Source organism: Pipistrellus kuhlii, unplaced genomic scaffold, assembly GCF_014108245.1.
Source record: "Pipistrellus kuhlii isolate mPipKuh1 unplaced genomic scaffold, mPipKuh1.p scaffold_m20_p_14, whole genome shotgun sequence".
Taxonomy (NCBI): Eukaryota; Metazoa; Chordata; class Mammalia; order Chiroptera; family Vespertilionidae; genus Pipistrellus; species Pipistrellus kuhlii.
Genome location: NW_023425449.1, coordinates 36,092,776 through 36,164,864, shown reverse-complemented (window position 1 = coordinate 36,164,864; position 72,089 = coordinate 36,092,776). Strand labels below are relative to the sequence as shown.

Genomic DNA, 72,089 nt, shown 5'->3' with positions numbered 1-72,089 from the left:
AAATATAGTGCATGTATTCAAAAGATAAAAAGTAGGATCTTTAAACTATGATAAACTGGGGGAAATGATAAACATATAGTAAGAATTTTGTGAATAAAATTGAACATAGAATTACCTAAGATTAACTTTTTAAATCCCTTACCATAAAAAGAGAAAACTTTTAAATCGTGTTTTAAGAAATAAGATGAATAAGAAAATGAAATACCCAATGGTTGAAGAAGATAAAAAATAAGGCAGATCTGCTCACTTTCTTTTCATTTCTCTATCAAGATAGTTAAAAAAAGAGAGAGAGATTAAGAGAAAAATCATTCTTCTAATTTATGATTACAAGATACCTTTCCATTTATGTGTGTCTTCATTTCTTTCATCATTGTTTTATAGTTTCCAACATACAGATCTTTCACCCCTATTTGGAATACATTTATTCCAAAATATTTTTTATGCTATTTTCTTAATTTCTTTTTCAGATAGCTCATTGCTAGTATATAAAAATTTGAGTTATTTTTGTGTGTTGACTTTGTAACCTGCAACTTTACTAAATTCATTCATTGGTTCTCAAGTGTTTTGGTGGAGTCTTTATGATGTTCTATACATACAATATAATGTCATTTGTAAGGAGGGACAATTTCCCTTCTTTATTTTAATGTCCTCTATTTTTTTTTTCTTTCCTGATTATTCTGACCAGGACTTTTATTATGTTCTAATATATTCCTTTATATTGAGAGTTTTCAATTTGTTGAGAGGGTTGTTTATTTTTAATCATTAAAGGGTATTGAATTTTGTTAAATAATTCTCCTGCGTTTGACAAAATTAAATGATCATGTAATTTTTGTCCTTCATTATAGCCAAAGCAATCTTGAGCGAAAAGAATGAAGCTGGAAGCATCACACTATCTGATTTCAAAATATGCTACAAAGCTACAGTAATCAAACCAGCATGGTATGAGTACAAAAACAGACATAGAGCAATGGAAGAAATAGCCCAGAAAAATTTTACATTTACAGTCAATTAATCTTCAAAAACAGTGCCAAGAACACACAATAAGGAAAGTAGTCTCTTCAATAAATGGTACTGAGAAAACTAAATATCCAACACTCAAGAAAAATAAAACTGAATCCTTATTTCACACCATATGTGAAATCAACTCAAAATGGATTAAAGACTTAAACCTAAGGCCTAAAACTATAAAAGTACTAGAAGAAAACACAGGAAAAAAACTTCTTAATATTGGTCTTGGCAATGACCTTTGGATATAACACCAAAAGCACAGGAAATAAAAGTGAAATTGAATTATATTAAACTAAAAAGCCTCTGCACAGCAAAAGAAATGATCAACAGAGTAAAAAGACAACCTAGGGAATGGGAGAAAATATTTGCAAACCATAAATCTGATAAGGAGTTAGCATCCAAAATATATAAGGAACTCAAATAATTCAGCAGCCAAAAAAATAAAATAAATGACCTAATTTAAAAAAAAAAGGGGGGGGGGGCAAAATCCTGTGATCCACAAGATAAATGAAGAAACTCCTTGAAAATTACCCTAATGTGTGAAATTACCTTAATTTCAACCTAGAGGATTTTGCTTCCCAAAACAAAAACAAAAACTTAATAGTTCCAGTGCTAAAAAGGCAATCCTTAAATCCCAGAGCAATTTCCCCTTTTTATTTTAATCAATAACTTGGATGTTGAGATAGACTGTACTACTATTCAAAATAGCCCAAACCGGTTTGGCTCAATGGACAGAGTGTTGGCCTGCGGACTGAAAGGTCCCGGGTTCGATTCTGGTCAAGGGCATGTACCTTGGCTGTGGGCACATCCGCAGTAGGGGGTGTGTAAGAGGCAGCTAATCGATGATTCTTATCGATGTTTCTAACTCTCTATCCCTCTCTCTTCCTCTCTGTAAAAATCAATAAAATATATATATATTTTTAAATAGCTGGTGTCTTTCCTGGGGAAAGATTGTATTTCCTTGCATCCTTTAAATAAAAATTTGATCAGTGGCTCTGGCTATTGAAATGTGAGCAGAAGTACCATGAGTCACTTTGTAAGCAGAAGCACTGAGTCAAAATATTTCACTGGACACTCTCTTTTCTCAAGTAGTCTCAGCAGGCAGGTTCCAGATAGTGCTCTGGCAGCGTGGGTCCCAGAGTGAGGACCATATCATGTGGGAGGATGGATGCATCAATCTCTCCATTTACTTAGGTCTTTAATGTGCCCTTTGCAGAGTTTTCAGTGTGCAAGTGATTAATAAGACTATCCATTATATTAGCTTTTTTAATAGTATCCTTAAGACAGTTGTTTTTTTCAACACAGATCATGGCTCCTTTGAACAAAAACAGTATTACTTTTTTTTCAAATATGATAACTTCTATATATTTTCCTTGCCCTGTTTTTATTCTAAGGACAACATGCAAAAGAATGAAATTGGACCCTTATATCACACCATATCCAAAAATCAACTCAAAATGGGTTAAAGACTTAAACCTAAAACCTGAGACTGTAAAACCACTAGAAAGAAGAAAACATGGCTTCTTAACTTTGGTTTGGGGAGTAACTCCTTGGACTCCAAAAACATTACACAGTAAAAGGTTGAATGGAAGCAGTAAGAAATGTCTCTCTCATACTATATATATGAATACTATTATTCCATGTTCTAAAGTCTACTTTACCTGATATTAATTTAGCTATTTTGGCTAACTTTTGATTAGTTATCTATCCATTTTTCCATATTTTCCATCCATTTACCTTTAATATATTTGTGTATTTATATTTAAGATGGGTTTTAGGAGATGGTTCTAACTTGCTTTCATATCCAATCTCACAATAAAAAATGGAAGGCATTTCAGACTACTAGCTGCCCACCTCTACAATTTTTTTTATCTTTTCCACACTAGATTAGTAAACATTAGAAAATGGGTTTGCTGGGTGGGAAGAGATCAACCAAAGAACTAGTATACATATATGCATAACCCATGGACAAGAAAACGGGTTTGCTAAACAGCTAGCTAACTAGTCTCTGCCACACCTAATATTTATCCAGGCATACTGCCATTTAGAAAGAAAAAAAAATACCATTTCCTAGCTTCCACAAAGCAAGGGGATAATATGAGAGACCATTCAGACTAACAGAATGTGAACAACAGTAATGGGGATAATGTCCTTGTTATCATTTGAAAGACAGGGTGTTTATCTTCATCTTTTGGCGTCAGATGAGCTGAAATGTGTTCACAGCAGGGACACAGGTTTAACCTTACAGTGGGGAATCATCCCAGAAAAGAGATAAACAACAAGGTCTCAACAGTACCTGGGTCCGTGAATGTAGGAGGCAGAACTACTTTCCTAGATGGCCACCCACTATTAGTGACAAATAGCATTGATGTAGTCACAGGCACTATATTTTTCATTTAAAAATTATATGCTTTCTAGTTATAGTGACTATAAATTGACATGAGGCAAGTATACAAGCACTTAATCTACTCTGCTCACTTATACCTACTTTTCAGAACAAAATAAAAACAACCTCTACATTTGTAGCTCCTTAACTTCCTGGAATGCAAATAGTTCCATACATGATGAATCAAAAGAGAAACTGAAGTTTTGTGACCCCTCTGACTTTGAAAATAGTTTCCATATAATCTAAATTACCTGAAAAAAAATTTTTTTTATTTATTTTATCTGAATCCAAGCAACAAAGTTCTGTTACCATTGACCAGGTTTGTTTTGTACCAGAACAAACTTATAATTATTTTTCCAACAAATGTTTAACATTAATTTTGCATTTGTGGATCCTAAGAAATAATAAGGATGCCGGTGGTTAAGTGGGCTCAAATTAAAAAAAAAAAAAAGCCTAGCGACCATTTCTAAACAGGAGCTTCTTACACACACTGTGACTCAGGGAGAAGCCTGCACTGACCTGCCTGCCTCCCACACTGAACTGTCTGCCTGCACTGTTCCTGACCCTTGAGCTGAGGAGGCTAAAAGAGGTAATCACAATGTAACCCTCATATTTGGATGCTAGTGACCTGAATCCAAGTCAGCAAGCTCAGTGTACATTCCTGATAACCTATAATTAAGTCCCTCTTTTTCCCAGATACTGGTCTTGCAGAACCGGTTACAGGGGCCATTAGACTGTGGACAGTGCACTGCCCAAGGGGAGGGCTATTAACTCTGACGCCAGGCCAGACCATCAGATATGGCCTGAAACCCCCAACACCTAGGGGCCTTCTTGCAAGAGTCGTGGAAAGGACTGGAAGCATAATCTATGCTTATGGGACAAAGATCACAGGGAGGGATATCTAAGGGAGTGCCCCATGCATATTCCTTCACTCAGATTTGGAAGGCTGTTCCCTGAGTCCGCTGGCATTATTAAACAGTGTCCCTCCTACTTCCTCAGAAGCATCCTTGGTCTTCTTGGTCTTCTGCAACAGAGGCATCCCTTATCAAGGAGTCCCTGGAATTGTATTTCAACCAACAGGACTGAGAATTTCCCCATCAATAGAAACTACATAAATGTAATCCCATCAGCAGCTTCACCAGCCAACCATAGTAGCTCCATACTGACCAATCAGAACAGTGTTTTTTGGATCAATGAGAGGGTTTGGAAGGTAATTTTCAAGGAGTTTCTTCATTTATCCTGTAGATCACAAGATTTCGCCCTTTTTTATTTTTAAATTCTCATAAGACAGACCAATCAAGGGTGAAGCAAGGACTCTGTCTACATAACTCTGCTTCCTCTGCCTTGAGGAGCTCATTTTTCCCTTTCTACCAAAGACTGAAGACTGCATTTCCCTGGATGAAGCTGAAACAATGAAAAAGTCGCCCCAGGCCGAAACCAGTTTGGCTGGCTCAGTGGATAGAGCCTCGGTCTGCGGACTGAAAGGTCCCAGGTTCGATTCCGGTCAAGGGCATGTACATTGGTTGCAGGCACATCCCCGGTGGGGGGTGTGCAGGAGGCAGCTGGTCGGTGTTTCTGTCTCATCGACATTTCTAGCTCTCTATCTCTCACCCTTCCGCTCTGTAAAAATCAATAAAAATATTAAAAAAAAAAAAAAAAGAAAGAAAGAAAGAAAAAGTCTCCCCAGACCAGAGTAGATCAGAGAAGGCAGAGGGGAGCAGGGCGGAGTGGGACAGAATGGCATGAAACAGAGTGGGGCAGAAAGGCTAGACAGACTGAGCAGAGCTGTCTAGCCTTACCAGTGAGCTGCCTCTCCCTAGATCACTACTCCCTCCTTCCTCTCCCCCCCCATGACTGCTTCAAAGCCATACTGTCCCACAGCCCTGATGCTTCATAGTAGAGCTGTAACATTACCAGCCATTCCACACCCCTACAATTCTCACAGCCCTGCTGTATCACAATGGAGCTGTTTGCACTGAATAAAGTTTCCTTCTTCACCACACCACAAACTCAGGATTTCTGTTGGAGTTGAACTGTGCCGATGACTATCAGTTGACACATTTATGCAAAATAAAGGAATACTATAGAAGTTACATGTCTTATTGTTGGTAGAAAGCAAAGAGGGGAAAAAGGGAAAAAAAAGTAAAGAGGAAGTGAATAAACACACATTGGTAAATATGCAATGTTCCTTAATTCATAATGTGCACCAAATTAAGACACTTCAATTCTAAAGAGGAAAGTAGAAATCTGTAAGGAAGCATGAGCAGGTACAAGCATGAGCAAGTACACACGTGCATATTTCTTAAAATATTTTTTAATGATTTCAGAGAGAAAGGGAGGAGAGAGAGATATACGGTAGAAACATCTATGATAAGAGAGAATCATTGATTGGCTGCCTCCTGCATGCCCCCTAATGGGGACTGAGCCCACAACCTAGACATGTGCCCTAGATCGGAATAGAACCCCAGACCCTTCAGTCCACAGGCTGTTGCTCTATCCACTGAGAAAAACCAGCTAGGGCTCACACATGCATATTTTGACTGAGTACTGCCACACTGCTTTACTAAATGGCTGTAATAGTCAATCTTTGCACCACAGAGGTCCATATTCCCCTCCTGCCCACACATCATTTTCCAATTTTCTATTTTTCCAGTTCAATAAGTATAAAGTGATATCTCATTATTCTTATAATCTGTATTTCTCACTTATGAGTTAGATTGTGTCCTCATATTTTTGTTGGCCTATTGAATTTCCTCTTTTGTAAATTCTCTTGATCTTTTGCCTATTTTTCTATAGAGATTGGTGTATTTTACAACACTTTTGTAGGCATTCTTGAATATTCTAAATAGTAATCTCTTATAAGTCCTAGTCATTAAAAACAATTTCTCTCATCCTGATTATTAATATTTTTCTCTGGTACTCCTTGTTAAACAGAAAATTTTAATTAGGGTTTGATTAAAATATTATAATCAATTTGGTTGTGATAATCAGTTTGCTTTTAATAAGTCCCTTTTCACATGATCTCATGCATCTAGGGGAAATAATGAACAATATAAACTGAAGAACAAAAACAGACCCAGCCGAAACCGGTTTGGCTCAGTGGTAGAGCGTCGGTCTGCGGACTGAGAGGTCCCAGGTTTGATTCCAGTCAGGGGCATGTACGTTGGTTGCGGGCACAACCCCGGTAGGGGGTGTGCAAGAGGCAGCTGGTCGATGTTTCTCTCTCATCGACATTTCTAGCTCTCTATCTCTCTCCCTTCCTCTCTGTAAAAGGATCAGTAAAATATATATTTTAAAAAACAAAACAAAAAAAAAAAACAGACCCACTGATAGGGAAGCATCGATCAGACCGTCAAACCTCAGGGGGAAGGTAGAGGAGGGTGAGGGAAAGGGGGAGAGATCAACCAAAGAACTTGAATACATGCATATAAGCCTAACCAGTGGTCACAGACAACAGGGGGGTGGGGGAAACTGTGGAGAGGGGTTTGGGATGAGAATGGGGGATGAGGACAATTACCGTATGTGATACCATAATCAATAAAGAAATTTTTTTTAAAAAAGAAGTCCTTTTTCCTTTTAGGTCACTAAGATATACACTCTCCTTAGTTTTCTTACCTTCCACATTTTATCTTTCATATTTAGGACATTAGACATTAATGCTATATAATAATCCTATATAATAAAGAGGTGATATGTAAATTGACTATCACACCCTCACAAGATGGCTGCCTCCAACCAAGCTGGCAGGAGGGTTAGTGAGGGATGACCAAGCAGGCTGCGTGAGGAAACCAGGCCAGCAGAGGGTGCAGTTAGGGGCGACCAGGCCAGTAGGTGGGGTGCAGTTGGTGGGGACAAGGCCAGCAGGAGGGGCATTTAGGGGCAACTAGGCCAGCAGGGGGGTTAGTGAGGGATAGCCAAATGGCTGAACAAGCAGGCTGCCTGGGGTGACCAGGCTGTCAGGGGGTACAGTAAGAGGCAACAAAGCCAGCAGGAGGGGTAGTTAGGGGCAACCAGGCCAGTGGGGGAGAGGGGGACAGTTGGTGGTGACCAGGCCAGCAGGGGGGTGGGCAGTTAGGGGAAACTGGTCTGGCAGGAGGGAGCAGTAAGGGGTGACCAGGCCGGCAGGGGTGGGGGGCGCATTTAGGAGCAACCAGGCCAGCAGGGAGGGGGCAGTTGGAGGCAACCTGGCCAGCAGAGGCAGCAGTTGGGGCGATCAGGCTGGCACACAGAGGCAGTAAGAGGCAATCAGGCCGGCAAGGGTGGGGGCAGTTAGGGGTGACCAGGCAGGCAGGCAGGTGAGTGATTAGGAGCCAGAGGTGTAGGATTGTGAGAGGGATGCAAGGATTGTGATCCCCCAAGGGGTCCCAGATTGGAGAGAGTGCAGACTGCATTGAGGGGACCTCACCCCCATGCACGAATTTCATGCACTGGACCTCTAGTTAATCTATATTCATCTGTGAATGTGTTAAGTTGGAATGCATATTATAATTTTCATATCATAAACCAGTTCCCTCAACACCCTCTAGAATTCATTCTTTTCTTATTGAATTGTTAGCACTGAATAATATTCCATTTTCTGGATGCATCATAGTTTACTTATCCACTCATCGGCAGAAAGACATCTTGGTTGCTTCCATGTTTAGGCAATTATATCAATAAATAAATCTGCTATAAAGACCCATGTGCAGCTTTTTGTGTGGACCTAAGTTTGTACTTGGTTGAATTTTGTTCACTATCAATACTTGTATCTAAACACTTTTTTCAGTGTATAGTTTTAAAAAATCTAAGAAAGCAACAGTTACATGGTTATGAATTATATATGAATTTTTCTCACTTTGAATCATCGTTCTAAAACTTTATTTATTTATTTATTTATGGAAAAGAATTCTCAAATCCTTCCCCCTGGTTTTTTCCTGGACTTTTCCATCTCTCCTCTTTCACCCTCACCCAAGTTTTCACATCTATATCTGTTCCTCCTTTCCAGACAAGGGCTCCAACCAGGGCCCAGGCTGCCAGTAAGCAAAGATTTACTCAGCGTGTGAGGACGTGGAAGAATACTCGGCTGGTGCGTGCCCAGGCTAGCTTTCTCTGGCAGAGCTACACTGGAGCCTACTGTCAAACACAACGTCATTTTCACCAGCGAGCTGGGGAAGAGCCATTAGAATCAGCAGAAATTATCTGTGGGTTGGTCTATTTTTTTTTTTTTTTCATTTCTGTAAAGGAACATTGCTCTTTCAGGATTGTTATATTTCTTCAATTGACATAAGGAAAATGTTTAAATGGTTTAAACAAGATGTGTTTTATGAAGAAGGAACAACAATTCAGCATATACAATAGTTTCTATTTAAGTAATGCTTTTTGTTAAAGAGCAAACAAAGGATTTCCTATTTTTAGTCAGGTATTCAGATGTTTGCAAAATGCTCACACTTATTATAATATCATGCTGAATGCTATAATTTTAACATTTATGGTATGGTGAGGAAATAGAGAATGGACAGATAAAAAATAATGCATATTATTAGATAAATTCATTTGTCTTGTGATTATACATAAATGGATCTTAAAGTGCATATACTGTGTGTGTATTCTTGTACATAAATAAAAAAATTTGCAAGTATTTGTGGACACTATTCTATGAATAAAAATATTTTAAATGATTAAAATATGGCAGCAGTCAATAAACCATGATTTATAATGCAACAAGTCATGTAGAAGCTGTAACACATTCAAAATAGATTTTGCTTTGCTAAGGACTAATATCTCCTTCGATAACCTTAGGCGGGTTTACACCAGGTCACATGCCTTACTATAATACTTCTTCATATAAAACAAGAAAAGGAAGAGTGATAAACTCTCCCAGAGTAATATACACAAGATCCATATGAACATACTTTTGTGAATTGACTACAACTTGTTGCCTACATACATTAAGAACTTCTTTGTGACACATTTGACACATTTATGTCATCTAAGTCCTACTTAGATAGATGAAGGCTAATTTTGTATCAGAAAACAGAAAAGGATGACCCCTCCTGGGGGACCCTGCCAGGTGCCAAGCCCATGTGCCGGGGGTGGGCGGGGGGGGGGGGGGACAGAAACATGCCACCACACTATGGACTGCATGTGACAAATGACCTCAAGAAATAAACTCGCTGAAACCAGTTTGGCTCAGTGGATAGAATGTCGTCCTGCGGACTGAAAGGTCCCGGGTTCGATTCTGGTCAAGGGCATGTACCTTGGTTACGGGCACATCCCCAGTGAGGGGTGTGCAAGAGGCAGCTGATTGATGATTCTCTCCCATCAATGTTTCTAATTCTCTCTCTCTCTTCCTCTCTGTAAAAAAAATCAATAAAATATATATTTTTTAAAAAGAGATAAAACTCTAGAGATACCATCGATCCACTTTAATAAAATGCATAGAATTATGGTCCAGGGAACTGGAATGATAACTCAAAGTAAAGCATAGGGTATCTGATATAATATAGTGTTTCTTAAATTGGAATATTTAGCAGACAAAATAATGACATTTTACAGTTCTTATCAAAATTTAAACATGTGAGACTAGCTGGAAATTTTTTTTAAAAAACTTCAGTAGTCAGACACAAAATACTGAATTACAAAGCAAATAAATAAAATATGTTAGTACTGGCTGATAGATTTCTAGATCAATAGATCTGAAGATAGAGCTGACATTCATATCAAGTACTATGTATAGAAATTTAGTTCAAATACAGCATCACTTTCAATTTTATTTGGGAAAGATGAATTAAAAAAAAAGTATTAGAAAAGAATGAATAGCTAGTTAGAAAAATATAGTTAGATTTCTCCTTCCTGTCCTTATACTAAAATAAATGGTTGATTGATCCAACATTTAAACACAATACATGAAAATCTTCAAGGGCTTCAAGAAAACATTGAAGATTTTTTTTTAAACATATGCTTGAAGAAAGAATGGCCCTTCTAAGTGAGATGCCACAAAATTCAGAAATAATTAAGAAAAATATTTGATAAATTTAATATCAATATACAAAAGTTAAAAATAAGAAAGAGTGGTGAAAGTGTTTTAAATTAATAAAGTAGTGTTAATTTCTTAGAGTGGTATAATAGTTAATGAGTTCACACGCATGTATGCACAAATTCATAAATACTTGCAAACATGCATATCTGTGATTATAAATGTATAACAAAGCTTAGTTGAATTATAAAGAATAACTGGAGCTGAAACCGGCTTGGCTCAGTGGATAGAGCATTGGTCTGCGGACTGAAAGGTCCCAGGTTCGATTCTGGTCAAGGGCATGTACCTTGGTTGTGGGCAGTAGGGGGTGTGCAAGAGGCAGCTGGTCTATGATTCTCTCTCATCGATGTTTCTAACTCTATCCCTCTCTCTTCCTCTCTGTAAAAAGTCAATAAAAATATATTTAAAAAAAAAAGAATCACTGGAGTCATGTTAGTATACTTTTCATCATATATCTTATTAATTTCTGAACTTTTAAAATTGTTATCATGGATTGTGTTAGGCTTTCTGAATAAAATACTATTTGTAACAATAAACATCTGTAGCCTTCTGATTCCATCCATATTAAAATAGCTTGTTTGATTTTACACTAATCCTCCAGTCGAAAACAATGAAAAAGCTGAAAACAAAATATATAAAACATAGATTTAAAGGTTTTGGAAAGCATCCAGTATAGGCAGGGCTTGAAGGGCTAAAATCCTTGAGAGAAGGGAAGTATGTCATGAGAAATTCGCATTTTTTTCTGGAAGGAAAGACTTCACTGAAACCATTTTCCAAATATTAGAGAAAGGAAACAGCAAGAAGTGTAAGCCTTACTGGGCTGAGACAGGAGGCCAGATCTGGGGCTGCCCTTCTGGCAATCACCAGGAAAGGAGGAAACCTCAGAGATGGAGTTTACCAGTTTGTACACAACTTTCCCCTAAATCACTGGCTGACTTCTATCCTAAACTGCACTTACAGGAAAGACTCAAAAAAACATTTAAACAACTTAGTAGAATTAGCATCTGGGAGTTTCAAGTGCTAAACCAGAGATGGCAGCAGCCACAAGGCATTGAGAGAAAGAAAGGCTGGCCTTCACTCTGCCAAGGTGGGGTGGCTTTGCTAAGTGCCGAAGGCTTTTATCTGAGACCCCAGAAGGACTATGCTCTAACAGTAAGATCGCACTTTGGAAATAAAGACAAAACTAAAATCAGTAAGCCTAAGGACCACTGAAAACTAGCCTTAAAGGACCAGTGCTCTGGTGTTCCAAAAGAAAATTTAGGAAGATAGTATCATTTGGGATTTATACAATTTTCATCTAATCCAAACATATGAGGCATGCAAAAAGAGAAGAAAAAAATCAAAGAAAAATAAAAGAGAGAAATATACAGGTGATTTGTATTTTTTATATACCAGTTACTTATCAGACAGAAAAATTTAAAAAACAGCCAAAGAAAATCACACGTTGCTTTCAAAAAAGCAAAAATAAAACTTACATCTTTATTTTAATGTGTATATATATATATATATATATATATATATATATATATATATATATTTAAATTGATTTCAGAGAAGAAGAGAGAGATAGAAACATCAACTATGAGAAAGAATCATTGATTGGCTGCCTCCTGCTCGCCCCCTACTGGGGATAGGGTAGGTAACCCAGCCATGTGCCCTGACAGGGAATTGAACTGTGACCTCCTGGTTCATAGGTCTATGCTCAACCACTGAGCCATGTAGGAGGGACAAAAACTTACATCTTAATGGTCATCCTTACTTGGGAGGTGAAAGACAATGGGGTATCTTTAAAGTGATCAAAAAGAAAAAGCAATTCACCTAGAATTATCTCTCTAGTAAAATACCTTCCAAAAATGAAGGTCAAGATCTACCAAGTGCACAAAAAAGAAAAGTTGAGCAATACACAATCAGTTGGCCTGCACTCACGCATATTGTTAGCTAATCCTTTATATTAAGTAAAGATGACACTTTATAGAAACAGAACTTCAGAAATAAAGACAAACATTGGAAAGGTAAATGTACATGAACATTGACTATGTCAATGAACAATATTGTCTTGTAAGGCAGAAGTAAAATTATGTCAACATGAGCACAAAAAGCAGGAATGGGATAAATGGAGTTGAACTGTTTGAAGGTGCTTGCACTGAGAAGCGACAAATGTGCTAATTTAAGGTGGACAGTAATATGTTAAAAATGCATAGTACAGTTTCTGGAAATCACCACTGTAAGAAAACTAAAAGAATACAAAGTGAAAATGTTAATGGAGAAGAATGGAATAATGAAATATACCCGATTCATCCAAAGAAGACAAGAAAGCAGAAATAAAGAAAAACAAACAGACAGACAAATGGAAAATATAGACCAAGTGTAGGGGGAACAAAGAATTTCAGAGCCAATCAAAGGAAGGTATATAAGCACAAGATGGCAGAAGCACACACAAGCTTCACTGGCCAATGCTTTGACAGGTTTGCATGGGGGGATGTCCCCTGCCACTGACCAGAGGCTGAGGAGTGGGAAAGAAAGACAGCAAATATAACCAAGATGTTACGGTATCACGTAGGGCACTTACCTCTTTCAGGTGAGGTCTCTCAGCAGCCTGGTGGAGAGCTTGTCTGCCTGGTTATTAGAAGCTCCTCCGCATCGATGACTTCTGGGCGTTTGCTTTTTGATAAATTCTGAAAAGTATATGCGCATACCGAGATTAGACGCCCTATATACCAAATAAGACAAATGCTGGCTGTGGGACAGGGATAATAAAAGCAAAGACTCTCGAGTCATATTTTAAGAGTTCTAATCCTGGTTCCAATAGTTATTTTCCAGGTGATTCTGAGGAAGTAACTGAACTCCTCTTGTCATCTATAAAATGAACACCATAATAACAGTACTCTCCTCGCCGTATAGTGTGAATTGTGTGATTATAAACTGCTCAGATAGTGCCTGGTGCCAAATAGCACTAAATGACAATTTCTATTATCAGTACGATTTTTAAAGACATTTGATAGACTTCTGAGGATTTCACACAGAAATACCAGCTGTCTGATACCTTTTTAATGTCTCAGAGAATATATGTTGAAATGTATGGTGTGTTTTTTTAATTTTTAAAAAATAAGTTCTGCCTGGCTGGTGTGCCTCAATAGTTGAGAATAGCCATGAACCAGGGTTGTGGGGTCAATCCCAAGTAAATGGAATGATGGAGGCATCTAAGCAATGATTCTTTTCTCATCATTGATGCTTCTATCTCTCTCTCCTCCCTCTAGACTTCCTCTCTCAAATCAATTTTAAAAAAAGTTCTGATGCAACAAACAAATATGCTTTTAAATTAATGCAAAGTGCCTACTTATGGTTATTTCTATCAGCATGATGCTCATATGTGTAGAGTGTAATATAATCACTAGCTTTTGATACCGTCTGAAGTTTGTGAGGATGTATTAAAGGTATTTAGGCAACAGGACTCTAACATTTGGTTTGTGCGCTTATTCTGGCTTCATCTCAGGGAAACATAGAAAATATTATCGGACATCTGAAGACCTTATTTAAAATCAGTCACAGCTCTTTCTATCTTTGGCCAAGTCAGTTCATATTCCTTCCCCCCCCCCCCCCCCCATCTGCAAACAGGCAGGATGAATGGTAGTTCGACGAACATTTATCTAACACACTATCAATCTGTGAAAAATGTAAATTTATGCACATACATCAGTTCAAACACACAAAAAATGCAGGAGCTGTCCAACCATGGTTCTCAGAGGAGCCTGAAATTTTGTTTTTTTGTCGATTAAAATCGTATCAAAGTTACGGGACAATTTCCAGCACATCTGTTCTGGATACTATTATCATAATTATTTCCTCCCATTGAACATCTCAGCAGCGCCAGAGCAATAAGCCACGTGGGAGCAAATGTTTTCTTATTAAGCAGTAACAAGTGGCCAATTCTTTTCTTCCTCTCCTGTGCGATAATTGAAGTCAGTGAAAGATTTCTGGTGGAATTCTTCAAGTTAAAGTAAAGGTTATTTGGACTTAGCAGCTACAAATGAACACTCACCGCTCAGCTAAGTGCAAAGACAGGGTTTGGCTCATCTTTCTTCTGGGAGGTCCAGCCGGTGTGGTCGGTGGAGGGGTAGACAGGGCCACAGGCTGGGACTTCAGAGGCACACACCGCGGTGCCCAGGTCCAGCTTGTACCCCATAAGAGAGGCTCCTGTACCCCTAAAGCTAGCTCTCCTTAGTCCTGCCATCCGAGGCAGGGTCTGCCGGGAAGTCCACCCATTAGAGAGACACCTGGGAGAGCTGAAACCCCCAGAGACCATGGGTGTCTTCCTTGCACCGGACGCCAAGGCAATGGCTCCAGCGACCTCCCCAGCTCTGCATCGTAAGGGGGGACCGCTTGGTCCCAGGACGCGGCCCGCGGGGCTGGGTCAGCCTCTGTCCGCTCAGGCCTCGAGGCTGGAGCTGGGGTGCGGCTGGCAAGAACTGCTGAACTGCGCATGTGTGTCCTGCTGCTGCAGGTGGGAGCCAGGCAGGTGCAGGCACAGGCGGGGCCACAGGTGGGGACGCCTCCGGAATGCCCGGATGCTGCAAGGTCCTCCTGCTTCAGAGCAGATCTCGCGGGAGCTCCCAGGCGGGACGAAGTCACGTGGGATGGGGACACCAGCCAATCCCGTGCCAGACCGGCCCTGGGTGGCTCCGTGCGCAGGCCAATAGGAGAATGGCCCGAAGGACCTTCCCCACTCCATACAAGAATATGTGGGGAGACCATGGACCCCAGGAGAATGGCCTGCAGGGCCTGCTAGGGTCCGACATGTTCATGGGTCACTTGCAGTGTTTGCTTAGCACCAGCCTGTTCACTCAAGTAAACGTCTAAGACCTGGGAAACCAGCGGTCTGCGGACGAAGGGAGCCATTTCCTGAGCTCAGGAAATAACCCATGAACAAAGCAGAATTCTCCAAAAGTTTTTCTCTCCTAATTTGTTACAGTTGGAATACTATAATGTATACTTTTCTATTCAATACTATATTTTGAAACCTTGAACATTTCTAGGATTTCTAATATTTTTTTAAAGAAATGTAAACTCTTTTAAAGAGCACAGTGGGCTAAGCAAAGAACCAGTTATCCTTGGCAAACATAACAAGCTTCAAATTTTGAAATTAAGCTAATTTATTGCACAAAGAATTGCATTGTTTTGGTTCATTTAAAATACTTATCTGAAGTGATACTTCAACCCTCGCACCATAATATTCAAGAGTTGAAGAAATAGTTTAGCCAAATAATCTGATCCTCTTTCACTAATTTGTTGGAATTAGAGAGTAAATTATATCGGTCTGAGATTTTTAAAAGGCAGGCAAACTCTTTAGAACTCTGTTCTTGTGCTGGGCAATTAGATACAGTGCTCTTTTCCTTTTATCATCAATCCCCATGTCACATTCCACAACATAATCAGAGTGTAAAACAATGCCGATAAGCAAACATCTTCTCACTAGGTCATTAAATGATGAAAACAGCATTTTCAATGATTACTAAAAACTTTCCTTCTCATTAAAACATAATTGTCAAATACATTTTTTACTGTGCTGACTGTTCTACCATTTGATTGATTTGCATATTAGTCTTTTATTATATAGGATGGGAGGGACTGACAGAGGTCACAGGGGAGGGGGATGGACATAGACAAAAGTGTGGTGATGGCCAGAGGTGGGGGTGTAGGGTAGAGGGGAGTAAAGGGAGGGAAAGGGAGACATCTATAATAGTGTCAACAATAGAATAAAAACAACAATGATATACCACTACACTACACACCTACTAGGGGGAAAAAGATATATTATGACCTATGTATTTACTACTTTGATAAAATTTAAAAAATTAAAAAGAATTTTGTCCAGAAAGGAGTGTTGTTGAAATGTTTTTTTTTATTTTATTTTTTTATTTTTATGGTGAAGCTAAGGAAGCTTCAGAGCCCCTGTGAGGGCTGGATTTGTTCTGGGGAAGAACAAGTTACTGCCAGCAGCATTTTGGATAACCGGCCTGAAATGATTTAAAAGAGAAAGGGACAGATTCTCCAAGTCTAGTTATTTGTAATTTATTTTCTGATTGTAAATAAAGTCATTTTTGAACCTTATTTGCCCGCCCCCACTAAAATTAGTCCTTCAGGTTCAGTAAACTTTAGGCCTCACCAAACCTGTGTTAGTCCCTGAGGGTTGGGGTCCCCAGAGGAGTTCGGATTCATTCATTATATTTATTTGCTCCTTTTAATTCTTGTTCTAGAGGGAGAGTGAGGACAGTTCTTTACTCAGTAATTTTTATAAGAATTGTATTAGAACCTGCTCCTGCTTTGGCTGTTTACAGGTTTACCTTACCGGGAGCTCACAGAGACTTTAAGCCCTTTGAAGATGGGGACAGAGCTGAATTGTGTTTCTATAATACAGGCACAACCGTATTGCAACTTTTATAAATATGTGTTGAAGAAACATAAATTTCAGTGCCATGAGGCATTACTTTTCCTTCTGCTCCATCTCTTTATTGAAACTTTTGTGCAAAGCATAAAGCTGAGGGGATGAGCAGGTAGAGTGGAGTAAAGTTGCTTTTTCCAAACCCTAGATCCCACACTTTGATTTCACATAGTAGATGCATTTCTGAATGACATTTTGAATTGGGTATATTAGATTTTGCTAATATCAACTTCCTTTACTGATAGATTATCTTTAATGATGTTGAAACATTTCATACTATGAGGTGTAAGATATTTGTCTTATTTCAAGAATCTTTGTGCATTCTTTTTGTAGTAAACTGAATGATCAACATGGTGAGTTTATTTGGGGGGTCTGATTAAAATGGGGTATACCAGCACTAAATTTGGTTCGAACAATGACTAATTTGCGTACCACATGTGGAGTTAGATGGCTGTTGTATCTAACCTTTTTTATTTGGTCCCTTTGCTCCCACAACACCTGCTTCAACCAGAGGCAGTGTCTTGACCCTCTGTGACCTTTTTGTCATGGCGACCTCAGGGTGTCTACTGCCTGAGGCCTTGGCAGTCAGCTGGATAAGTGCAGGGAAATCCCTGGAGGATTCTACATTTACTTAAGTTCTGAAGGATAAGTAGTGTAGTATAATAGATACATAGTTTCCCCATGGTAAATAACAACAAAAATAATTACTAAGTTATTAATAAAAAAAAATAACACAAGTTGATCACATACTCTGATGTTCTTTTAAGTACATGACACATAATATCTCAATTGATTCTTAGAGCAATTCCTAGAGGTATTATTTGTCCCATTTTTCAGATGAGGTAATTGAAGCATTGAAAGTTGAGCGGCTCACTCAATACCATTGTGTGGAAGAGCATAGAAAATCAATATGGAACAAGACTACAGAGGTCTTTAAATCTGTAGTACAAAGTATAATATACTAATTAGACCAGATGTCCTTCCAGATATCCTGCAGGATGAAGCCGAGGCTGTGAGGGAAGCCAGGGTCCCAGGTGCCAGGGGAAGCCGGTACCAGCAGCCAGGGGAAGGAAGGCCTACTCTTGCACGAATTTCATGCATCGGGCCTCTAGTGCTTTTATAAGATGATTTGGTTTTCTTAAATGATGGCCACTTATAAAAGAGTGATTCCAGTGAAAAAAATAAGAATGCATTAAAAAGGAATGGAATTGAACAAAATGAGGGGGCTCCAGTGGAAACATTGAAATAGTATAGGAAATTGATGATAAATATCTGAATTGGGGACAATACTAAAATCCTGGCTGAACTGATGGGGAGAAGTGAGAAATAGATGAATCCAGCTGAAGATTAGATCTTCAATCATGCTGTTCCAGAAGGTGTAATGAGTCATTTGGGAAAATTTTCCCCACCAAATTTGCTTTAAGCTTTGAAATGTTTAATATGTAACTGCTTAAGTTTTGATTGCCTATATTTTGAACCATTCAATTCCCAGCCCATATTTGATAACTGGTCTTGATGTTCATTATTGTCACAATTTCTCTTGAGCAGCTGTGTATACGAGGTCCTCCTTTATCTTGTTTTATCCATCTTTCTTACTTTCCCTGACTTGTGTAATTTATATCTATTTTCTGCTCCTAAACACCTACTCATTTACTTTCTAAAAATATTTATAGAGTATCTATTGTCTTGTCCATTCTTTGAAAATCACTTTCTATCTTCCAGATTATTTTATTCTAGTTTAGAAATTCATTTCCCTCATTTTATTCAAATTTTCCCTTAATAGAATATTTTTAAACTTATGATCATCTCTCCTTTCACATACCAATACCTACTCAGGTTGCCTTTGCAGACTTTTGGTATAAATGATGTTATTTATACTAATGTCAATATCCCAAATTTAAAAGATAACAATTTTGAAGATTTTAAAATGATTTCTAAATGAAAATAAGGATGCCAAAGGCTGAAAATAATACTTTGAAACATAATTATTTTAATATGTGTACAGGGAAAGAGTAAATTCACCAGCAGAAAAAAAAAATACCAAAATTAACATTTTACAGATTTTTAGTCTCAAAGCACAATACATTTTTCATAGAAACAAAACATATCACCATTATAGGCACCATAATATGGCAACATTTATACACACAGCCATGTACCATTACGAAAATCAGTGGCAATGGTGATGCAATACATTAGTTCATCTTCGTTCAACGTTTTGCTATGATACTTCCTGGCCCGCAGGAGTATTTGCCAGGACACAAAAGAAAACGTGACGTCAGTGAGAACAGCACACGAAAAGCTCTGGCTACCCATGCTTACCCCTTTGTTTACTGTGTGACCACAAAGAACGTTTTCCATCATCGCTCTGACGTCATTGTATTTACTACAAAAGCCATTCCCAGGGAATCAAACAGTATAACAGATCTATGTGGATATTAAGAATTTGTTTTATACAAACAAGAAGTATAGCACCAGGACTTAATATCCTATATGCCTAAACTTAACAGAAGAAGAGAACTATACAGGCACTAAGTGGAAAATAATTTGAGATTATTTGGAGTAGTTAATGGCATAGTATCAAACTGGGGAGAAATGTAATAACAGTTTCTTTCATTTTTAGAGTTATTATTTTTGTCACTATTGGTTTTAAAAATGTACCAGATGATTGTCTGAGGGCCATTCACATTCAATGTTTAGATTCATTTTATTAGTGGCATATACAAAGCACCATATAATATAACATATAAAATGTAGAACAACCATGACTATGTATTTAACTGTAGAAATAACTGCTAAGAAAATATAGCAATATTTAACACAGGATTTCTAAAACCATTACATATCCATTACTTTTTCCAAAGCTAATAATGTCCCATGTTTTATTTTACAGACTTTGTGTATCAAGAGTTATATGCATTTGGCTTTTTTTTTGGGGGGGGGGGAGTAGCTGAAAATAGTTGCGACCTTCTGTACAGTAATGTTACAGTTTTATACACTTCAGAAATATGGTATTTGGAATAGTCTCCATGCTCCTCTTCCAGGTATTCCATCTCACACAACAGCAAATACCCTGAATGCTTTTCCTCCTGGGGGATTCTGTAAACTGCAAAAATATAAACAGTACATTGATGTCACCTCTACATATAATCCCTCCAATAAATCATGCTTTCTTATGACAGTCCAGTAAGCCACCCTAGGAGGCCAGATGGTCACCTGTCTTAGGCGGCTGTGATTTATAGTTATTGGAAAGCTAGAATGAGGATGACATAATTCTTTTTTTTTTAATTTTAAAAATATATACTTTTATTTTTAGAGAGAAAGGAAGAGAGAGAGAGAGAGAGACAGAGAGAGACATCATTCAGCTACTTCCTGCAAACACTCTACTGGGGATGGAGCCTACAGCCCAGACTGGGAATCCTACTGGCAACCTTTTGGTGCCCAGGAAATGCCCAATCAACTATAGGCCAAGCAGGAAGTGAGACATTTTACAGTCTTCTGTTGAAGACTCTTATTCCATAATTTGTTTTTGTTTTGTGGTTTGTTTGCTGTTTGTTTGTTTTTGTCTCTGGCATGGGTTCTGTAGGTTTGCACCTACATGATCAATGCAACCTTTAGAATGATGACACAATTGGTTCTATGCTGAGTTGCAAGCTCACTAAAGAAACTTAAGATGCACAGTAGTAATAATAGTATTTTATATCAACCTTCACTGATTCCAGATCATGTGTTCATAGATTTACCACTTCTGGTTCCAACAAAGCAGTTAGCAGCTGCAGTGCGTTTCCCTGGGGGAATATCGAGATGCTGCTATGAGACGCAGCTTCACTGCCTGACTGACAAGGTCAGATAGGAATGGCAAGTTAAAAAGATGGTGAAGCAATACTCTGGAGCCCTAGCATTATTATTTCCAAAGTCGGACAAAATTTAAATTTTATGGCTATCATATTCATCAAGATTTTTTAACATCTATAGTTTCAAGAAAACTCTTAGTAAGAAAATTTAATGGTCAAATCTGGAAGGTCCTAAGAATTTTTTCATTAAAATGAAACACACACACACACACACACACACACACACACACACACCACTCAATCTCATTTTGGAAATATTTTAAGACAAGTGAAAAGCGATACAGAATCATGCATTTTATTCTTTCTTAAATTACATGTATTTTATTTGCCAATATCAATCAAGAGACGGTTTGTTTAAAACAGATTAATAATGCCATTAATCATTATTTATTCTAATCAAATGTATAATTTTGAAGTCTGATTGTATATAGGATTTTTTTAAGTGACAATATTTACACAACTTTTTTAAGCATCTAGTTTTCCTTTCTTAATGATAAAAAGGACTTTGGAGACCAACACAATAAATGCTAAGAGGGAGAGAAAGTAGAATTCTTTGTATATTTTTATTCATGTATAAGAAAGGGGAGAATTTTAGAATAAAAAAAAAAAGGTGTGCACACACCACAAATGTAGGAGCCAGGTTTTTTCACACAAGCTGATGGCCACTTGGAAGCCATTTTAGTTAGAGGACACAGATTGACTAAGTTCTAAAAGTGAATGTGTTTTCTTCGCACACGGTGATAACACTGGGAAAATGCAGATTTCTGAACTTACAGATCTACTGTAAACCTGAACTCTGAGACTGACCAGTTATGTGGCCTTGGACATATCACATATCCTCTCTGAGCCTCAGTTAATACTCTGCCGACATTAGTGCTGACAGAATCACCTTCACAGAGCTGCTGGGGGAACTGGGAAATTCATAGCAGCAACTGGGGAATTCATAGTAGGTTCTCAGGAATAACTATTCTCAGTCTTACTATTTAAAAATAAATTTAAGAAATATGAGAGGTGCCCTGGCCGGGTAGCTCAGCTGGTTGGAGAATTGCCCCATACACCAAAAGGTTATGGGTTCAATACCCAGTCAGGGCACATACCTAAGTTGTGGGTTGGATCTCTAGTCAGGGCATGTATGGGAGGCAACTGATCCATGTTTCTCTTGCACATCAATGTTTCTCCCTCCCTTCCTATCTTTCTAAATAACAACAACAACAACATAACAACATATCCTGGGGTAAAGATTAAAAAAAAAGAAGAAGAAATATGATGAGTATAATGAAACCAAATTGTTCAGCTCAGCATATAAAACTACATAATAGAATCGTATAACTCAAGAATCGACTTAAGGAGGCCATAAGCCAGGCTGCAGAGAAGTCACCTTGACATAGTCTCATCTGAAAGATCAGTCTTTTCCTGGAGACAGCACCCCAGTGCTTCTGTGGAAGGCAAGCCTGGCCCTGCAGGGCACACCCTTCGGGCCCTTTAAAGGAACCTTTAAAGTTTCTCTAGGTATCAGTTTCTCTAGGTATCTACCCTCATTATGAGACACAGGGAGAAATTAAAAAAAAAAAAAAAAAAAAAAAAAAAAGGAATCTTACTATGATGTAGACCTTCTCTCCATATCTAAAAGCTGGAGGGTTTTCTGCTTCTATACAAAATATATGGGATTTCACATTAGGTCCACAAGTACCAGTGATTTGAAAAGTCACTATAGGTTCTTTCAACTTTTTAAAAAATATATATTTTATTGATTTTTTACAGAGAGGAAGAGAGAAGGATAGACAGCTAGAAACATTGATGAGAGAAAATCATCGATCAGCTGCCTCCTGCACACCCCCTACTGGGGATGAGCCCACAACCAAGGTACATGCCCCTGACCGGAATCGAACCTGGGACCTTTCAGTCCACAGGCTGACGCTCTATCCACTGAGCCAAACCAGTTCGGCTGTTCTTTCAACTTTTAATACTTCATAAAGTAAGCCCCATGACTTTTCTCAAACCACCAAAATATATAGGTACTAATGAGCCAGATACACCCAGATGACCTGAAAGAGTTCACTTATGTCATAGGAGACACCCAACATCCAATCAAAAACAAAATGTGGCTCTGGGGAAAATCAGACTCATTTTTTTTTTTGTCAAATATTTTGTCAGATAACTGGATTAGAGAGATACTCAGTGCCTAGCTCATCTAGGAAGAATTACTAGAAAAACCTAATCTGCAAAATCCAAAAGAGGATGAAAGATATTTCCTCCTTAGAAGACCAGTGAACAAAGGAGTGGTTCTGACTTGTAATCCGATTTTCCCTTTGATTTTTGAAAGCCTGCAGGAGACAGGCCCCTCTGGCACTCCGGCCTCTCCCATCCCTGGAGAACCTACTGCTGCAATCAGCAAAGGGAACGCTGCTCAGCCACTAACCTCACGCCTACCCAGAAACGAACTGCTTGTCAAGCAGGCACCAAAGGATGGAGAGATTACACACAGGGTCGCAAACGTACCTTTCGGAGAAGATTCCGTTCTGGAAAGAAGCCGTGTACGCCTTTCTTTTGTCCACGGGCATCACGTCTACATAGCCACCGTGATTGCGAACCACCCCGGCGTGCACCGCGGCTCTGCAGATGCTGGACAGCTGTAGGGACAGGGAGACACCTGCCGTTAGAAAGCCCAGGGGGAACGCGCCCACTCACTCTTCTGCGGGACTGAGTGAGCAGCAGCAGGACCATGATGCTTTGTGCAGAGAGGAAGGGTTCAAAAGTCACAGAGTTAAAGCCACTGCGGAGCCAGTCTGAGGGCAGAGCTTAAGGGTGGCTGCAGTGATGAGATGAGATGCTCTCCCTGTCTAAGCCAGGGAACACAAGCCTGGCCAAAGGGCAGGCCTTCTCTGTTGTTGAAGCAATAAAATGCAAATCAGCTCCTTTGACCTCTTCTGAGCCTACTAATCATTCTCCAATCTCCGCCTTTGCTAGTCCCTCCTGGAGTCACTCTGACCTAATGTTCACAGATTGGATTACCAGTGCCTGGTTTATCTTCAGCTTGACCTACAAACTCAAACATGCCTCTGTATATCTCTATGGTGCCCTTTTCAAAATACAGGTATATATTAAATGGGGAGGTTTCCCCTATTAAATAATATAGTGTCTTCGGAGAAAATTTGCCCCAAACAGTAACCCCACTCCATCTCCCCACCTCTCCCCCCCAATATAAAGAACAACCACAGCTTCCACCCAGACATGCAATGTTTGGGCCACCCCCGTGTGAACGTCTGACTGGAGGAACCAGGACCACTCGCTCTGTGATCACTGCATTGTGTCAGCTACTTATGAATTGCATGGGATTTCTATGGAGGAGAAAATTGTTTCAGGTCCAGCACTTTCAAATTTTTTAAATGAATGACTTCTAGAAGTCAACTCTTTCTTTCTGGCTCATTGAAGCCTTCTCTAAATTTTAACATTTGCTTTAAAAAAATATATATATATATATATTGATTTCAGAGAGGAAGGAAGAAAGAGATAGAAACATCAATGATGAGAATCATTGATCAGCTGCCTCTTGCATTCCCCCAACTAGGGATCCAGCCCGCAACCTGAGCATGTGCCTTTGACTGGAATCGAACCTGAGACCTTCCAGTCCACAGTCCCAACGCTCCATCCACTGAGCCAAACCAGCTAAGGCAAAATTTTAACATTTGCTTTAATGCAAATGTTCTGCCAAAATCTTTCAAGATAGCTGGGTACAGCCCTAAACAGTTTGGCTCAGTGGATAGAGCATTAACCTGTGGACTGAAAGGTCCCAGGTTCGATTCCGGTCAAGGGCATGTACCTGGGTTGAGGGCACATCCCCAGTAGGGAGTGTGCAGGAGGCTGCTGATCGATGTTTCTCACTCTCTACCCCTCTCCCTTCCTCTCTGTGAAAAATCAATAAAATATATAACTGCATACAGCCGGAGGGAATCCCACAGTGAAACACCAGCTGGTCCACATGGGTGATCCCCCTCCTTTCCTCACAGGCCTGTCTGAGCCCACTGGTGTGCTCTTCTCTCCTCTCCACGCCCATGTGAGGGGCTTACTGTGCTTTGTGAAGTCCCCACAAGCATGTGCGTCTTACGTGACCTCGCTTTATTACTGTGCTCTGAACCTTGCGGCATCCGTCAGTATTTATTAGATCAGAGAGCTAGAATGCCGAGCTGGTTAATCCTCTTCATGTTTCAATCCATCACAAAAGGCTATATATCTACACCATACATCCTCACTCTCTGGAGGCATTTTACCCATCAGTTAGAGTCCCTAGCTGAATTAGTAGTTGCATCCAATAAGGTTCATAACAGATGGAATTAAAAAGAATCCCTTACACATTTCAGTATTTATCTTGCTCAGTCACAAGAAGCATTATCAGCATTTTTTCCCAAGGCAGTAAAAGTGCTTAGACAGCATTTGCTAAATCCATGCATGTAATATGATTTGAAACTATTGTTTTGCCCATAACTATGCAGTCAGCAGGCATTCCGATTTGAGTTCAGAGATCAGAAGAGATTTTTCTGTTCATGTCCACACTTTAAAAGCCTTAATACATCATGGGGGGAGGGGAAAGAATTTAATCTGTGAAAACGGGTTTTTTTTAAAAAAAACTAAAACAGTGTTTTTTAAAACACACAAAAAAACAACAGTAGAATTTAAAAAAAAATCATTTTTAATGAATGCAGTAAGTAACTTTATCTGTCACAAAGAAGAAATAAAAGCTAACAGCAATAAAACATGTAAGTTATAACTCTCCAGAGGAAAAGAGATGAAGGCGGGGAAGGGGAGAGGGAGGAAAAAGGAGGGAAGTGGGTAGATTGGTTCCCATCTCTCCGAATCTTGCATTTAAAGATGTGATATATTTTGTAGTGGTGGGAAGATTGGCAGGTGATGGGTGAATCTCTTTCTCTGCACTTACCAGTAATAGTAATCTTTATATTTCCAACTTACACTTAAAAGGATCTACATAAGAATAATTATCTTCCCATTTCACTGAAGTATAAAGATAAAATGATCTCAGGACATAACTCCTAACAAATCCTTCATTCTAGCAAAGAGATTTCTTATTGCTATAGGACTGGGAGGATATTTTGAAAGATTTTCAACTAAAATGAAAAGTTTTGGTGCCTAAAAAGACAATCTGGAAAAGAATGATTTCTTTGAAACTCTCTGATAATTATAAATATTCTAGATATGCTCATTCATATACACGAATTCATTTTTTTTTTCAACAAATATGTATGTGCAAGGTATCTGCTTAGTTTCTGATGTTACTCTGTGCTCTAATCAAGCCAGGGGGCCAGTCTGTCTTGATCACGACTGGGCACCCAGCAAATCGCTGATGATAAAGTGATGCATGCACTGCCCAGCTGCTGCCCTAGAGGGACTTAAAAACTAACAGAAGAGGTGGGGAGAGAATCATAACACCTCACAGAACCAGCTAAGTGCTATTAGGAGAAAACAAAGCAATAGGGTTGAAAGAAGGGCAACATTATCCCTGGATTAGGAGAGAAAGTAGTCGCAATTTAGGATGTGAAGAGTGACCATGATTTTAACAAAAAATTAGAAAAAGGATGTTTTTAAACAGAAACAATCCTATATAATAGAGGTAATAGGCAATCTAACTATCACTCCGACATATGAGATGGCCATCCCCATGTGGACACAAGATGGCCAGCAGGGGAGGGCAATTGTGGGCAATCAGGCCAGCAGGGAAGGTAGTTGGGAGGGACTAGGCCTGCAGGGAAAAGCAGTTGGGGGTGACCAGGCTGGCAAGGGAGGGAATTTAGGGGTGACTGGGCCAGCAGGGGAGGGCTGTTGGTGGCAACCAGGCCTGCAGGGCAGGACAGTTAGGGGCGACCAGGCCTGTAAGGGAGGGCAGTTAGGTGTGACCAGGCTGGCATGGGAGGGCAGTTAGGGTTGATCAGGCCAGCAGGGGAGGACAGTTAGGGACGAACAGGCCTGTAGGAGAGGGTAGTTGGAGGTAACCAGGCCATCAGAAGAGGATAATTAGGGGTGACCAGGCTAGCAAGAGAGGGCAGTTAGACTTTGATCAGGCTGGCAGGGGAGTGGTTAGGGGGTGATCAGGCTGGCAGGCAGAATCAGTTATGGGCAATCAGGCAGGTGAGCGGTTGGGAACCAGTATTCCTAGGTTGTGAGAGGGATCCCAGATTGGAGAGGGTGCAGGCTGGGCTGAGGGACACCCCATCCCCCATGCACGAATTATGCACACCAGGCCTCCAGTAAGATATAAACAAACATGAGCACCAGCAAGTTAAATATCAACAGGACATTCCAGCTGCAGATGGCACATTGCAGAGCTGGAGCTTGGGGGAAACGGAGATGTGGAGAATAATTTCAAAGGTAAAGCTGACCTGAAAGAAATGCCTGCATTAAAAGGAACTCACCCAGAGGCATAAGGTATAACATCCATATTACAGACCTGTCTTCACAGCCGTGTTTCCATAGAATTCAATTGAACATGTGCATCAAGATTATTGTCTCCTAAGTGTGATTTTGTTAACTCTCTGGTTTAGAAATCTGTAATGGTTTCTAAATGTCTGCCACCCAAAATCCAAACTCATCAGCATGTATTCAGACTGTCCATTTATATGTTTCAAGAGCTGGATCCCTCTACATCACACTAAATTGGTTGTAGCCTTTTCTGTTTCCATTCTCATCAGCACAGCAACAAACAAAACTATGTGCTCTGCTCCCTTGCAGCTTATGTGGTCTCCATGCATGTCCCCACGGGAGCCATTCACCCCACCTACAATGTGTTCCTTCATCCCCTTTTCCAATCCGAGCTTGAAACCTGGCTCAAGAGGTGTGTACGTACCTCTTGTACGTACCAAAGCCAACGCAGATCATATGCCTTGTCTGATTCCAGGAATGCCATCCATTACAGCACCCCTCAACTGGTTTCCTTTTGTATGTATTCTAGCGTATTATCTGTTTGTCATTCTATGCCACTTTGTAAATCCCCCTTTGGCAGTGAAGGTATTGTTCATACATTGGACAAATTCTTAATTACCCAGTTTATACTTCAAATGCTGAAGAACCAAAAGGAAGATTAAAGAAAAGCAAAATGCATTTTCCTTCCAAGAATACCTCCAGACAACTTCATTAAGTTTGTGATGTAAGAATCAAAATAAACCATTGCGCACCCATATTTACATATGGGTATTCATTTTTCAGTATGACTGATTGTTAACTCTTCTGAGAATATGCATGTCAGTGCAGAATGTTTTTCTATTCTGTACAGTAACACCCCCCCTTATCCATGGAGGCCACTCTTCCAAGACCCCTGATGGATGCCAGAAGCCACAGATAATACTGAGCCCTATATAAGCTATGTATTTCTCATATATACACACTATGATAAAGTGTAACCTATAAATTAGGCACAGTAAGAGAGTAACATCAATATTAAAATACCACAATTATAAATATGTATTGTAATAAATTATGCAAATGAGGTTGTGGTGTCTTCCCATTCCTGTCACCCCCGTAGAATATTTTACTGGACTTTGGTCATCTTTCACTTAAAGGAACACCTCAGGTTTTCTCTCTGGCATCATCACTACTCTTGCACTTGGGGTTGTTATGAAGTAAAGGAAGTGTGAGCGGAATGCAAGCCCTGCGATACCATGACAGCTGACGTGATAACAGATCCGGCTACAGGAGGGGACCATCTACATGATGGAGACGCCGGACAAAGGGATAATTCACATCCCAGGTGGGACACAGCAGGACATCATAAGACATCATCAGGCCACTCAGAACAGCATGCGATTTAGAACATACGAACTGTTCATTTCTGAAAATTTTTTATTTCTTATTTTCTGACCATGGTTGGCTGCAGGTAACTGACACATGGAGTGTGAAACCTTGGACGAGGGGGTTGGCTGCAGTGTATGAGAGCCCCCAGAATGAGGACAAATTTAAGAATATACTGAAGCAGTTTCATATATAGCCTTTAGTGGCAGTGCATTTCACAAACACTTCTTTTATTAATAAATTAAAAAGTGTACATATATACATTTAAATGCACATACAACACACTCAACACATGTACACACACACTCACGAATGCTGAGAAGTGCATAAAGTAGGATACTTACATCAGAATAAACTCGAGTTCCAATCACACGAGCATAGTGTGGATTGGCCTGCATGCAGTTCCGAGGGCAGTATACTCTGAAAAATAGTTATTTATGCATCGTAAGTAGCTGGTTACTACAATTGTTATTACTAAGAAGACAGACGTGCTTACACAAAAGTAAACTCGGCATTCTAAACCCTACTTTTTTTTTTCTTCCGAAATAGGTCAAACATAAAAAAGACACACTTGCTTCTGTTTACACTAGCAACTTCCAACCTTTGGCACAAATTTTCTTAAAAAAAAAAAATAAATAAAATAAAATAAAATAAAATAAAATAAAATAAAATAAAATAAAATAAAATAAAATAAAATAAAATAAAATAAAATAAAAAAATAAAATAAAATACATTACTTACTAGGCAGGTTTCTAATGTAGGGCTTCAAAGCAGAAAGAAACACCAGGAAGTAACTCTAAGTATCTGAATGTTTGGTACCCAATCTGACTAGAATTTACTAAACAGAGAACTTGGAAAATCTGAATCATTGTTTGACTCGTAGATCTCATAGTTTCTTTGCTCTGCATTCACATCTTATGTGTCTCATCCAATTCCATGGTTTTAATTATCATCTTTAAACTGTTGATTTCCAAATTTACATCTAGAGTGGAGGCCATTATAAATACGTTGTTTCTGCATGCTTGTCTTAATATTTTTCATTTATCTGCTCTCGAAATTTTTTCTCAGAATAGATTAATGCCTCAACTTACTTAAGTGATAGAAAATTATAAACAAATGCACCAAAAATATGGTTCCCTAAAAGTCATAAAATACATATAAATAATACCATTATGAACTAATTTATGTAAATATTAAACATTTTATGAGAGGGGCAAAAAAGCCTTTGTTTTACTGGTCTATAAAAGAAAATAGGATGGGGGCTTAACAGATTACTTAGGGTCAAAATTATGCATAAATCATTATTTCCACTGATTTATTATACTGGTGGAAATGAAAGTTAAATTAAAAAATATATATATTTTCCCTTTTGGGGAGGTAGGTATTCCCCTTCCTAAAACAAGTAAAAAAAAATTAAAAACTTATTTATTAATATTTTACTTGAATGATCTTTTCCTTTCAGAACAATACTGCTATAGATTGTTCCATGGATATAAAATCACCATTTACTGAGAATCTCCTCCAGGGAGGATTCATGCTGAAAAGCACCACTGTGATCCTTACTATTCAGACCCCATAAACCTCTCACAAGCCCAAGAGAGGGTCTGCCATATTAATGGCATGTAGGAAGTATCTAAAAAACATCTTAATGAAAAAGTCTAAAGTTCTTCCCTTTCTCTCCCCATATCATAAGGTTAAAATTTCCCAGATTTACTTAGCAATCTGTTTCTTCTCTCTATCAAGTACAGTGTATAAGTAGTGGAGTTTGAGATAGCTGAAAAAGAAATTCTACATTTTCTAAGATTATAAAACACACCATGATCTTCTTAAATCTGTGAGCCTCATGAGACCAAAATAAGTGAAGTGCTAGTAAGAGGAGATAATACTTTTATAATAAACATATTTGATCGTGTTTACAGCATATAAACAAAATAATAAACAAAATAGTAAGAGGAGATGATACTTTTATAATAAACATATTGGGTCGTGTTTACAGCATCCCGAACATCGAACCACACATGTGAACCCCCCCGATTACAGGCACAAACTTGCTGCCCACAACTGCGGAGGCCACTGGCATTTGGTGAAAGAACACTCAGAATGTGTGGCCTTTGGGACAGCCCAATGCTCCCTGCTGCCTAGCAGTTTGAGATCACACACCCTTTGAGCCCCAGAGACTTTGTTATTACTAAGAAGACAGATGTGCTGTTCTGACCAGTTTGCTCAGTGGTTAGAGCATCAGCCTGTGGACTGAAGGGTCCCAGGTTCGATTCCAGCCAAGGGGATGTACCAGTAGGGGATGTGCAAGAGGCAGCTGATCGCTGTTTCTCTCTCATCAATGTTTCTAACTATCCCTCTCCCTTCCTCTCTGTAAAAAATCAATAAAATATATTTAAAAATTTATTAAAAAGAAGACAGATGTGCTTACACAAAAGTAAACACAGCATTCTAAACCCTTTTTTTTTTCTGCCGAAATAGGTCAAATGTAGAAAGACACATTTACACTAGCCACTTCTACAGTCTCTGGCACAATTATTTCTTTTCTTAAAAAATAAATAAATAAATAAAAATTCTGTTTTGCCCAAGAATTTCGGGCCAAAACAGTTATCACGGATAGATGCACGTTACATGTTCCCTGGTAAGGAAGAATGCGAACATCCAGAAGACGTTACCTCGGGCAGTGTGAAGCTGGCTTATGGAATGGACAGAGCTGCTCCACTGTGGTCTCGCAGGTGACGGCCTGAACTGCAGAAATCAAACACAAACAAGGAGCAAATTCTTTGGAAACAGTAACATGCAACACGGTCATAAGAAAGTGAGATGGAAAAAAAGTGCTAACCTGTTACTTTGGAGACCGTAAAGGAATTAGCAGACTGGTATTTGCTGAAGGTGAAAACAAAAAAATGTCTATCATTTTCTTTTAAGTATCATCGTCCACAACGTCTGGTACGTTTTAGTCTATGAATACTTTGTTTTTTTCTTAAACACTCTTATTTAAATATCTAAATGAGTAGTAATATAAGAATACATCATCTACTTTATGCTAAATCCATATTACTTTCAAGTATGAACCAAATCAATAGCATTCTTAATATTAGTGAATGATCTATTCATTATCAATCTCAAAAACTCAGAGAACATCATAAAATAGTACACATTTATATCTATATATTTGTTTCTTATTAAAATTAAAAGAAACCATTAAAATCTCCGTATATGAATTCTCTGTCACCATACAACCAAACTATTCACAATAGTAAAGAGAAGGTAGTGTAATAAAAACACTAAATAATAAGTACCTTATAGGAGTATGCATTATTTAATCTCCCTAGTATGCAGTAAATATGCCTACTGTAAATGAATGAATCCCTCTTCATCATATGCATTGTAAAAAAAAATAGGAAAACAAAAATAGGTCTACCATGTACATTAACAATTTCACAGGTTTATCTATATCCAGATTTTCAGAAAAGCACCTACTGCAAAAGGGAAGGCTTTCATATGACACCTTTCAATTTCAAGAGTTTCCATAATAAACATAATCAAATAGGAGTTAAGAGGAAACAAATAAATAGAATAAATGTTTTTAAAACAAATATCTAGTGTTTGCCTTACTAAAAATAATGACTAATATTTATTATTTATTCAAGGAAGTTAGTAAATATTTGCAGAATGAGTCAGTTAATGTTTCTATAAAGCTTTTACTTGAGAGGAATGGGGGTAATGGCTGACAACCACACATCAAGCCTTCGGTCAAAACTGTCAACATTCATTCCACAAATTTGCAAAGGTTTTAAATAAAATTTTATCATTATGAATTTCAACTGTACTGTGGAGTTTTGTGCAATTGTATATGTACAAAAAAAAAACCCAACTGACACAATTCCTAATAAAAGGCATTTCATCTGAGGTTCAATAATGTTCCTTTTTTTACACAGAAGCAAGAGACACTACAAAAATATTTCCCAAACCCCTATTTTTCTACTCTTTATCAAGTATATATGAAAATATATAAGGTTTTGGAATAAAATATTTCATGTTCTTAACAGGAGAAACAATTTTAAAAGATAATCACTGCTTTTATATTAGACTAGTGGCCCGGTGCATGAAATTGTGCATGGGGTAGGGGTGGGGGTGTTCCTCAGCCCAGCCTGCACTCTCTCTAATCTGGGACCCCTCAGGGGATGTCCAACTGTCAGTTTAGGCCCAATCCAGTTGGACATCGCTCTTGCAATCCGAGACGGCTGGCTCCTAACTGCTCACCTGCCTGCCTGCCTGATTGCCCCTAACTATTCTGCCTGCCAGCCTGTTTGTCCCCAACTGCCGCTCTTGCCAGCCTGCTCGCCCCCAACTGCTTCCCCACTGGTCTGCTTGCCCCCAACTACCCACCTGCGGGCCTGCTCCCCCCAACTGCTGGCCTGCTCACCCTCAACTGCCCCCATCTGCTGGCCTGCTTGTCTCCAACTCAACCCACCACCTGCCAGCCTGATCACTCCCAACTGCCCTCACCTCCTGGCCTTATCGCCCCTAACCAGCTCTGCCTCATCCCCACCACCACAGCTTTGTCTGGAAGGTCTCCCGGTCTAATTAGCATATTATCCTTTTATTAGTATAGATTAAATTACATTTAAATGAACAAAAGAAAGGTGATATGTTATACTAGAGGCCCAGTGCACAAATTTTGTGCACTGGGGGTGTGTGTGGGGTGCCCCTCAGCCCAACCTGCACCCTCTCCAATCTGGGATCCCTCTCACAATCCAGGACTGCTGGCTCCCAACTGCTCGCCTGCTTGCCAGCCTCATAACCCCCTAATCACTCTCCTGCCAACCTGATCAATGCCTAACTGCTCTCCTGCCGGCATGATTGCCTCCAACAGCCCTCCCCTGCCAGTCTGTTCGCCCCCAACAGTCCTCCCCTTCTGGCCTGGTTGCCCCTAACTGCCCTCTCTTGCTAGCCTGGTCACTCCTAACTGCCCTCCCCTGTTGGCCATCTTGTGGTGGCCATCTTTGACCACATGGGGGCGGCCATCTTGTGCAAGGGCATGAGGGTAAATTTTCATATTACACCTCTTTATTATATAGGATACTTTAGTGACTTTTCTTTCTTTCTTTTTTTAAATATATTTTATTGATTTTTTACAGAGAGGAAGGGAGAGATATTGAGAGCTAGAAATGTCGATGAGAGAGAAACACCCCTACTGGGGATGTGCCCGAAACTCAGGTACAGGCCCTTGACCAGAATCGAACCTGGGACCCTTCAGTCCGCAGACCGACGCTCTACCACTGAGCCAAACCGGTTTCGGCACTTTAGTGACTTTTCAAAATGCTCTTTGTTATCTATTCATCTCAGTTTATTAACAAAGTTACAATTGTAAAAAATAAACTATTCTCCCCTAAACAGGGCAGGGAGAATAAGCAAATCTATAAGCCCTCTCTGCAATATTTTCTGTCATAGCTGAAAAGTTTATTGGCTCTCATCGAAAATCACTATAAATTTGTGCATTCTTGATGCAACTAAAAAATTTGGAGTTTCAGGATGTTCTTCGGAAGCAAAACATTCAACTTTAATTTCAATACTTTTTCTTCTTTTTGTCTATGGAGATGCTGTAGCCAAAATGAACCTTGAAAATGACCAGTTTCTCTCTGTATAAATTCTTCTATGCTTTGCCCCCAAATAATTTACTACCTCATTGTTACAATTTAAAATCAAAAGAGCAGGCAAGTACTTACCCGATTGTTTGGATACCATTTCTATTGGACTTGATGAAATAATGTTTTCTTCCTTGTCTAGTGATATCTACCCAACCGCCATCATTGTCTATTATGCCATAATGAATTGCAGCTTTACAAATACTGGATTGCTTGGTGAAAAGGGGAGGAGAAAAAGATATTAAATATTAGAGTTCTGCATAAAAGACAACTAGTTCCTATTTACATTAAGCTTTAAATTTGACAAGCATGTCTGAGCAAAATATCTATGCTTATTATATAAATTATTTCGCACATTAAAAATTATATATTATATGATAGGACTCTTTTCCCAAATAATTGTATTTCTCCAATAGTTACCATTTCATAATATACACTGCCAATAACTTTAGCTTTACTATCCACACAGCCAGCAGGGCATTCATATCTAAATGAAAGAAAATGGGGACAAAATTTAGTTTCTCTCAATGTCGGCAAGAAAATGAAAATATTTCTGACATTTTTGTCAGTTAATTTTGACAATAATAATAAATATTACCGATTGCAGGTTGTTCCTTTGCACTGATCTCGTAATCTTACTTCACAAGAAACAATTTGGGCTAAAAGAAAAAAATAAATGTAGAAAATGTAAAAGGTGCTATATAATTCTTCACAGTCAATATAATGGCAAGCTTTTACCATTCTAAAAATATTAAAGGTGATAAAATATAGATGGATATTCCACCTATGTGAATCTTTAAAAAAATGTTTTTTATTTATTTTAGAGAGGGAAGAAGGGAGAGGGATAGAGAGATAGAAACATCGATGAGAGAGAAACATCAGTCAGTTGCCTCCCACACATTCTCTACAGGGGATCCAGCCAGCAACCCAGTTATGAGCCCTGACCCGGAACTGAACCTGTGACCTCTTGGATCATGGGTTGCTACTCAACTACTGAGCCACACTGGCTGGGCTAAACCTTAAAATTTCCGTAAATAATGTGGAAGTCTTACACATTTGCTGCGTGCTTACAACTTCGTTTGTGTTACTATCGTCCGCTCTTGCCCGAACGTGGGTGTCATGGACTTGTGACTGCTGCCGTTCAATCTCATTGGTCTCCTCTTCACGGGGGGTGTAGTACCTGTCTGATCCTTCTGTTGGAGAGAACGGAGTGAAGGAATATGGATCCCACTTAAATGTGTACAAATGATCAAATAATGACAAATCTTGACATACCAGTTTAACATTTAAAACTAGAAAAATCATTACTGTTTTTAAATTTTTACTATTGTTCAAAGTATTACAGATGTCCCTCTTTTTCCCCCATTGACCCCCTCCACCGCACTCCCACCCCCTCCCCCCAGGCTTTCGCTGCACTATTGTCTGTGTCCATGGGTTATGCATATATGCATGTAAGTTCTATGGTTAATCTCTTCCTGATTCCCCGCCCCCTCTGAAATGTATCAAATTGGTGCATGCTTCAATGTCTCTGGGTCTATTTTGTTCATTGGATTCCACATACAAGTGAGAACACGTGATACATGTCTTTCTCTGACTGGCTTATTTTACTTGGCATGATACTCTCCAGGTCCCTCCATGCTGTTTCAAAAGGGTCGGCACTATTTTTAGCACAGGTTTTGACTGAAGGAGGTGCTCTTATGCACCACATTGGAGTGAATGAAACACACATCAGCTTTTGAGCCCTTGATTTATTGATGCCACCATTTGGCTCTTACATGGAGTCTTTTCTAAGCTTTGCTTGTATTGTGAGAAGCAGAGAAGCAGTACAATTCATGTTATCAGTGATGAGTTTTCATAAGACACTGTGAACGCACATGTGTCAAACACAAGGCCCGCGGGCCAAATCCGTCCCGCCAGGCCTTGCAATGTGGCCCGCACCGCGCTGTCATCACTGCACTCCGCTGCGTTTCCATCACAATGACAGTTTATGACTGTTCAGTAAACCATTCGGCCCGCGATTTAGGCTGGATTTTAGATTTTGGCCCCTTCTCTGATTGAGTTCGACACCCCTACGTTGTGAAGTGTACCCGGTGATCTAATAAAGTCAGGGCTTAGTGAATTTGAATTTGTTTTCTCAAAGGAAATCGTCCTCTTAATCGTTTCAGGAGGATCACATTTAAAATCCTCCCATAAGAAATCCAGCCCAAAGAAGGATTGATACACCCCTCTTATTTATTACATCAGCTTTCTTGAAAAAGGTTGTCCTCTTTCAGAAGGAAACGCAATGTGCAGAAATTTAAACTTTAACAATGAGAATAATTTCGAACTTTGAATTTAATATCTTTTCCAGGTTGGGTTATATGAAGGCGTCAGAACCTAGAAAAAAGGGTCAGGCTAAAGTAAGGGTTAAGTAAAATGAGTGGCCATTGGGAGAGGGGTAAGTAGGCTGGAGGTTTGAGGGCAAAGAGGACAGAGAACAGACAGACTCACATACAATGAAAAATGTTTCTAAAAATTAAAAATGGCTCATAGAACAGAGTGAAACATATGGTCACTTCTGGTCACTTATTATAGAGAATGAGCATTGAGCCATTAAGGAAAAAAGGACACATCTCCTTATGAGCGGGGATGCGTGTACTCATAGATTTTCTAATACACTTAGTCAGCATTAGTCTTCATTTAGTCATCATTAACAAAAAAGTACAAGAGTAAAAATGTTCACATGGATGGATGCCCAACAAAAGCATGATGACTTTCACAAAGCTTTGTCATTTCCAGTTTATTTTCTGGTGCTATAGGTAGGACACCGTATTTGTTACTTTAGGACATCAAAAGATTTGAGGGTACTGCTCTGTATAATACTTTTACAATACTATTCTTTTTTTATTATTATTATTTTGGCATGAGAAATTGTATACTCTACAGTGAGGAGCAGAGAAGCAGTACAATTCATTGAGCAAGATTCAAGTAAGAATCATAGTCTTTCGGCAAAAGCTTTTAAAGTGCTAAAAATAAATTGTGTTAAATTGCTAACTCCTTAAAAAAATGATTAGTTATGGAGACAATGCCAGTCAACAATATACCAAGATCACTTTTAAGAATGTAAAGATACTTGTCACTCTGGGATAAATTCCCAAGTACAATTAGAAGTTATCTGGAATAATCATGAAACTTTCCTTTAAATACATGGTGGTATACAAAGTGTTACTATTAAGCATATTTTTAAATATTCTAAATAGTGTCTTCAAAATGTTTGAAATAGAGTTCTGGAAATTTTTTGAGTACTTGAATACACATTTGTTTTTTGTTTTTTTCTAAAACAGTAATTAATGCACAAGTTAAATTAAAATATCAACCAAACCGAGTGCCAGGACACAATAGCACATACCTTTGTAGCACAGATTTTCCCGACAGCCTCCTCCAAAGCTGGGGGGGCAGGCGGAACAGGGCCTCCCGTGTTTGTAGGGGGCGTGGCCCCACCAGTTCCCCCTAAAGAGATGATCAGTGCTCTTAAGACGTAGCCTAATAGCATCATTTATAAGACATTGCAAAATATTACTGTATGAGAATCTCCTAAGTGATGATTTTGATGTGTAGATTTAAGACATTTATGTCTTTTATCACAGAATCTTTTGGACACCCATTTCAAATGTAAATTGCTGCCACATTCATTTGAAATCTACCATTTGAAATATACCAGACTGTTAAAAATTATAAAATCAAACTTTGGCAGAACACCAAACTCTGCTATGGAATATTCATCTATATCCTATTTGTTTTAATAAAAACAGATTTTAGACTTAGCTTTGACCCTACATATGACTGTGTGATATTTTCAATGTCATCATGTGAATGGTCTTTACACAGGTAAAAATGCATTTCTCAGTTAATCTGCAGTTGTTCATCTCTAACAAATCAAAATTAATTTATATTTATGCTGTGTCATAGTAAAAATGAAGGCACAAATAGGATTCCTGTCTTCACCAGGATCATATTTTCAATTTCGAATTCCTTTGAAATACTGACTTTACGTATCAGGCAACCATAATTATTGTCCTATTAAATAAACTGAGTTAAAACTATATACTTTACTCATTAGTACACCCTAAAAATGAGGAAAAAAATCAGCAATATAAAGTTATTTTCATGTTATTAAGAAAAATTTACAAACGATACTGGTCTTTTGTCTACTTACTTTGGGGAATAATTACACACCAAGTAGACAGCTTTGGGCCATATCTGCCCCCAGATGTTCATGTTATGGCACAAATTAATGGCACAGCCTATTCTGCTGCTTGTTGCCCACACCACCTACGGGAGGGAAAAAAAAAGGCTCAGAAATGGCAAGTGGAGATGAAGTAAGGCCCAACACATTGGAGGGGGAAATGTATAAAACACAATTTATCATTCAAAATGAAATGAGGCAATGTCCAAAAGGATACTTTTCCTACCTAAGCCTTGGGAAAGCGCTTGACTCAATTACAATAACAGAGCGACAGCTGAATAACTCCATGTGGCTATAAAAAGCATCTTCAGAATACATTTACTAAATAATGCAGAAGTTATATTTTCACAAACCTAAATTCTGTGTTAATGTTTCTATGAAGAAACTTATCTAACAAAGGAACAGAATTTCTCATCTTAAAACAAAGTGCTGGAGCAAAAATTTAGGTGTTCACATTTCTTTTCTTCTTGTTTCTTTCTTTTAATATTTATTGATTTTTTACAGAGAGGAAGGGAGAGAGATAGAGACACAGAAACATCGATGAGAGAGAAACACCTATCAGCTGCTTCCTACACACCCCCCACTGGGGATGTGCCCGCAACCAAGGTACATGCCCTTGACAGGAATCGAATCTGGGACCTTTCAGTCTGCAGGCTGAAGCTCTATCCACTGAGCCAAACCAGTTTTGGCAGATGTTTTCATTTCTTATACAACGTGATATTTTCATTGAGCCACTGGCTGTTGGGGAGTTCAGTACTGATCTTGTCACACGCAAAAACATAGAGGACATTCTCGGCTTCATTTTCCCTAATAAGCAGCCCCAGGTCTCCTGGAAACCCTGAACTGTGGTGAGCTTCATCTAGCTGAACCTGCTGTCAGGTGTGTGATTTCAAAGTTAAAACATATCCAATACCAAATATAGGCATTAAATAAAAATTAATAAAAGATTAAATGCTGCACACAGGTAAATACCGGATATCAGGGGTAAATAAAACAATACTTTTATATTAATACTTTGGAAAATAAAAAAAAATAATGACACTTGAATTTGAAGGTAGTAAATTTCTACCCCACTTGCATTTATTGGGGCCATATTTAAAATATTTCACATGTAAAATCATTGCAATAGTCTTTTTAAGTATATATATTTGGAGAGTTTTTCCTGATCATTACTTACATTGCTTGTAGGCATTTCTAAGCTTATTCTACATACATCAATAACTATATAAGTAATAACCATACCAAAAGCTATAAGAAAGACACAAGTTCAGTAGCCTACGTTCTCCCATAGTTACACAAATTCAACTTTGAGAAATGAAGTATAATATACCCCAAACATACCTGAGTATAATGAGTACATACAGGACCAGAACATCTGAATGGACAATACGGGTTGCATTCGTGTTCATATGGGTAGGTGAAGTCTCTCACTTCATCATACCATGCTTGGACATGAAATGTTGGAGGCCTATATCTATTTGAAATGAAATAACCACAAAGAGCAAGTCAAGTTGGAGAAAATGTAGAACCAAATATTGCAAATAGATTGATACAGAGAGATTTTTGTGTGAGGTATTAATCTTAAATACCTATACCCATTTCATTACTATTATATCTATGAATTAAAAATAAAAATAAGTCTCAAATACTGGTGATCATCCTTGTATGTTTATTTTTTTATTATTCGTGTTAGTGTGAATATTTGTTTTTCTTTTTGGCACCAAGCCTTTGAAAATGTGCTACATGAATTAATAAGCATTTCATTTCGAACATGTTGTTAGAAACAAAAAAGTTACATGTGAAGATACCTTCCCCAATGTGCTCCCAAATTCTGTCCAATGGATGGAAGCAAGCTTGCAGGCCCATGTTCCCACAAACAAGTTTCAGCCCAGGACTCTGCAGACCTCTCCAGCTCGACATCCCATGTCTGTAGTTCAAAACAAAAGCAAAATACAGATACCGACATTTAATATATCAATATATGTATAGTTTGGACATTTCTTCAAAATACAGTGTTGCTCAGTTCTTACGTATTCTCCCGTTGTACTCATTTATAAAATCAACTTCTTAGTCTGGGTGCTCACCATCTCTCAAGATTTTTGCACTAGCCTTCCCCTTAATGTCCTTCCTCATCTCTCATCCCTCCACTCAGCTCTAAGTGCTGAGAATTACCTAAGAGGACATAGATACACTGAAGCGATTCCTCTGTCTGAACAACATGCAACAAATTCCCATATCCATGAAGTTCAAGACCCTTGATTCCTCTGTCCCCATCACAAACCTGCTCTTCCTGTCCTTGTTTCCTTTGCCTATAACATTCTTCTCCCAATGATTGTCCTACAGATCCCTACTATTCCTTCACAATCCAGCTTTATCTAATGCATTCTTGACACTTTTTCAATTCTCCCAAATGCCAATTATCCCCTCCTTGAATCTCCTAAAACCTTGTTAGACTCCTTTGTTTAACATTCCACTGAAATGTTAGTATTTGGCTATATGCTTCTCTCTTTCTTGGGACTGTGAGCTGCTCAGGACAGTTATTTACCGTATTTTTTGGACCATAAGACGCACTTTTTCCCCCCCAGAAGTGGGGGGAAAAATTCCCTGCGTCTTATGGTCCAAATATAGCCTACACATATACTTTAAAAAAAAAGTTTTTTTACTTGCCCGGCTCTGTGTGGTCTCTGTGTGCTTGCCCGGCTCTGAAATGGTTCTAAATGCTGCTGTTTACTTTACAAGGTTGATTACATGTGTTTATGACTGTGATGTTGGGTTTTAATGCACATAAAATATTTTAGGACACTATTTGTTTCAGAATCTTTTTTTCTTCATTTCCCTTCTCTAAAACTGGTGCGTCTTATGGTCCGAAAAATACGGTAAGTCATTGGTGTCTTTGGCCTATTTTCTGTGTCGTGTGGACTAAGTGGTTAATAAATGTTTGTTGAATTCATGAATGATTGAGCCTGAATCCTATAAAACATATATACATCTTGTACACAAAATTCAATGAGGGTAATTTATTCATACTTTAAAAGTAATTTATAAAGAAATATTAAAAATTGCAAAATTACCACCAAAACGATTTTGCCTATCTTGGGTTTCATATTCAATTTGCTAATTTGTAAAACAGACAGTGTGGTCTTGCCAGAGCGGAATCAAAAAGGATGAGGTGCTAATCCATGATGAAGAGCCATTTCAGCTCAATGGGAGGTAGAGAAACAGGAACACAGAGGGTTAAAGCAACAGGAGAGAGAAAGCCAGGAAAGCAAGGGAGGCTTCTTTGTTAAGCATACTGCAGAGGGGGAGAGAGAAGTGGGGGCAGGAGCTTAAAAAGCTGAAATGCCAGGGGCTAGGGAGAACGTGTTTGCTGAGTTTCATTTTGAAAGGATGGCAGAAAGCTAATCATGGCTGTGGATTCACAGGAAGAGATGCCAGAGAGGGAAAGAAAGGAGAATGTGTGGGGATAAGTTTCTTCACTCCTTCGCCTGCATTTTTATAAATGAACATGCCTCCTCGCTTAATTGTGAATCCGAAATACATAGATTTGTGGTTTTGAAGCCCCAAAGTAAAATTTATACCAAATTAGAATAAGTATATTCTTATTATAGGACATCTTTATTATCTAGCAAAAATACGAAAATGTACCTTTTCAGTAACTAAAAAATTAAGAGCAGCAAAAGTAGCTGCTTTTCATAAAAGCTCTAATTTTACTTTGAACGAATGTCAAATATTCAAGATGACAGGTTTTGTGATAGACACATCAGAAATGTATGCTTAAGTATTGATCAGGCAAGCCCTTTATGTGCTAAACATGAGCATACTATTTCTTAAATTCTTAAACTAGACCTAATTATACAATTAAATATATTACGTAATTGATACTAGAGGCCCGATGCTCGAAATTCATGCAAAAGTAGGCCTTCCTCTCCCCACTGCCAGCACCTGCTTCCTTTTGGCACCCAGGACCCGGGCTTCCTTTGCAGCCCTGGCTTTGTCTGGAAGACCGTCCAGAAGGATGCCTGGAAGGACGTCTGGTCTAATTATCATATTATGCTATTATTATTGTAGATAATTCAAGTTGCTGCCATTATTACCCAAACAAACTAGGGAAGACAAAAATATTTGGCTACAGAGTCCCAGAAAATGAGCAAGAGGCTGATTTCCTTTTGTGTCCAGGAGGTTGGAGATTAGAGAGTCACCCCTCAAAAGCAAGCAGGCTTCCCTCAGAGCTCCCTGGAAAGTAGTTTGCCCTAAAGAGAAAAACAGATTCTCCATTTCAATCTTGGGAGTCAGGTTCTTGCATGGCACTTCAGTCATAAGTACAGTGAAACTACCCTTAGGCATAAGTTTCTAATCTAGCAACCGCATATTCAAGGAGTAACCAAGAACCAGAAGAAAAACAAACAGTTCCTAGATGGCTTTTTTAAAAAAGTGCCTGAAACCACAGAAATGATGATAAAGCCAAACATGTGGAGTTGAGTCCTCTCCCCTTCCTTTCAGTTTGAGCTGGATAGTGGTTCCCTTCTAATGAGTAGAATGACACTGTGAGACTTCGCAGACTGAGTTAGGAAAGACAGCTTCTATCTGGTTCTTTCACTTTTAAGACACCCATCTTGACAGACATGAGCCAACAAATCAGGAACCCAGCGCCCTGCACAAATAGCTGGAAAGACCGTGTGGAGAGACCACACAGAGACAGGGAAATGTGGAGGAGCTCCTTGCTGGAGTTTTGCCAGCCCCAGCAGGAGACCTGTCAGTGTGCTTGTCCTGGTCACTGCAAACACATGAGAGACCAATCAGAACCACCCAGCTGAGCCCTTGGAAGAGACCTTAAGACCTTTATTCAAGGTCAGTTGCCTCTTTTCTGCACATAATGCCAGAGCCTTGGATGTCAGTGTTTCCTGTGAAGGTGAGATGGATTCCTTTTAGAGAGGATATACATACAACCAGTCCCAAATTCACAAAACAAAATGTTATATTTCAAAATTTTGTGTTTATATCTGCTGAATAGGAATTGAAATAAAATTTGAAACATACCATTCAAATCCTTTAGGCTAAGTTTCCTTATTTATAAAAACGTGTCAGTTGACATAGAAGATAATTCAGGTCTCTTCGAGGACTAAAATTCATTTGAGTATATTATATGGGTAAGCGGTTTTTATGGCATGACACATTTTCTACCTAATTCATTAAAAATAAGGAGAGAAATACGTATATCAAGTAAATTATGATAAGGCTAAACTAGGGGCATATATTACTTTAATATAAGAACTAAGGCAGAGGAACCTGCAAGTAAAATTTACTATCAATCTCTCTATATAAAAGCCTAAGCAACCATAACTACCATAACAACCAGAATGACTGGAACCACTGGCCACTATGACACACACTGACCACCAGGGGGCAGACACTCAACACAGGAGCTGCACCCTGGTGGTCAATATGCTCTCACAGCCAATCTCCTATGGTACCTCCCCCAAGCTCGCAGGCCCTGATCGCCTGATGAGGACAGGTCCCTGGACTGGGACAGGGAACCGTGGGTGGATGGTGGCAGACCCTGCACCTTTCCCAGGGAACTAAGGGCCGGCTCCCATTGGCCAACCTCCTGTGCCCCGTCCCTCCCCCAGGATGGCAGGCCCCAATCGGCCAGCTGCCTGCCCACTGTGGTGGTGGTGAGAGAAGGAGTGAGGGAGACGGGGAACAGTGTGGTGATGGGGTTCCAATGATGGTGGTATCACCATTCGGCATCTGTTCCTTCTGCATCTGGCCCAGCAATCATTGCCTCCTCTCCAGCCCGGTCCTGATCAGGATCAGGTCCTGATCGCCGGCCAGGCCTAAAGATCCCACTTGTGCACCAATTTCATACACCAGGCCTCTATTATTTAATAAATATTAATTAGTGACAATTTTTAAAGTGATTATTTGAAATTCTATTCAAGACCTAACCGATCTGGCTCAGTGGATAGAATGTCAGCCTATGAACTCAAGGGTCCCAGGTTTGATTCCAGTCAAGCGCATGTACCTTGGTTGAGGGGCACATACCCGGTGGGGAATGTGCAGGAGGCACCTGACCGATGTTTCTCTCTCACCAATGTTTCTAACTATCTCCCTTCCTCTCTGTAAAAAATCAATAAAATATATTAAAAAATAAAAAAATAGAAATCTATTCAAGCATAGGTGTTTACCGGTAGGTCAAGTTCAATAATACAAATCAAGAAGATTCTTTTTGAAAAAATACATACTAAAAATATAGCTGTCCTAGAAGAAATATTACCATAACAACATGGAATGTATATTTTTATGCCACAACATTATATGTCAGGTTTTTAGACCACCAGTAATTCATACCAATCCCATTTAAATGTAGGTTAGTCTCTATACATTTCTATTTAAATTCAGGTTGTAAATTAAATCAAGATGGCCTGAAGGGATTTTTTTCCTCTCTGAACTATTCACCCAGCACTAATTTAAAGCCAAACCGCACTTAAAATTACCATTTCGTTATAAGATGGGTACTTGAGGTGTATAGAAATGAAAAACACTCTATTTTCCACCTACATCCTAGGCTGTTTCTTCTTAGAGCCCAGTAAAGCATCGAATGAGGTTTTATTACTAAAAGAAACAGAAAGCAATTGACATTCTTTGGCTTCAATGTTATTTTTAAGCTACTTCAACCTGGAGGCTCTACTATGTGTGGGGGGCGGGGGAGGGAGAGGGAGGGGGGGGGGAGGGAGAGGGAGGGGGAGGGAGAGAGAGAGAGAGAGAGAGAGAGAGATCTTAAATATTACCATTGTACTTTCAAAAGTAAACCTAAAAATATACAGTAATTTTAGTGCTAAAATGTTTTATATGTAGAAATTGCAAGTTATGTAGCTATCTAGAGAGAGAGAGAGAGAGAGAGAGAGAGAGAGAGAGAGAGAGAGAGATCTTAAATATTACCATTGGACTTTGAGAGAGAGAGAGAGAGAGAGAGAGAGAGAGGGTCTTAAATATTACCATTGGACTTTCAAAAGTAAACCTAAAAATATATAGTAATTTTAGTGCTAAAATGTTTTACATGTAGAAATTGCAAGTTATGTAGCTATCTAGACATGTACAGACAATCTCATTGGTTGCTATACTTTGGAAAGTATGAATGAGCATATACAATTCTGATTCCTACTCGAATACCTGCTTATATTGCTTTAATAACAAAGAAGGTTGGATATTACTCAACAATGTAGTTTCAAATAGAGTTTCTATTGCCAGTTGCCAGTACCTTGGGCGAAATCAGTACTACACACGAGGCAAAAACAGACCTTAGTCATATTAATTTTTCCTTCTCTTTGACATGGAAATAGTTTTCTCTCTTAAAAATGATGGTGTTGTCAAAAGCATCTCCTTGACCACAGTTAATTTAGCACTTTTTCTAAATTCACATCATTTAAAAATGTATGTCCTGAGAATTGTTTAATCTTTATAGCTTAAAAATTATTGTAGTACATTAAATACGAGTTGAAGGCTAAGGTTAGTCACTAAGAATTTGTCTAAAGATGAGCATTTTCTTATGTGAAATCTGATGAGCAAAATAAACTGATGAGCAAAATAGACTCAGAGACGTAAAAGCATGGATTTCCAAGATAAATGCAAAAAATAACCCATGGACACAGACAGCAGTGTAGCAAAGGTGGTGGGGGGCAAGAGCAGGGTGGAGAGGGTCAATGGTAAGGGGGAAGCAAGGCATCTATAATACTTTCAACAATAAATGTAAATTAATAATAATAATTGGTCTTGGACTATCATACCATTACATAGCCTAATTAATGACAACAATACCAGTTCATGATACACTTGAACATTTTATATGAATTTTTAAAATATGCACTGCTCTCTGGCAAAGTAATAACATGAAACTATGGTGGTGTTGAAAAGGCAATTTCACTGGAAATCCAGATCTAAACTCTAAGGTCTTACCATCCTACTATTGACAACCGTAAGTAGCATTATGAGATTATTTTAAAAAAACCATTCAAGCATTTGAAAATAATTGAAAAATGAACTATTTTGCCAGCAAGCCTACTTTAGTTCTGAGTTGTTGGAAATAATAGCACTCCAGCTTCCAATGGCATTGAGAATCCCCTTCCCTAAGGTCGTGTCTTCTGACATTTGCAGGTGTCAAATGACATTGCCATTCGTGATAAAATTTCCTCTCCTTTTCTTACATTAATGGAGCTAAAAGTATGCTCACACTTGTCCAAATTACTCAAGTTATGGGTAATTAAAATACACATTAGACCCTGGCAAAATTTTCCCGACTACTGCAATGGTATATTTTCACATATATCTTTGAATATGTCAAATTTTGTTTGTTTGCTTATCTATAACATTAGGAAGCTGAAATAAGTCTCGTCCATTTTTTCTTTAGCTTCAAAATTCTATTATTTTGTACTTATAGTCTTTTACAAAAGGATTCCCGTAGTGCTTGTAAAACACCATAAACTGTAAAATAATCTTCTTATTCCTAATTAAGGGCATTTCTTAACTATGAAGCAAGAGCTGTGTTGTGACTTTCAGGAATGTAAAACTAACAACATCCCAGATCTTCCAATTAGGTATATAGAGCAGAGATAAATTATTTCTATATGGTAAAGCTTTAATATCATCCAAAACTAACAGTTAACTGAATAAAATGAGAAAATATTCTCAGAAAAGGGAATGATTGGGCGTGCAGCCTGGGCATGTGCCCTGACCGGGAGTTGAACCGTGACCTCCTGGTTCGCGGGTCGATGCTCCACCACTGAGCAACACTGGCTGGCTGTTATCTCTACTTTGATTGAAACTCTGTGTCTGTGTTCCATAGACAACAGGCTAAGATCAACTGATTTTGACCAGAACCTCACTGTCCTAAGGCAGTGGTCAGCAAACTCATTAGTCAACAGAGCCAAATATCAACAGTACAATGATGGAAATTTCTTTGGAGAGCCAAATTTTTTAAACTTAAACTTCTTCTAACTCCACTTCTTCAAAATAGACTCGCTCAGGCCGTGGTATTTTGTGGAAGAGCCATACTCAAAGGGCCATAGAGCTGCATGTGGCTCGCCAGTCACAGTTTGCTGACCACAGTCTTAAGAGCTTGATAATGAAGGGAGTGGATATGAAGGGGAGGAGTCAAGGGATTCAGGGTGCTGGATGAGGCCAGTGTGAACTCAAAGGAAAGAAAGGAGAAAAGTTCACATTGAAGAAGTGAAGTTCCTTCATGCTTACAATCCCCCCTATTATCTGACTCTTACCATCTCACACGCCAACCTCTTTCAGGATGGTCCCTGAGCTTAGAAGGGGCACTTTAAGTGTTCGATTTACAAACAGGAACCACAGCAATAGTAGAAGCAGCAGTAGGCTTGGATATCTGTATGCTAAGTAATACTCAGAGTAAACCACAAGTTAGTCTCTTTAAGAATGCCAGCTGAGCCTGGCCAGTGTGGCTCAGTGGTTGAGTGTCAACCTATGAACCAGGAGGTCATGATTTGATTCCCGGTCAGGGCTCATGCCCAGTTGTAGGCTCGGTCCCCAGTGGGGGGCGTGCAGAAGGCAGCTGATAGATGGTTCTGATCATTAATGTTTCTAGCTCTCCCTCCCTTTCCGTTTCTCTCTTAAATCATTCTTAGTAAATATTCTCAGTAAAAAATTTAATACCAAGTCTCTCTTCAGCTTGGTCCTAAAAACCCAATGGGAAAATCTTTGAAATAAAGCAGTTTTTTTGCATGTAATTTCCCCCACAGCTAAAAGGAACAGCAGGATTTTTTCAGCCAGCTCACGAATAGAAGTAGTTAAAGAACATCAGACATGTAAGTTATCTCTTTCTAAATACCACCTTTAATTCTTGCTGGGCCACCACTTCTGGGGAAAAAAAACGATTTGCAAATTATCCATTCTCTGTCAAATTGAAATCCCTCCCAAACCACTGTTGTGTTTTCCTATTTAAATCAGAAAGTACAATTCAAGAATTGAATAGAAAAAGTGTCAATGTGATCTTCTCAGCACCGATAACTTGACCTTCAATTCATTATTCTATGGAAGCAACTCATTTGACAGGTTCACAAGATTTCAGATTTAAATTCCAAAAATAATGCCTCATTAAAAAATCTTTAAAGCCACCCTCTGTTCTCCCTGTTGGTGGCGTGATCAGAACTGTAAAGAAACAGGCATCGGTGAAATAAATAAGTACATCCCTGCTGAAAGAGTGTATGATGTATTTGTGACAGAGACATCTGGTATAAAAAGCGCTATTGAAAACAGCAATGCATTCCTGACAACTCTGAAATGACCTCAGGTGTTTCACTACACTGCTTCACCTGTTTTGAAAAGACTTTGTAGTTACAAGGAAAATGCAGGAGGCTCAGATTTCAAAGGAAACACCTGTGTTACTGGGCAGACAGGCCTTGCCAGGTACTGAGAAAGTCGCATTACCTGGGGCAATGCACTTATTAGGGTCTCCTGGAAGTTAAGAGACAGAAGACAGAAGTGGTATTTTACTTAAAATCCACTTTAAAGCCAGGCCTGAAAGTCTTAAAAATACAGCAATCTAAAAATTGAGGGAATTGCCTCTTCATTGTATTAAAATTAAAATAATTCTTGAAATGGAAAATTAGTAGGTAGATAAACTCACAAAATGATTAGTTAAACCTATTATTTTAATACCAGAGATAGTGCACAGAATTCATGCATGGGTAGAGTCTCCAGGCCTGGCCAGTGATCAGGGCTACTGGGGGCCTTCCGGTTGCCTGTTGGGGCCTCCCTTTGTTCTGTCCCGCCCCCTGGTGGTCAGCACACGTCATAGTGGGCGGCCAAACTCCCAAGGGGGCAATTTGCATATCAGCCTTTTATTATATAAGATTAAACAGACAGACTGCATGCATGATGTAGGGTAGGTTGTCCATGTGAGGCAGCAGAGCCATTCATTTCACACAATCCTTACATTTCTATGGAACATCTGCTCATTCTTCCCATCTCACTCACTGCCAAGGCCCTCGGGAGCCTGGCCATAACTTACCTAGGCACGTATGCCCCACCTACTCCAACTTGGACTGCACCACAGCTGCCTCTCTGGACCTTTAAAGAGCTTATAAAACACTGGGAGGTCTTTTTAAAATGAGATTCTGATGTGGTAGACCAGGAGATAAATCCAAGCCACACTGTTAGTAAGACCAGGTATTAGGACCCAACACTGCATAACTGCGCCTTGAGGAAGTTCTAGCTCCTGCTCATTCATATGTCTTGGCATTGAGTCCATCAAAGATTTTCCCCTAAAGCAGTTAGTCAACAGAGCGGCAAACCGCATGTGGCTCGCGAGCAGCAGTTCGCAGACCACTGCTCTGAAGGAACAGTTCTTTCTTTTCCCTCCTTGCCTCATCAGTGACTTAAACTTTATCCTTTCACCAAAGTCCTACTCGCATTCTCTCTCCTCTTGGAAGTCATTACAATGACAATATCCCATTTATCTCACCCCATTCTGAGCCTTCTTAATCACATACTTTACAGATTACTAGACAGATCTGTATCCAAGGCGTTGGGTCTTAATACAGAAACCCTTCAATAGCTGAACTTGGGTTATTTCTGGAAATGCCATATCTTTGTGTTGACTTCAGAGCTATGATGTCTTCATTTCGTTTCTTGTCATTTAAGATAAAAGTAGTTTTGGATGCTTGAGGAGATGCAGCATTTAAAGAAATTCTTTAGCAATTGAGAAAGTACCATCTATCAGTTCTTTACACATGGACTCAATTTATAAAAAGGAACACCTGTATTTTAGTTTATTAATAGCCTCTTAATTTTAAAGAGATTCAAGACTGAACTGAAAGTCAAACCCAGAAAAATATATGAAAGGAAAGATAAACTCTCATACTAAATGACTATAGTATCTACTTATGCATTAATTTATATCTGAATATCAAAATAATAATAAGCTGGGTGTTGAAAGTAAATAAAATATTAATTGCTTTTATTTAATATACTCAGGGATGTTTTTCTAATTTTCAAAAATAAAAAGAGATGGATTAGCAAATGAAAAACTTCTTGGAGAAGTTAATACAAGAAGCAGTTTATGGCCGGGATTGGTTTGGCTCAGTGGATAGGGCGTCGGCCTGCAGACTGAAGGGTCCCGGGTTCGATTTCGGGCAGGGGCATGTACCTTGGTTGCGGGCACATCCCCAGTGGGGGGTGTGCAAGAGGCAGCTGGTCGATGTTTCTCTCTCATCGACGTTTCTAACTCTCTGTCCCTCTCAATTCCTCTCTGTGTAAAATCAATAAAATATATTAAAAAAAAAAAAAGAAGCAGTTTATGGACACATAGAAACTGAAACCTACAATTTAACACTATAACCGCAATTTAAACCAAAGGCTAATATTAAAACAAACAAACATGAACGTGTATATGTTTACAGACTTTTAGTGAAACGGTATATTAAGTTGCTCATTGTGCCTATATTGAGAAACCTAAACTAGATCTTCACTAATAATTCTTGCCTCAAGAATGATAAATCGTTATGCTTCCAAATAGTCACTGGGAGCTGCGTAAGCCCAATGTCTTCCTGTCTCCCCAAGCTGCTAGGAAGCTCAAAGCTAGTTTGATACCCATAGCACTTTCACTCAGTTTTCTTCAACAGTGGGCACGTGAGGCAGAGGTGGGTTCCAACTCCTTTCCTCTCTTAAAATTGGCTGGCAAAATGGGTATCGAGTAACCAGGTGATTCCTGGAATCTCTCTATTCTCGAAGTTACTATAAGCTGAAAGATCAAGATTTGTTTGATTTGTTTGATTCCCAACAAATCAGAATGGAAACTCCCGCTGGTTTTTAAAAACTGCAGCTAGGGTTTGGGTGGATTTAGACCTGCACCTGATCAAGTCAATTTCATTCTTGAGTCCTCTCAAGATCTCCTTGAATTTTCTGAGACTGATGTGATTACAAAGGGGTTTTAGGGTGTGTTCACACTCTGGACACTTCTCACCACCACCCACTTCTAGCCACCCCATCCCTAGCCACCATCAGCTGTTAGATGGATTACTGCAATAGCAAGTCTCCTGTTCGCACCTTTGCCCCACCTCCCACCACCAGATGTCAATTCTCAACAAAACCTGAGTGATTCTGAGTGAGATTATATATCTGTCTGTTCAAATAGCTTAAATGTCTTCTCATCACCCAGACTGAAAGTAAGCCTTTACTCTGTTTCTGTCCTTTTCACTTAGACCTCTGGCCTGGTTTTCTACATCTCTCAAACCCTCCCACTCTGCCAGCCATGGGCCCCTTGCTGAGTGTGCAGATTCAAGGTCTTTCACTCCTATTCCAGGCAGGAAGAGCATTTTGCTGTGTGTTACTGGGCTCTAGACAGTGCCTGGCATATGGCAAATTCCTAATACCTGGAAGGAATAAGGAGCAGTAACAATTTCAACATTTTGTGGCATTTTTCTGGCTCTGGGTGTTGGACTCTTCTGTTAAACCACTTCCCTCCTGCCTTGATTGCTAAGACCCTAGATTTGCTGCTTACATTTAAGGAGGAATCTTTAATCTCCCAGAACTCCAGGATAAGTAAATAGTAATTTCAATAGAATCTCACTTTCTTCCCACAGGTATTGCCATCTACAGTACAACATTCAAAAAGAAAAATATGTTAATTTGAAAGTGTTAGTGTCTTAAAAAATTTTTAAGACAACTATCTATTCAAATTAAGGTTTTGTGAACTTTCAATTCTGTAGACCAAGATACTTAACACATAACTTTACTGTATCTAAATAATATCATTAGATGGGTTATTGCAATAGCCGGTCTTTCTGTTAGGTGTATTGATATTATTAAAATAAAATTACCTTAGGAAAATTAGATAACCTACTGCAAACAGAAATTTTTAAGCCTTAATAACTTTAAATAATGATAATATTCTTTGAAACCAGAAAGGCATTTCATGTACCTTTCAAGACATGTAAATTATCTACGCTAATAAAAGAGTAAGATGCAAATTGACCATACCATTGTGATGCCCACCAGCCAAACAGGAGTATGCAAATTAACCCAACAAAGATGGCAGGTTAATTTGCAAATGCAAGCGCCGAACGGCTGGGGGCAGGACGGAATAGTTGCGTCATTGCCATGGTGTGGACAGAGGTGTTCTGCACTACCCCAGACACTCTGGGCCTCTGGGCAGCATGGGAAGGCAGAAAGGTGGCTCTGGCCAAAGCGAAGATGGTGCCAGCAGCCAGGGGAAGGAAGGTCCATTCTTGCATGAATCTTCATGCATCAGGCCTCAAGTCCTATATAATAAAAGGCTAATACAGTGGTGCCTCACACAACGAACTTAATTCGTTCCAGGAGCAAGTTTGTTATGCGAAAAGTTCGTTATGTGAAACGCGTTTTCCCATAACAATACATGTTAAAAAAAATAATTCGTTCTGTAGCATAAAATATGCTAAGATGACATAAAAAAAGATAAATTTTTTGTTATTATTTTTATTTAGATACATCATGATATAAAAAAAATATTGAGTTTAACTTAAAAGGACGACTGCCGTGATACGTGCGTGATTTAATTCGTAATGAAGAACGATTGCCGCGATACGTGCTTAAGTTAAGCGCAGTGACTAACGACTGCCTGCAGTGCCTGCGCGGAAGGATACAATACATCGGCAGTGATCGTGGAAGCTCGGGCGAAGCAGTCGTGGAAGCTCGGGCAAAGCGGTCGTGTGAAACAAAGTTCGTTGTATGAATCATGAAATGAAGTTCGTTGTGTGCAGCGTTCGCTGTGCGAGGCGTTCTTTATGCGAGGCACCACTGTATGCAAATCGATCAAACTACAGGACTGGTTGCTATGACACGCACTGACCACAGGGGGAGTGCCGCTCAGCCAGAAGCCTGGCTCATGGCTGGTGAGCACAGAGGTGGTGACGGGAACCTCTCCCGTCTCCACAGCAGTGCTAGGGTCTAAGCCATCAGTGGGATATTCCGCACAGGGTTCCTGATTGCGAGAGGCACAGGCCAGGCTGAGGGACACCCCCATCCCCCCCCCGGTGCATGAATTTTGTGCACTAGGCCTCTAGTATCATATAAGAATAGGTGCAGATATTTTTGAAATGATTGAATTTTTTAAAATTACCAGGCAAGCTGAGACCGGTTTGGCTCAGTGGATAGAGGGTCAGCCTGGGGACTGAAAGGTCCCAGGTTCGATTTGTGTCAAGGGCATGTGCCTTGGTTGCAGGCACATCCCCAATGGGGGGTGTGCAAGAGGCAGCTGATCGATGATTCTCTCTCATCGATGTTTCTAACTCTCTGTCCCTCTCTCTTCTTCTCTGTAAAAAAATCAATAAAATATTTTAAAAAATAAATAAAATAAAATTACCAAGCATGTGCCAGTGTACAGGGAGAAAATGGTCTTTTTAGAAATCGTGGCAATAAAACCTTAATTGCAGTGAATTCCTGTCATTTTTAGCAAGATAAGAAATGTGTAAACACTGAGCTTTATTTACCTACATGAGTCCTGAGGCCATCATTTCTTTGTCTGCATTTATTCTGAATATTGGTCTCTAGAGGCAAATGCGGTAAGTGGACAGGAATTCCACAAGAACAGAGAAACTCACAAGCTAAGAACACTTTTTCAGGCTGAAGTTCAGGCTATGGACAGTCAGAAATAGGATAAAACTCAGACTAGCATCACCCTGTTCAGCAAACAAGGATGTCCCAGGTTCAGTTTCTGGAATTATCTGCTGGACTGAAGTCCAGAAGAAACTTGAATTCCACATTTAAGCATGGCCTTAGGGAGAATGTCGGTGGCAAGCAGGCACCAAGCCACTGACATGCCCCAGGGGCCACTGGCTGGTTGGCTCAGAGCCTCCCCCGCTGCCTGGCACAGGAGGGGTGCCCGGCTGCATTGTGTTCTGTCTTTGGAAATGTGTGTTCCAAGTCTCAACCATGGGTCAGGAAGAGCAAGCAGGCACAGCCATCCACCCTCCCACACACCTACCAATGTTCTCTAAAATACCTGGAGATAGTTCTAACAGTGAAAAATGGCGCATATAACTGGTCCCTGTGTCTTTTTTTAGGTAAAGTGTCCCAGTTGCTGAAGCACATTCTAGACTGGTACATTTTGTAAATCAATTTAGTTGATTTTAGTCAGCTATGTTAAAAATTTAGCCATCTATGTTAAAAATTTGTAGCAAGAGGTACCCATTAATTCATTATATTATTTAAATCCCAGAACTTTGGGAAATTTTTTCTATAATCCCAGTGGCTCTGGATTACTGGTCTGTTTACAGTACAGCGTGAATGTTTTTGAAAGTAATAGGAAAAAACCCTGCATTATTTGAAGCATTTACTCAGCTTCATCTCTCGTGTTTCCAAATTCCAGGCAGGTCAGTATCTCTAGTGTTGGTGACTGCCTACCTTACACACCTTTTCTTATTTCAATCTCTCTTACCTATCCTCCATATGTATCTCCTATATAATCCCACTGTTCCATCCACTCCTTCATTCAACGCTTATTTATTGAGCATTCAACAATATTGAATCAACCAATATTTATGGAATACTTCTTCTATGCTTCAGACCCGGGTTTGTAAAGAGAAATAAGGCACAATCCTTACCTTTCTAGGAACTCAAAGTCTTGGAAAAGAAAATGGACATGTAAATATTTAATTGCAACAACATGTTAATACTAAGTAGGCTTGAATAACGTCTTTTAGGAGCACAGAAGGAGTGGGCTCGGGCAGTTGTCAGCAAACTCATTAGTCAACAGAGCCAAATATCAACAGTACAACGATAGACATTTCTTTTGAAAGCCAATTTTTTTAAACTTAAACTTCTAATGCCACTTCTTCAAAATAGACTCGCCCAGGCCATGGTATTTTGTGGAAGAGCCACACTCAAAGGGCCAAAGAGCCGCATGTGGCTCTCAAGCTGCAGTTTGCCAACCATGGGGCTAGGGAATGGGTGCACCAGAGAACGTCTTATAGAAAGATGCTTGTACTTGGTCTTGAGGAAGAGTTGGGGAGCAGACAGGGAGCACAGGCATTCTGGGCACACAGGAAACTGAGCAAGGAGGCACAGAGCACCGCCCCCTTTAAGAACAGTGAGTAGTTCAATGTGAACACAGATTCTAATATACGCAAGGGAGTTGAGGGACAGGGGCATATTGGATTGACCACGCCTCCTTATCTAAGCTCATCAGCCTGGACTTGAACTGTGAGCAGCAGAGAGCTAACACAAGTTTTGTGCAGCTGAGTAACCACCCCAGATTCGTTTGAGAAAACAGAGATTTAGTAACAGGGAGGAAGGGGGAGTAAAGTAGAAAGAAAGTAGGAATGGACTGGTATAGTCTGCTGGCTGGGAGCCATGGTTGCTAATCTTGGGGTGAGTAAAGGTTAGGATGCAACAGAAGAGATTTCTGAGACAGAATCTACAGAATTGGCTGGAATTGTGCATTGATGCTTGTGCGTGTATGTGGAGTGGAAGTGGGTGGAGAGCAGGCAAGAGTTGAGGATGCGCCCGATTTTCTGGGTGCTGCTGTTATTGTTTGCTTAGAGAGGACTGGGCAGGTGTCAGTGAGAGAGAATCCAGGGAGCGGAGTGGGAGGACAGGAAGGGGGGGAGTAAAGGTTAAGAGATGAGCATTTTCTTTTTGGACACCTTAGCTTGAAGAAACTGTTGTGTAATATTACACAGCAATGACCCAGGCAATAGAAAATATGAAAATGCATCTCACAGAAGATGGCTGGATGAAGATCTAGACTATGGAGCCATCAATATTTGGATGATATTTATAATTGAAGGAGTAGATAAGGTCCCAAAGGTAGGGAGAAGGCCTAGCGAGGAGACTTGGGGAGCAAAGGGTTAAGAGATGAGCGGAAACAAGAAATGTGATAAAAATAAAAATAAAATAAAATACATAAAATAAAAAAAAACACCACAGCAAAGTAAAAGAACAAAGAGCTGGGGTCTTACAACCCATGGAAAGGTTTGAAGAAAGAGAATATGCTCAATAGTTCAAATGTGTTCCCTCACTCCAGCCTGTGCAGTTTATATCCTTACAGCAATGTCACCAGCGAGGAAAGCAAAGCCCAGGATGGCTGCTGATTGTCGGAGTACACATACCAGGAAGCAGACCTGTCGCTGCTATCTAGGTCCAAAGACAGTTTGCTTTCCCTCGACAGTCCATTGCCTCTTCAACAACAGCTTCATTTGATAACCTGAAAGCTCTAGTTTCTCATTTTCCCTTAAACTAAATGTGGGTAATCTCTCTCCTTAGGATCACTGGTTTCCATAATCAATAACTCACTCTCCCCTTCCTGATTCTGCCACCGGTCTGTCATCAGTCTAACTGCTTCCGTTCCTGACAACCAGCCTGCCACCTACCTACCTCTCATTTCTCATCCTCCACCTCTACCTGAGATACGCCCTCCACCCTTTGCCACAGCGGGTGGTGGTCCCGGACATCTTCCCCCCTCATTAGCCCTCACCGCGGGGAATATCCCATTAGTGTCTGCTCCCTTGGCAGCGTCCACACACAGACAGAGTGTGGTTCTCTCTGCTTACTTGAAATTTTCCAACTGTGTCTATTCTTCTCAATCAGCTTATAAGCTCTTCAAATGAAGATGTGGTTTCCCGGAGACAATTTTTAACCCCAATAATTAAATGAGTGTAAGAGTAGGAGAAGGGATGTATGTTAGTAGGTGTGAATGTGGCTTGGCTGCCACAGGTTCAAGGACAAAGAATAGCCCAAATAAGCACCACATGTAAATAAGGTAATTGGCTATTCCAACTGTTAATGTCATGTGACCTATAGAGTATAAGTGGAGGCATTTAGCACAGAGAATTGCAGATTTTACAGGTAACAGCTCTTCAGCAGGCATTCATTTTTTTTTTCCTTAGAATAAACTCCCCTTAAAAGAACTCTTCGAAGATCAGTTGAAGGACTTGTATGCATGCATATAAGCATAACCAATGGACACAAGACACTGGGGGGGGGGTGGAGCGAGGGCATGTGTGGGGGGGAGGGGAGGAGAAGGGAAGTGGGGGAAGGTCAATGGGGAAAAAAAGGAGACAGATGTACTACTATTTGTAATACTTTAAACAATAAAAAAATTTCTTCGAATAAATTATGTTTTCACAAGGTTGATAAACATCTGGACTTATTACGTAATACATACATGAACAGTATTTCAAATAAAGTAATATTGTTCTTTTATCCTCCCCTTAAATGTGTATTCCAGAAAATGTGGGCCAGCATTACAGTTGGGCACTGAACTCCCAGCAGCCCAGCTCCCTGCCAAGTCACAGTTCCCTCCCTGGCTGGTTTCTGAATCTACATTTCAAGGACAGAATGAAACCAGTGAGACTCACAAGCAAGTCGGATAAACAGCCCAAACCAGACACCATACAATAGACAGCTATTTTCTTTGGAAGTCAGACATCAGAACGAAGCACAGAACTGCTTTCATTATTTCCATTTCACTTGAAACACACATAAATATTCTCAGATTGTTTTTGTGGGTTTGAACTCCCAACTTCTTCTTTATTTTAAATAAGAAGCAACGGAACCCTCCTCCACGTGGAATAAGCCTACGGTGGCTGCCTTGGGAAGACCCCATACTTGGCTCTTTCTGTTTGAAAGCTCACAGATGAAGAAGTCATGGAGTTTGTTTACTTTGGACAAACACACAGTTAGAAAGGTGAGACATTACTGATGTCATTTCCTGCAAAGAATTTTGTAAAGAGATAACAATTTCCTCAGATATTCTATTTAAACAGTATGTGGATACATAAAATTAGGTAACGGTATATGTTTTATTAACACCTCATGAGACCTTGCAATATGCCTGATACTGAGTTAATTTTATTTATTTATTTTTTATGTGTTATTGATTTTTTACAGAGAGGAAGAGAGAGGGATAGAGAGTTAGAAACATTGATGAGAGAGAATCATCAGTCAGCTGCCTCTTGCACACCCCCTCCTGGGGATGTGCCCGCAACCAAGGTACATGCCCTTGACCGGAATGGAACCTGGGACCTTTCAGTCCACAGGCCAACGCTTAATCCACTGAGCCAAACCAGTTTTGGCCTGAGTTAATTTTAAGTAAGTTATCTCATTCAACACTCACAACAGCCTTCAGAAGTGAGTACACATGCTAGGTAGACATAAGGAAATGGAAGGAGAGTTGTCTACAGCCTCAAAGCAAAAGGGTATATATAAGGGCCAGAATTTAAACACAGACAGCCTGGTTGCTGGGGCCCAATTCTTAATCTCCGCTGAGTTCTTTAGGGTGAAATAACCTCCCAGTGAAAGCTAAAATAATATAATGCCATATTTTGTAATGGGTAATGTAAACTTTGAAGTCCCATGTTTAGTGGGACTTACCCATCAAATGAATGCAAATGCAGGAAAAAAAGAAAAAGGAGAATGCATTGAAATTAACTGTACCCTGCAATGTATCCCAGGAGAAATGTTATCTCAATAGTCATTAAATAAATTTGCCACCACCAACGGTTATTTATTATCAGTCTTTGATGGTGCATTCCTAATTCATGCAAGGAGTATAAGAGGTTTTTGAATTTTTTCCCTAAAACTTTAGGATATAAAGTAGTATTATTAATGACTTACATGCTAGTACTCTTAAAAAAATAATGTGGTTCCCCAACTTGTTAGGTCACATATTTTTATTTAATCCTTTGCCCAGGCTGATTTTGACACTTCAAAGTTCACAAATAAATCCAGAAGAACAAAACAGCACTCAACATAAATCCACCACAAAAATGTAGCCTTTATAATAAGTCATTACATATTTGTAAGAAATAAGGGCCCATTTGAAAAAAAAAAGTTAAACATATATACACACACATTCATATATACATATTTTGGGGCAAAAGTAGTTTTACAGTTGTAAGTATGCAAAACACAGAGTTTATTCTTGTGTTATTATTTATTAATTATGGTTTTATTTTCCATATGGACAACTGCAAACCTACTTTTGCCCCAGACTGTATAATCAGCAACCCACAACATTTCTTCAAATTATTGGTCCCTGATTTTTCAGATCCACCACTCATAAGAATGTTCCATTGGTTAAAAATTAGAAAGTAATTGTCCTACTAAGTCACTTAAAAGCAAATACACCAGCTGCTCACATTTTCAGAATCGGAATGTTCCTGGTAAGAGAAGAATTTAGAGCGCTCAGTAGAAGCATTGACATCTCATGGTATTTAATTCTACTCTGAAATCCTAAAAGCTCTTAGAATGAAATGAACACTAATAGAAGAATACAGCCAAGACCGGTGTGGCTTAATGGATAGAGCGTCGGCTTGGGGACTGAAAGGTCCCGGGTTAGATTCCGGTCAAGGGCATGTACCTTGGTTGTGGGCACATCCCCGGTAGGGGGTGTGCAAGAGGCAGCTGATGATATCTATATCTCATTGATGTTTCTAACTCTATCTCTCTCCCTTCATCTCTGTACAAAATCAATAAAAATATTTAAAAAAGAAAAAAAAAGAATACGCATAAGAAGATACTCTCGAAGAAAATCGTTTGTGGGGTTTTTTTTTGTTTGTTTTTTGTCATACAGGACAAATGGTAAAAGATTAAATAGCAGCACGAGGGCATTTAACCAAGCGGGTTGAAAGCATAACAATAAAAAAACAACAACACATTTCTTTGTACATACCATCAGAAAAACGTCCTTACCATATACTCCATGTTAGATGCTGTTGGGTACACCTGACTTCGTAATTTGTTATGGAGGTCCAAGATACTCTGCATGTCATTGTCTGTGATGGCCCTTTTCCCTCTTTGCTTGGCCGTCCACCACTCACCATCCTCATCCAGGTACTTTTCCAAAAGTTTTTCCAACAAAGTGGCGTTAGGCACGACCATGGCTGGGATTGCTTTAGCCATGAATAGCAGCACTGTGGTCACTCTGAGCCACTCCCACGCGGTGCACTTCATAATGAATGATCTCAGGGTTTCCCTGGGAAAATCTCCAATTCAGGCTCCTCCACGCCTTTGGGCTATAATGACATGCAGAGTGATTAACATGAAAACCTAGGCACGTATTCATCCTCTAGTAATAAAAGTAAAACTGTTGCAAAGGGTGTGCACCAGTTTGATTTCTCTCTATATGCCAACGAATGGACATGCACTTTTGAAACAACTAATCCCACCCATTTTTTCCTCCAAAGAACTTAACACAATGAAATGTATTGTTTCCCAGAAACAGACAATACATTTTCCAAAAAAATAAAAAATAAAAAAATAGCAAAAGTAGCCAAAAAGAGTCAAAGCTAGAAAATAATTTCTGAATCACAAGGCTCCACATAGCTATCATTACACAGCCAGCCTGCAAAGGGCATTGCCTATCTAGAATGTGTTATATCATGTAAACCATGTTTCTGTGTTCTGAGGCTTTACTTTGATCCCAGAGACCTAGCTACAGTTCACAATCAGAAAATTTTATTGACTTTTTACAGAGAGGAAGGGAGAGGGATAGAGAGCTACAAACATTGATGAGAGAAACATTGACCAGCTGCCTCCTGCACAACCCGCACCGGGGATGTGCCCGCAACCAACGTACATGCCCTTGACCGAAATCGAACCCGGGACCCTTCAGTCCTCAGGCCGAGGCTCTATCCACTGAGCCAAACCGGTTTCGGCGAGGTGGCTGTTTTAAAAGGAACACAAAAAGGTATCCACACCTAGCTCCCCGAGGACAATCAGAGGGCCCAGCGAACGCACGCGAATGCATGATTCGGGCCCCTGGAGGAAACCTTCTGGGACCCAGACGCCGGCCAAGAAGACCTCCATCACTATTTCCTGGAAGTGTGCCTACCACCCTGCGGCCCCCATTCGATGGACACAGTCCACCGGCGGCATCAGAGCGTCCCCAGCCACGGGCCCCAGGCGCACGGCTCTCCGACCCTGGAGACCAGCGCGCGCCGGGAGGAGGGTGAAATTCTCAGTCTCTCCCAAGCACCAGCGCCCCGAAGTCTGCATGGCAGCTGCTCCCCGGCTGCCCGCCCACCCTCGGGTCTGCTCTGCAAGTTGGTTGTATTGAAAAGCAGGGATTAGGAAGAAGAGGAGGATGCGTGGCGCCGGGGCGATGCGTTTTGGAAACACCCTCACCTCTCCAGTGTGAAGCTCCCCCTGCGAGCGGAGCCCCAGCGAGCCGGCCGGCCTGCGGTCCACGCTCCTCCTCGGGCCGCCGCGCTCGGAGTCCCCTCCGGGCAGGACCGGGCGCCGCGCGTCCAGGGCCACCGGGGCGCAGACGGCAGCGGGACCGAGCCTGGGCCTGGGCGCTCCAGGGGCACCTCCCCGCGCAGCCCGCACAGCTCAGGTTGGAGCCGGGGGTTGGAGCGCAGGGTGCCGCCTGGTGAGCCGGCAGGGGTCCGAGCCGAGCCGCTCCGAGCGCCCTCTGCAGGAGCTGGGTGTGGGGCAGCGGCGGGCCCCGGCGATCGGAGAAGGCTGGCGGCGACCAGGGACTCCGGATCCGAGCGGCGGCTGTGCGCGGAGCCGGGCGCCCGGAGCTTCCCCGGCTCGCCCGGGCCCCGGGCATTTATTGCGGTCCCAGCGCGCGCACGTGACGTGAGCGCCCTCCTCGCCCACCCCCTCCCCTCCTCGCCCACCTCCTCCCCTCCCTCCTCGCCCACCCCCTCCCCTCCCCTTCTCTCCCACCCCCTTCTCTCCCCTCCCAGCCCAGGACCGGCGCCAGCAGTGGGCGCGCGGAGCAGCCGCCCGCCTCTCCAGGGGCCCCGCGAACCAGGACGCTCGGCCTCCGCGGGGACCCTGGGGGAGGTGTATGCTGGGAGAGCCCAAACTCCTCCCGCCCCTCGCCGCTCCCGCCTCCCGGTCCCTCCCAGAGAAGGTGCAGAAATGGTTTCTAAGGAGCCTTGCAGAAAAGGAGCTGCCCGGGAGACCGGCGGAGGGAGGGGGGTGGTGTAAGCAGTCTTTGCGCAGGGAGATGGGAAGTTGCTGGAGGGGAAAGGGAGGAGAGAAGCGCCTTTCCTTTTAGGTATTTTCCCTAAGGGGCCGCCTCTGTTTCCAAGAGCCATTCTCCAGAAATCAGAAATTACTTTTTTGGCCCCTTTAAGCCTTGATGGGGACCAGATGGGGAAAGGGTTTCCTGGGGTGAAGGTGGATCTCTGACTCAGGATTGGGGGACCATGGAGAGCCCACTTCATTCTTCAAGGATGTGGCATTCGCTTCTCAAGTTGACCACAGCATATTTTTTTTTCCTGATGATGATGATGATGATTATGATGTAGACATTTATGGAGTTGATCTAAAGTGTGCAGTGAACTAATTTATCAGAGCTGTGTGGACAGGAATTCAAAACCCAAACTTAGCTGGGAGGTTTGGCTCAGTGGATAGAGTGTCGGCCTGTGGACTGAAAAGTCCCGGGTTTGATTCCAGACAAGGGCATGTACCTTGGTTGCGGGCACATCCCCAGTGGGGGACGTGCAAGAGGCAGCTGATTGATGACTCTCTCTAATCGATGTTTCTAACTATCTTTCTCTCTTCCTCTCTGTAAAAAAAATCAATAAAATATATTTAAAAACAAACAAACAAAGAAACAACCCAAACTTAGAGAACTGATGGTGAAATGAGCGAGTTCCCTTGCTGTTCACACTGCAATCTGGAGTAGGAAGATTATTAATTCTAAATTCACAACGTCTCACCCTCCTGAGTGTGGTGTGGCTTCCATGGGTACATTTTTAAATTAAGAAACAATTTACTGCCAAAACTAGTTTGGCTCAGTGGATAGGGCGTCAGCCTGTGGACTGAGCGTCCCAGGTTTGATTCTGGTCAAGGGCATGTACCTTGGTTGCAGGCACATCCTAGGTGGGGGGTGTGCAAGAGGCAGCTGATCGATGATTCTCTCATTGATGTTTCCAACTCTATCCCTCTCCCTTCCTCTCTGTAAAAAACAAAAACAAAAACAAAAAAAACACCAATAAAATCTATATTTAAATAAAAAAGAAACAATTTATCTTTGCTTCACTCCTGTAGTGAGTGATGATTTGAATTTCCTTTATCTCTAAATGCTGGAGTATGTAGCTTATGATCCAATAAAGTAAAACATTCTGATAGTAACTTCGAAAATCATCACAAGCTGCTGCCTGTCTCCACCATCCAACTACACTCCATCAAACCGAAAAATTCAGATCCAGTCAAGAAAAGGGCAGCATCACCCACCAGAAGGTCACAAAGGTGAAGGGTTTGGGCAACACACTTTCTTTCTTTCTTTCTTTAAATATATTTTATTGATTTTTTTACAGAGAAGAAGAGAGAGGAATAGAGAGTTAGAAACATCGATGAGAGAGAATCATCGACCAGCTGCCTCTTGCACACCCCCTATTGGGGATATGCCTGCAACCAAGGTACATGCCCTTGACCAGAATCAAACCTGGGACCTTTCAGTCCGCAGGCCGACGCTCTATCCACTGAGCCAAACCGGTCTCGGCAGGGCAACACACTTTCATAGAAGGTGTAATTTTGCAATTTCATAGCAGCGTAAGCACAAAAAGACTATTACAAATAGTTTTTTATAACCCTCATGCATATATTTAAAAGGAGGGTTATAACAGGGTTCAGAAAACGGGCTTTTTTCCCCCCCCTAAAAGTGATGGACGGCCCTGAAGTTTGTGGTCAAAGAACCATCATGTGTTATAGCAGACGAAGAACACGTTTCTACACAGCAGTTTTAATGAGGTATCATAAAGCATACCGAGCATCAAAGACAGTTAAAAGTAATAACATCACTTGAAACATTTTCAAAAAGAATCCAGTTTAGGAAGAAGGCAACGAAGAAGAAGAAGAAATGAAATGAGCCAAAACTGGTTTGGCTCAGTGGATAGAGCATCGGCCTGTGGACTGGAAGGTCCTGGGTTCAATTCTGGTCAAGGGCATGTACCTTGGTTGTGGGCACATTGCCAGTAGGGGGTGTGCAGGAGGCAGCTGATCGATGATTCTCTCTCGTTGATGTTTCTAACTCTCTATCCCTCTCTCTTCCTCTCTGTGAAAAATCAATAAAATATATTTTTTTTTAAAAAGAAAGAAATGAAATGCATTGACTCTGGAATGTTCCCGTTATGAACGCTGTGCATATTGTATACACATTACACATCAGACACCTACAGACTTACATTAAAGAAAATAAGATTCGGTTTTAGGTTTCAGTGCCAACACTTTCTCCAGGCAAGAAAAAAAGTTTACATTCCTTGTTTCTGTTGGCTTCCAATGTGGTACTGCAGGTCATACTTTTAGGTAAAGGAATGACTTAAACATTCCCGGTACGTCAACATTCACATGCCTGATTTAATGTATCCACATAATCTGGAAATACCATTTTAAAGCGTAATCAAACGCCATAGTCTCAAAGATGATACTGTTCCCATTTGTATTTGTTGCTGAGAACTATGTACGCAGACCGGAGAAAACACCTCCACACAAAACTCGTGTAAAAGTGGCCCTTTGGTTCGTGGCTGAGGCTGTTGCTTGTAAAGCCCCGGTTGTTTTTAGCATGTCTACTTTCTTGTGGCGGGCTCTGGTGGGTTGCCTAACCCAGCCAGCCTTTAACCCCTTTCTTTCAAACCCATAACTCTCAATTAGCTGGGGGTGTTCCCCCTTGCCCGGGCTGGGAAACCAGCATCCTTAGAAGGTGAATGCTGGTCAGTCAAAGGAAGGGGAAAATGAACTTGAGGGTGAGGAGGGGGGTTAACAAGGGTTTTCCTTTGTGATAAAGAGAGATGCACAATGAGAAGGTGTCCCTTCAGGGGCTGATGTGTAAGTTTGTGAAACTTAAAGATGCAGGTTTTATTGTGCAAAGAAAGAGACAATCCTGAGGACAGAGACTTAGCATCGTGGCTGAGCAGAAAGGCAGATGGTGCCTGGGGCTTCCTGCCATTGACCAATCATGAGCTCCTACCCTCCATTTTTCTGGTTATAAGAGACAATCAATGTATTGTTTAGGCCACAATGACTTGTTACCTGCAGCTTGGACTTTTCTGATATATTTCTACAAAGAAGATACTTTCCTCTGGCAACATCGTATTTCCTCCTTGCTGCTGCTGCTGATAGTTTCTGCTCACAGGCATACTTAGGAGTTATTGTGACATATATTCATAGGCGTTTTTTTCTATCTGTGTACTTGCAAAGGTATAATATTCATCTTTAGGCACTTCGCCCACTGTAAGATTGCAGGGTCCCGAACCTCAACCTCAAGCCAAGGCTGCTCTAAGACCACTAAGTTAGTCAGTACATCCTCCATGAGAGGATGTAAAAATGGAATCTGTGCCCTGATTGGTTTTGCTCAGTGGTTAGAGCATTGGTCTGCAGACTGAAGGGTCCCAGGTTTGATTCTGGTCAAGGGCATGTACCTTGGTTGCGGGCACATCCCCAGTGGGGGGTGTGCAGGAAGCAGCTGATCAATGTTTCTCTCTCATCGGTGTTTCTAACTATCCCTCTCCCTTGCTCTATGTAAAAAATTAATGAAATATATTTTTAAAATGGAATTTGTGTTATTGAGGGAGGCAGAAACAGCGTAGTGTTTTAAAGTGTGTATATTTAAATGAAGATGTCAAAATTAGTTTCCTGACATGTCCCTAGTCATGCAACCTTGATGATGCCACTTCTATGAGGCCTGCACCCTTCCTCCTAAAAGGCAAGTAATAACAGTTGTTATCTCACTTTGTAATGTCATGAGTTAAGATGAGTTAATACATAAAAGATTTAAATATTATTCTAAAAAACAAAGTTTATAGTTGCTATTTTAGAAATGTAACAGGCTTTATTCAAATACCGTTCTGTTTAGAAGTTTAATTTTTGAATAGAAGTAACTCACTGTGCACATGGTAGGAAATAATGTATAATATCTCTGGCAATGCACAGTGGATTTGCCTCCCGCAGATGATACAGTTTTCATGTCTGCTGACCACAGAGCAGTTTCCATTTTTAGCCCAAGACCTGAAGGTACAGCTAACCCTGGAGCAATGCAGGGCTCAGAGCACCTCCCCCACCTAGTGGATCTATATAGTCTAACTTTTGAATCCTCAGTCTGCCTTTTGCATCTGAGGATTCAACCAACTTTGGTTCAGAAACTATTTTCCATCTGCAGGTGGGAATCTGTGGCGGGGAATGCGAAAATACCGCCTTCAATCTGCAGCTGAGACTCTACACCTGGGAGGCTGTGGCTGGGACTCTGGGGTGGGAATAGGCCATCGGTCCTGCAAAAATGCTTGTTTTCGACCTGCAGTGGGTTGAATCCCACTGCAAAAGGCCTGGATACAAACATATTTTATTGAAAAAAATCCATGTGTAATGGACCAGTGCAGTTCAAACAGGGTCAATCAAATATGCACACATATATGAAGCCAGGCGTAGTCCTTCTCTTGAATGTGCAGCCAATGGAAGGTCACAAAGTTAACACACCTGTGTGGAAGGCGCTCTGGTCCAGAGAGAGAAGGTAACCATTCCGAACCTGTCTCCCTGCCCGGTGCAGCCCCTCCAAAGGTAAGTGCTATTTCAGCTCCTTTTCTAAAATTAGTTTTGCCTGTTTTTAGTTTTCACAGAAATGGAATCATTCAGGGGACAATTCCATTGTTTGCCTTCTCTTGTGTCTTGTGTCTTTCATTCAAGATTCACCCATGTTGTTACCTATAGCCGTGATTGTTTTTCTTCTTTCTTGATGAATGTACCACAATTTGTTTACCTCTGCTGTTGAATATTTGAGTTATTTCCAGTTGAGGATTGTTCAAAATAATGCTGCTGAGAACATTCCTGTAACTTGGTATTCTGTACACATACAGGGTTGGCAAAAGCCAACACACAGTTTATTCTCGTATGATTATTTATTAATTATTGTATTATTTTTCATACAAACAACTGTAAACATCATTTTGCCCTATCCTATGTTTATACTTTTTAAATAATTGATTTTTAGCTGGGAGCAGAACTTTGGGATCTAATAAACATTTATTTATGTGTAAGTGTGTTTTGTAAGCTTTGGGAATATGTGTTTTAGATATAAAGTACATTATAAATTTCTTCTTCTTCTTCTTTCGTTGACTTTTCAATCTCTTAATCATGTTGCCTGATGAACAGACTGTCCTAATTTTAACGAAATCCATTTTTTTTCTGTCTTTTCCCGTATGTGCAACCTGTTGGGGAAATACTTGCCTCTCTCAAAGTCAGGCAGAAAGGTCTCCCCTGTTGTCTTCTGGCTTTGTTTTTTACATTCTCCAGTTCACTCTGTCACCCATGGGGAAGGGGTTTCTGTGTTATGTTATGACAAGGGAGTATACACTTTTTAAAGAACGATTGCAATGATTATACAAAAGCCTGCAGTTCTTGTAATCATCACTATAAAACTCTTTACATTTGTTCTGGAGAAAGGATACATTTCAGAATTGGGAGATGGAAAATGTCTTTGTTCTTTAACTTAGACTTCTTTTGATGTTTCGATGAGATTATTTTAAAATGTAAATGCTGAGATCCGTATTGATGCCATGACTTACAGACTTGCTACTGTTTCCTTGTGTAGAGTGATGAATTGAAGCTTATTTTTAAATTTGCTGTGGACCTACTTTATCATTTAAGTGTGACTGATCTGCAGCCACTAAATGCCATGATTTAAGTTTAAGTAATCTTCTACTGCCACTGCTGCCCTCTCTGCATCTGAGGGAAAATGCAGCATTTTCTGTATGTCCTTCTGTGCCATTCTTGATACTGTTTTCACCGTGTGAAGTCTCTTCCACTCAGTCCCTGCTGAGTGTCCACACTCCAACTTCTCCCCAGAGACTTTCACTGACCCGGCCAACCATTTTCCCCACTTCATTTCCTTCTACGTCTCATCAGTGTTTTATTATTTGCATTATAGCTATTCATGTTCTTGTTTTATCTCTCCAACTATGCTAAACGCTCTTTGAGGAAGGAAATCATGTTTACGTGATCTAACGTACTTACAGTGTGTGTTAGATGGGAAATTTGAAAATTGGGAATTTGGGATTCTGCAGTATTCTATACTTCTCAGAAAAGTACATGCATGTCCCTGGATGTATAAACCTGCGGAGAGGAACACTAGAATCCACAAAATAAGCAGAACTCATCATGCTAGCGATAACCTGGAGGTTGTTAGCACCTGGAGGTTGTTTTTCGTTTGGTTTGGTTTTTGAGGGGAAGTATCTTATACTGAAACAAACACTTTTGTCCTAACTGGTTTCTGAAGCAGATGGGCCATTCAGATTAATTTAAAATGAATACCATAACTATATGATTTTTATCTTTCAATTTATTTATGTGATGTATCACATTTATTGATTTGCAGATATTGTACCATCCTTGCATTCCTGGAATAAATCCCACTTGGTCATGGTGTATGATCTTTGTGATGCTCTGCTGGAGCTGATTTGCTAGAATTTTGTTGAGGATTTTGGCATCTATGTTCATGAGGGATATTGGTCTGTAATTCTCTTTCATTGAGTTGTTTTTATCTGGTTTTGGTATTAGGGTGATGCTGGCTTCATAGAAGGAGTTTGGAAGTGTTCCTTCCTCTTGAATTTTTTGGAATAGTCTGAGGAGGATAGGTTTTAGTTCTTCCTTGAATGTTTGTTAAAACTCTCCTGTGAACAGTATGGAGTTTCCTCAAAAAACTGAAAATGGAACTCCCATTTGACCCAGTAATCCCACTCCTAGGAATATATCCCAAGAAACTAGAAACACCAATCAGAAAGGATATATGCACCCCTATTTCATAGCAGCACAGTCTACAATAGCTAGAATCTGGAAACAGCCTAGGTGCCCATCAGCAGATGACTGGATGGTACATCTACACAATGGAATACTATGCTGCCATAAAAAAGAAGGAATTCTCATCATTTGCTGCAACCTGGATAGAACTAGAGAACATCATGCTGAGTGAAATAAACCAGTCAATGAAAGAGAAATACCACATGACCTCACTCATTTATGGATATTAAACAACATTATAAACTGTTGAACCAAAAGTCAGATATAAAGACAGTAAAGCAACAAGCAGACTGTCAAATTACAGCCGGGAGGGTAGGGAGATCTGGGGGAGATAAGAGATCAACCGAAGGACTTGTACACATGCATATAAGTACAACCAATCGACACAAAACTCTGGGGAGGGAGGGTATGTATAGGAGGGGGGGGCAATGTTAAAATATGTACACAGATAATAATTTAATAAAAAAATATTTTAAAAAAAGAATTAAGTGGAGAAAAAACTGCAGTATGTACACTGGTTATCAGTATTTTCATGATTATTGATATATGTTTATAATATCAATGACAATAACAATTATTATTGCCTTTATTATAATTATATAAATTTATAATTTCTGCATTCACTTTGATCCTTAAAAAAAAAGAGGCAAAAATAAATGAACATTTATCAAATGATAATAATGAGCCTCTCTGGAAAAATTTCTCAAAAAAATGGTGTGTGGTTATCTCCTGGGAAGGAAACTGAGTGACTAGGGAATGGGAATGAGAAGGCTTAATTTCTACTACATTCCCTTGTGTACATTTGAAAAATGTTATTATGCACCTGTATTAATTAAAACAATCAAACATTGTTTTAAATACCCACCATGTTCTTTGCATGATTTAATAAAATCTCACAATAACCCTTTGAGATAAAAATAAATAAATAAATAAACAAATAAATAAATAAATAAATAAAATAAAATGAATACCAGGCGTGGCACACCTGTCCTCCCCAGTATCTCCAGACCCAGGACCAGTAATGATTCTTCACTGGGGAAGTGTGAGGAGCACTGCCCTAAGCCATTCATTGCCAGAATTCATGGATGTGAACTTTAAAAAAAAAAATAGTAATAATAATGCAATCCACTTCTAAACCACTCCTTTTTAGTGTATCATTCCTAAAGTCACAGGAAAATGATGCTTCCTAGAGTAAAAGAAAAGAGATAAATAGTTATTAGAAATTGTATTTCAGAATGATGCCCTACTTGAGCGATATCCTGCTATGTATGTTTTATCTACCAGTGTTTTGTATTCTGTGAGTTTTTTTTTTAAAGCTGTGGTTGGCAAACTGCGGCTCACGAGCCACATGTGGCTCTTTGGCACCTTGAGTGTGGCCACAAAATACCACAGCCTCGGCAAGTCTATTTTGAAGAAGTAGCATTTGAAAAAGTTTAAGTTTAAAAAATTTGGCTCTCAAAAGAAATTTCAAGCGTTGTCCTGTTGATATTTGGCTCTGTTGACTAATGAGTTTGCTGGCCACGGGTTTAGAGCAGTGTTTCCCAACCTTCTCTCATGATGAGAATCACCTGGTGGAGTTGTTAAAACACAGATTCCCGGATCCCAACTAAGAAGTGCTAAACTAGAATTTTTGAGAACATATAGGTAAAATTGCATACCTAACTTAGTGCTCTGAATATAAAATCTGTCTTAGAGCACTAGTTAAGTATACAATTTTACCTATATGTTCCCAAAAATTCTAGTTTAGCACTTCTTAGTTGGGATCCGGGAATCTGTGTTTTAACAACTCCACCAGGTGATTCTCATCATGAGAGAAGGTTGGGAAACACTGGTTTAGAGCATAGACGAAGGTCTGACACGTGCGTTGTGTTAGCTCATCAGCATTTACAATCACAGCAGGAACCGTAGCTGCAAAATTGAAAAGACGTATTCCTTGATATACATACTGTTCATCCCAGTTGGAACACTGAATTTAATTTCTAAGTCAGAATGTACCTACATCAGCAGTAAGTAATGCTGAAAGCTTTTAAAATTAAAGAAATATCTCTGCAGTACATGGGAATGGGGCTGCAGCTTCGTGTTTCGATGACTTTGTCTCTGATCCGCAGTAGAGCTGCACCTGTGTCCAGGCTGGACATGCCCTTCAGGTCCATGGGGAAGGGCTGCTGAGAGGCCAGTGCTAGGGAAGGAAAAGTGTTTACTCTTTCATCAACAGAGTGATGTCAAAGACAGGCTTTCCCTCCTAATAGAGGGAGGAAGAAAACCTTCACCTATCTTTCATTAGCTGACCCACACAGAAATAGTTGGCAAAAAAGCCTGCAGTCCATCTTCAATAGCCATTTCAAAGAATTATACTTCATAAAAGTGAAACAATTAAATCCCTGGTGGTTTTCTATAAATATATACCCTCCACAATGAAACAATTCTATATAAAATATAAAAATTAAAAATTATATACACATGAAAAGTATACATGTATATATGTGTGTGTGTGTGTGTGTGTATATATATATATATATATATGCAATATTTGAATATTAACACATTATTTCCCTAAATATCAGGAGAGAGTAGGAACATTTTATTTTAATTAGGTAAGTTATAGGACAAAGCACTGAAAATTTGGAAGAAAATGTGCAACTTTTCATTTGCTATATCTTACCTTTAGCTATTCTCCTGAAAATAAGCCCAGGAATTAACAGAGATTTTAGAAATACTTTGGTCCAAAACAAAAGGAAATAATTAAAATATAATGGTTTGACTAAACCTATCCAATAAAGAAAGAATATGCAAATTGAATGTAATTCTGTGACAAATATGGTGGTACCCACAGCCAATAATGAGGGAATATGCAAATTGATGCAACAAGGCAAGAGGCAGAAGGCAATTCCCGACCAGAGCAAAGGCAGTGCCGGCAGCCAGGGGAAGGAAGGCCTATTCTTGCACGAATCTTCATGAATCTGGCCTCAAGTGACT

At 39.9% G+C, this 72,089-nt stretch overlaps 1 protein-coding gene across 2 annotated transcripts; it reads right to left on the bottom strand.

Moving 5' to 3' along the window:
• Positions 1–18,815: 18,815 nt before the first annotated feature.
• CRISPLD1 (cysteine rich secretory protein LCCL domain containing 1) lies at positions 18,816–61,951 on the bottom strand. Of its 2 annotated transcripts, XM_036437168.2 has the most exons (15): positions 61,494–61,951; positions 60,060–60,382; positions 40,178–40,296; positions 39,711–39,843; positions 38,340–38,455; positions 37,533–37,633; positions 35,197–35,337; positions 34,743–34,803; positions 34,565–34,631; positions 34,226–34,356; positions 31,336–31,379; positions 31,169–31,241; positions 28,841–28,916; positions 23,202–23,332; positions 18,816–19,954 (listed from the first exon to the last, which is right to left on the bottom strand). In XM_036437168.2, the coding sequence occupies exons 2-15, from the start codon at positions 60,318–60,320 to the stop codon at positions 19,903–19,905; spliced, it is 1,506 nt and encodes a 501-aa protein (XP_036293061.1). In that variant the 5' UTR covers positions 60,321–60,382; positions 61,494–61,951; the 3' UTR covers positions 18,816–19,902. The 2 variants fall into 2 exon arrangements, with proteins under 2 accessions (XP_036293061.1, XP_036293062.1); XM_036437169.1 differs by lacking the exons at positions 38,340–38,455; positions 40,178–40,296; positions 60,060–60,382; positions 61,494–61,951 and having other exon boundaries at positions 39,711–39,778.
• Between the last annotated feature and the right edge of the window lie 10,138 nt (positions 61,952–72,089).

Bases quoted from the DNA above. Each gene is read 5' to 3' on its own strand.
- CRISPLD1 (XM_036437168.2), bottom strand. From the start codon at position 60,320: ATGAAGTGCACCGCGTGGGAGTGGCTCAGAGTGACCACAGTGCTGCTA. The intron at 38,456-39,710 runs GTATGTTTGGGG...TCCCTCCCGTAG, and splicing joins TATGTACTCATTATACTCAG to GTGGTGTGGGCAACAAGCAG. The intron at 34,632-34,742 runs GTAATATTTATT...TCTTTCATTTAG, and splicing joins AAAGGAACAACCTGCAATCG to ATATGAATGCCCTGCTGGCT.